Below are 72,089 nucleotides of genomic sequence, written 5' to 3'. Positions count from 1 at the left end.
ATGGTACCACAAGCCTTCGCTCCTTTAATGAGCGCAGGTTTCTGGTAGGAGTGTAGACTCGTAAGAGTGAGTGGAAGTAGGAGGGTGCTGAGCCTGTGGCAGATCTGTAAGCAAGCGTCAACGCCTTGAATTTGATGCAAGCAGCAAGTGGGAGCCAGTGAAGAGAGATGAAGAGAGGCGTGACGTGGGCTCTTTTGGGCTCATTGAAGACAAGACGTGCTGCAGCGTTCTGAATAATTTGTAGAGGTTTGATTGTGCATGATGGCAGTCCAGCCAGAAGAGCATTGCAGTAATCAAGCCTAGAAATGACCAGGGCCTGGACCAGAAGTTGTGTTGCATGTTCTGTTAGAAAGGACCTGATTTTCCTGATGTTATATAGTGCAAATCTGCATGACCGAGCTGTCTTTGCAATGTGGTCTTTGAAGGTCAGTTGATCATCAAGGATTACTCCAAGATTTCTGGCCAAATTTGCATTTAAATGTTATTTTACTAAGATGATATTGGAAGATATAGAGTGACAAATTACATTTGTTTGCATTTTATGTGATATGCTGTTATAAAAAACTCATTAATTTATATTGACAAAACATAAAACACATATGCAAATTTAAATTTTATATATATTTTGTCTAAAAGTAAAAAAAGGTTACAAATATATACATTTTCTTACTATTGTTATATTATTTCAAGCTTTAAATAGTTAACAAGTTAGTATTTTATAGCCCAATATAGCCTAACAAAAATAATAAACATATAATTTTGAAGAATTCACAAAATGTATAAAGAATCCTGCTGCATCACTGCTGTCTCATAAGCGCCACCTACTGTCAGAATTGGGTTGATTTTTGTTATGCAAACCTTGCAACCCTGACCAATTTACTTTCATTTTCATTATCTTTTTTTCTCCATTGTGCTCCTTATCCAAGTTGGGGTAGTTTAGCATCGATTTATTACACTTCATCGCGTAAGCTCGATCTGCTCCAAGCTGGTGGACACATCATCATCCCCTTTTTTTTTTTTTTTCTTTTTTTTTTTTTCTTTCAGGAGAACAGATGGATATCTCACAGAACATCCATCCATTAATTTCCAGAGGAATGGAGTTCTTTATTTTACACACGGCGAGTGTTTTACTCCTGCATGGTAAGACATAGATAGACAATTAAAATGTTTATCTTTCTTCCAACAGGAATCTGGGGCAGTAATTTATTTATTATTTCTTAATTTTTCCCAATTTATATGTCTAGATTATTCTAGGTTTTGTCATATTTGTAAAGTTTTGACGAGAGAAAATAGAGCATTAAAAACTCTATTAGCCAAATATTTAAGAGGAAAATTAGATAGGGTGAATGCAGGTAAAGTGGGCCGTTTATATTTGTTTCTACTGTGCTCAATAGGTTTACACTTTCAGAGCATGACAATTGTCTTTAATTAGAGAGACACTATTTCTTTAAATGATAAAATAGTTTTGGTTGATGTAATATGACACTGGTGCACTGGTGGGTGTGGCCACACCTTAAAGGATGACAATAGGCGTTTTCTAGATGTATCCGCCCTCCAGCTGATTTTATTGGTCATGTCAATCACAGTACTGATTGCCTACACCAAACACTGATCCCTAAACCTACCCGTCACTGTAACCAATGAAATTACCAGCGGTAGAAATCGCGTTCTGTGGGGGAGAAATGGGAACATGGGGGCACCGCGATGTGACCGCAAAGTAGTGATGGGAAGTTCGGATCATTTTGTGAACTCGGACTTTTGAGTCTCGTTCAACAAAATGAACGAATCTTTTTTCGAATCATTTCGTTCATTTCGTTCATTTTAGCAAAATGTAATTAAAATGTTACGTGTTACTTCCCCAACACATCTACTACTTATGCAAACGTTGATCCCACTACAAACAACACAAAACTACAATGCTATAAGATTCAGAAATGATTAATTCATTATCTGGGTCTTCAGTTTATGACAAGCTGATTAAGCTCACCTCACCTCTTGTCTGACAAGTCTTCGGGTTTAAGTCATTCCTTAATGACGTGACAGGCAGTCCCATGCTAAACCAATGCAGTCTGAGCCGGTAAGAGAATTGATTAGTTCATTTCATGAGTCTTTCGGGATTTTGAGTCGTTCCTTAATCACGTGACATACCCATACGCTATTTCTGACATTTCTGTCACTGTTTTTGTTACTGTTTCTTGAGGATCTGTGGTGTGTTATTATAAATAAATAAAGCCCTGTTATAAATAAAATATTGATTAATTTATCTTTTTGACTGTCTATCTGTAAATAAACACTAGGCTATATAATAATATAATAATCCAAGCCTACAATACAAAGTGTTTATAGCCTAGTTTGTTCATTTTTACTCCAATTTTGAGTTTGCTGTTATAATAATTGCTTTTCCTAGGCAGACTTGACATATTGGTCTAATATATGTATAAGAAGATTGCTCAAAAAGGACATATAATGACATAAATTAAAAGCAAATAACATTTTGAATTTGAATTATTAATGTTAGTTTAAAACATCAAGATTATGATAACTTCAGCTTTAACAGTTGTAACACAAACTCAAACAAAACTGGAGAGTTAACGTTATTTACTAATAAATATAATGTGCTTGGGTCACACAGCATAGTGTATGGGTCTGTCACGTGCAGAGGTGGACATTCCAGGGGTCAGAAAGTAAAAGTCCTGTCATATTTTTATTCCACCCACTGAAGCATTAATGAGATAAATAAGTGATTAATTGAGTGATGATTGAGCATTATTGAAGACACCTGATGATAACAAGCAGAATCACCAAAGGAGAAAATCACTATTTTAAAGTTACCATCATCGAGGTCAGGGTTTGTTTTAGTTGAGCTCTTGACCCTTGCCTTTTTAGTATTAGATTTTGTTTGGGCAGTTTTAACTGCATTAAAACTAACCAGACAAGCAAAGTTAAAAGATGATCAAGTGTTGTTGGTTATGTTTTCACATAATTATTATTTGATCTGAATCACTGAACTCGTTTAGAGCTCAATCTCTGAGTTAGATTTACATGATTGATTACAGCAGCACTGTGATTCTGCAGAAGATCAGCTTATACAATACAGAATTTTTTTTTTGTCCTTATCACAAAAAAAAAATATATATATTTTAGGCACACACAGACATCAAGTATCAGCCTGTGAATCTCAACAACGGTGACAAGCAACATATTCTGATCAACAGATCAACTCTGAACATTAGAAAACATGCTACTAAAAAGTCACAGAAAAACAGCAAAATTTTAATAGTGAGAATAAATGAAATTACTAAGACAATTTAGCTCATAATTTATTCATACAGCAATGCATGATGGGAGCCATGGATGAATTTTGATTGGTGGCTCCCAGAATGCACTGCAACATGCTTTATGATGGCCACCACTGTTGAGATTCACAGGATGATTCTTGATATTTGTGTGTTTAAATAAGCTCCGTTTTTATTTTTTTAAATCAGAACTCTAAAAAAAAAATTGTATTGTAAAAGCTGATCTTGTGCTGTAGAATCACAGTGCTGCTGTAATCAATAATGTAAATCTAACTCAGAGATTGAGCTCTAGATGAGTTCAGTGATTCAGATCAAAAAATGATTATGTGAAAACATAACCAACACCTGATCATCTTTTCTCTTTGCTTGTCTGTTTGGTTTTAATGCAGTTAAAACTGCCCAAACAAAATCTAATACTAAAAAGTCAAGGGTCAAGAGCTCAACTAAAACAAACCCTGACCTCGATGATGGTAACTTAAAAATTGTGATTTTCTCCTTTGGTGATTCTGCTTTTTATCATCAGGTGTCTTCAATAATGCTCAATCATCACTCAATTAATCACTTATTTATCTCATTAATGCTTCAGTGGATGAGATAAAAATATGGCAGGACTTTTACTTTCTGACCCCTGGAATGTCCACCTCTGGTCACGTGATTAAGGAACGACTCAAAAACCCGAAAGACTCATGAAATGAACTAATCAATTGAATCATCAGGTGAACTACTTCTAGCAGTACAGAACCTGTAGAATATTGCACATGCGCGACTGAACGAATCACCCCCCGAGACGACTCGTTCTTCCAGAGTCACATTAAAGATTCGTTCAAAATGAACGATTCGTTCAAGAACGACACATCACTACCGCAAAGGGCACTTTGACTTTCATGATGAAAGGGACAGGGGCTTAAGCCCCACTGCATGCCACTTCTGAGTTGTAACAGCCAGACAAGCAAATTACTAGCTCCTTTAGTCAGAGACTTTTGCACCCTCAGTGTAAGAAGGAGTGCTTTCGTAGATCCTTTGTTCCAACAGTGGTTAGACTTTTTAATGCTAGCTTATTTTAATATTGAGGTTTGGGGTTTGGATAAATTGTGCATTAAAATAGAATTAAATTAAATTAAATTATATTACATTTGCCCAATATTTATATTTATTTATAGTAGGATATATTTATTATTCATTATTTTAAATTGTTTTTTTTTTTTTTTTTACATTTAATGATATGTGTTTATTATTATACTGTATTGTTATTTGTTTATAGTAGTGTTACTATTTGTATTGTGGTGTTCATGCTGCTGTAACATTTAAATGTCCCTTTGGGATAAAAATAAAGTCTATCTATCTATCTATCTATCTAAATAGAAAAGATGATAAGTTGGTGTTGGTTATGTTTTTACATAATAAACTTTACATAAATCTCTTTCATTTAGACACACAGACATCAAGAATATAAGACAAGGCATTAAGTTCAATCTGTGGAGTGAAGAAAGGGTGAGGAGCGAAATGTAGATGCAGAATATAAAGCTTTAAAATATGGACACAATTTAAGTGAAAAAAGGAATAAAGGAAAAAACAAAAACATCTAGGTATCTAAATTACATGTTTAACAAAAAGCCGCCCATTTTACCTGCATACACCATACATATAGCATATCTGTTTTGTTTTGTTTTTTTGCTCCAGTTGTCACATTTTAATGAATAAAACTGCCTGACGAAGTTTGATTTCTGAACTTTTTAACTGGATGATAAGTGTTATTATAATTATTATTCTGTCCTCTGATTTATAATTGTTTATTTTTTTCTCCAGGTGCATTGGGTACTGCTGGATCAGATGGAGTGTCCGTGTCAGTGAAGGAAGGAGATTCAATGACTTTATACACTGGTGTCAAAAAAACCCAACAAGAGAGAATTAAATGGTATTTTAATGACACCTGTGTAGCTCAAATTAATGGAGATCCCAGTAAGATCTGTGCAGATAATCAGTGTCATGATGATAATGAGAGATTCAGAGACAGACTGAAGCTGGATCATCAGACTGGATCTCTGACCATCATGAACATCAGGATCACAGACTCTGGACTCTATAAATCACAGATCAGCAGTGGCAGTGAACAGCTCTTCAGTGTTTCTGCCACTGGTAAATTATTTAATGAATGCTTCATAACACAGAACAGCATGATTTTAAAGAAATGCTTTCCAGTGGTGAGCTGTTAGTTTGAAAGTGAAAGTGACATGTAAAGGCCAAGTATTGTAATCCATACTTGGAATTTGTCCCATCCAAGTGCACACATACTAGGAGTAGTGAACACACACTGCAAACCGTGGACACAGACACGGAGCAGTAGGCAGCCATTTTTGGGGGTTAGGTGCCTTTAGTTTAGACAACGACACCCCAAGTTTTGGTTCATAAAAATGGCAGTTGTGTTCCAGAGATTTTCATCATATTTCTTATCATCTGTTTAAATACATCTATTATTTTTGTTTAATAATGAATTAATTAGTATAAGCAGGGGTTATATTGGTCCAGGGTTGAATCCGAGTACATGCTGGTAACTCATCAGTGGACTTTCCTCACACTTTTTAAACACTGTTGCCAATTTACTGTTGATTGTGCAATTATTTACTGTAATCTACAATGTTACTGTAATGATACCACACAACAGATATCAAAAATCAGCACATCAATCTCAACAATGGTGGCAATAAAAAAAGGACCATTCAACTCCATAATTTATTCATGCTGCAGTGCATTCTGGGAGTTTTGTACTATGCTGGCACCCAGCATGCATTGCAACATTAAACTTTTGAATGTCACCATTGTTGAGATTCATATGCTGATTATTGATGTCTCTGCTGTGCAAGTTATGCAGGAACTCAAAATAATTTGTGCACTGTATGATAATATTATTCTAAGTAATTGTTTACTGAAACATTGCTGGTTCTTACTCTGCTGATTCACAGATATGGAATAAGCAGCAAACATAAAAAATATATATCATAAAAAACTGCACAAAGAGAAGTGAATTTCACATGTCCAAGATGATTACAGTATCATCACAACAGCCAAACACCTGATCAATTTCATGTTGGCTTTTTCCTGCCATATCAAATGTGTTTATAAACATCCAGTTACAGCAGCCAGAGAAGGATAGTGTTAAAGAGTCAAGAGCCCAACTAAAGCAGACACTGGTCATCACGATGGTGACTACAAACCTCAATACATTTTTATTTTCAATAAAACATCAACATCCAAATCTGTTCATTCTCAACAAGAACTTCTGTACATGTATGAAAGAAATAATGTCAAACTGGTTTGTGAACTGGTTTCACTCAGTGTGGCTGAAGTCAGTTGTAGTTCTTGTGTTTCTGTTCGTCTCTTCTCTTTTTTCTGGTCTTGTTTCTCTGTCCTTCAGTGATTCTGCTTATCAGGTGTTCATCAGTGTCTGAATTCACTCACTTCTTTTCATTCACTCTGTCAAGTGGACTATATTAGTGAACTAATGTAGGGAATAGTGAATGAGGGTATAGGGTGTGATTTGAACACAGCCTCTGAGTGTCGACTTTGAGCGATGTTAACTCACAGTATATTCCTGTAGGCTATTTTCTCGAAAATGACAAATATTACCCAGAATGCATTGTTTTCTACAGTATATTACTGTTCTAATGGTAAATTGTTTGTTGCTGTCAGAATTTGACATTTATTTACAGCAAGGTTTAACAGTGTAATTCAAGCAATGATTCAAAAGTGTTGCCTTTTGTGGTGATAAATACAGTAATGGACAAAACAGTGTAACCCCACAATCTGTTGGTTTGTTTCAGGTGTTTCTGCTGCTGAACTAGATGACGTGAAGAGAAAGTCAGTGAAGAAGGGAGAATCTGTCACTTTAGATTCTGGTGTAATAAAAAAACCAAATGATGTGATGACGTGGTATTTTAATGACATTTGCATTACTGAAATCACTGGAGGTAATATTTGTACAGTTGAACAGAGTGAAGAGCAAAACTCAGAACTTAAAGACAGACTGAAGCTGGATCATGTGACTGGATCTCTGAGCATCACAAACATCAGAACCACAGACGCTGGATTTTATCATCTACAGATCAGCAACAGCGGCAGCAGCTTCAGTATCAGCAGCATTAGGAGCTTCAGTCTTTCTGTCATTGGTGAGTATCATTTAATTTAACCACTTCCAAACCTTCAGCCAAAGCACCTCTTTGTTTTATTTTCTGCATTTTATCTCTGCTCTGCTTGTTTCCTATTCTAGCCTCCTTAAGACCAGAGTACTTAATTTTCCATGTTCCACTCCATACCGCACACAGTCAGTTACGTGTCAGTTACTTTGCCAATAATGCCTGGTATATACTCGCCATGTCTGCACGAGCATGAAGGTACATGGCAAAAATAACATCATTGCTATGTAGGCGGTCGTCAGAGGTGGGTAATCCAGGGGTCAAAGAGTAAAAGTCCTGCCATATTTTTCATTCCACCCACTGAAGCGTTAATGAGATAAATAAGTGATTAATTGAGTGATGATTGAGCATTATTGAAGACACCTGATGATAACAAGCAGAATCACCAAAGGAGAAAATCAAAATTTTTAAGCCACCATCGTGGAGATGAGGGTTTGCTTTAGTTGAGCTCTTGACCCTTGACTTTTTAATATTAGATCTTGTTTGGGCTATTAATTGAGTCATAACAGCCTGACAATTAATTTAAAAAGATGATCAGGTGGTGTTGGTTATGTTTTCACGTAATTGTAATTTGACCTGAGCTCATTTAGAGCCCAATCTCTGAGTTAGATTTACATTATTGATTACAACAGCACTGTGATTCTACAGTAGAGCATCAGCTTTATCAATATAATCTGAAGGGTTTTGCGAAAAATTGTGATTTTCTCCTTTGGCGATTCCCCACACAGCAGGGGACTCCTAGGTGGATCCGCATTCAAGTCGCCAAATCCGCGTGACTGTCACATTCGTTTTGACACCGCCCAGAGGATCAGATCCGCCTCCGGGCGACGCCATAAATTCTACTGTCAATCAGCGGGTCTTGAGCAGACCCATGTCGGATCCGCGGACGCGCACGCGCCTTTACTGTAACGGTTGTATCAATTTGCGGGTCCCAAACGGACCCAGCGTGGAGGTAAGGTTTTAATCGCGGATGCGGAGCGGATGCAGCGCGGAGCCAAGGCGGGGTCCGCGATCCGCCTTCGTTACAGATCCGTCACTGCGCGCAAGTGGACTCCGATACGGGTCCGTTCGCGGCAGAGGTGTATAGTCCAGGGGTCAGAAAGTAAAAGTCCTGCTATATTTTTTTTTCACCCGCTGAAGCGCTGTTAAAGTTAATGAGATAAATAAGTGATTAATTGAGTGATGATTGAGCATTATTGAAGACACCTGATGATAACAAGCAGAATCACCAAAGGAGAAAATCACAATTTTTAAGCCACCATCACAGAGGTCAGGGTTTGTTTTAGTTGAGCTCTTGACCCTTGACTTTTTAATATTGGAATTTGTTTGGGCTGCTGTAACTGAGTTGTAACAGCCAGACAAGCAAAGAAAAAAGATGATCAGGTGGTGTTGGTTGTTTTCACATAATCATTATTTGATCTGGACTCATTTAGAGCCCAATCTCTGAGTTAGGTTTACATTATTGGTTACAGCAGCACTGTGATTCTACAGAAGATCAGTTTCATCAATAAAATATGAAGGATTTCTTAAAAGTTGTTCTGATCAAAAAAAAACAAAAAACTTTTTTTAGGCACACACAGACATCAAGAATCAGCGTATGAATCTCAACGACGGTGACAAGCAACATATTCTGATCAACAGATCAACTCTGAACATTAGAAAACAAGCTACTAAAAAGTCACAGAAAAACAGCAAAATTTAAATAGTGAGAATAAAGAAATTACTAAGACAATTCAGCTCATAATTTATTCATGCAGCAATGCATGATGGGAGCCGTGGATGAGTTTTGATTGGTGGCTCCCAGAATGCACTGCAAAATGCTTTATTATTCTCACCATTGTTGAGATTCACAGGATGATTCTTGATGTCTGTGTCTAAATGAAAGACTTTTTTTTTTCTAAGAACAACTTTTGGTGATTGAATTATTTTGAAAAAAAAAAAACTGGATCTTGTGCTGTAGAATCACAGTGCTGCTGTAATCAATAATGTAAATCTAACTCAGAGATTGAGCTCTAAATGAGTTCAGTGATTCAGATCAAATAATGATTATGTGAAAACATAACCAACACCACCTGATCTTTTAACTTTGCTTGTCTGGTTGGTTTTAATGCAGTTAAAACTGCCCAAATAAATTTTAATATTAAAAAGTAAAGGGTCAAGAGCTCAACTAAAGCAAACCCTCATCGCTCTGATGGTGTCTTAAAAATAGTGATTTTCTCCTTTGGTGATTCTGCTTGTTATCATCAGGTGTCTTCAATAATGCTCAATCATCACTTAATTAATCACTTGATTATCTCATTAACTTTAACACTGCTTCAGTGGGTGGAAAAAAAAAAATATGGCAGGACTTTTACTTTCTGAGCCCTGGACTATACACCTCTGCGCGATACCTCCGCGGTGGATCCGCCACGGAGTCCTTTTGCTGTGTGGGCAAACTTTACTTGTCTAGTTCACTGTTCATTTCTTCCTCAGGTCTTTTCGGTGTTAAGACCGAAGGAGAGTCAGTGTCAGTGATGGAGGGAGATTCATTCACTCTAAACACTGATGTTGAAAAATCCCAACACAACACAATTAAATGGTATTTTAATGACACTCGCATAGCTCAAATCAATGGGGATCTGAATAGGATTTTTGCAGATGATCAGTATGTTGAGAGATTCAGAGACAGACTGAAGCTGGATCATCAGACTGGATCTCTGACCATCACAAACACCAGAACCACAGACTGTGGAGTTTATAAACTACAGATCATCAACAGCAGAATCAGTGAAAAGATCTTCAGTGTTTCTGTCTGTGGTGAGTCCTTTAATAATTGTTTAAAGTCAGGCTATGTACATTTAAATCAAATAATGTGTTTATTAGCCTAGCACTAACCTATTTATGACTATCAGAGGTGGGTAATCCAGGGGTCAAAGAGTAAAAGTCCTGCCATATTTTTATTCCACCCACTGAAGCATTAATGAGATAAATAAGTGATTATCGAGTGATGATTGAGCATTATTGAAGACACCTGATGATAACAAGCAGAATCACCAAAGGAGAAAATCACAATTTTTAAGCCACCATCATCGAGGTCAGGGTTTGTTTTAGTTGAGCTCTTGACCCTTGACTTTTTAATATTAGATTTTACTTGGGCAATTTTAACTGCATTAAAACCAACCAGAAAAGCAAAGTTAAAAGATGATCAGGTGTTGTTGGTTATGTTTTTACATAATCATTATTTGATCTGAATCACTGAACTCATTTAAAGTCCAATCTCTGAGTTAGATTTACATTATTGATTACAGCAGCACTGTGATTCTACAGCACAAGATCAACTTTATCAATACATTTTTTTTTTTTAGAGTTCTTATTTAAAAAAAAAAAAAAAAAGCAGAGCTCATTTAAACACACAGACATCAAGAATCATCCTGTGAATCTCAACAGTGGTGACCATCATAAAGCATGTTGCAATGCATTCTGGGTGCCACCAATCAAAATTCATCCATGCCTCCCATCATGCATTGCTGCATGAATAAATTATGAGCTGAATTGTCTTAGTAATTTTCTTTATTCTCACTATTAAAATTTTGCTGTTTTTCTGTGACTTTTAGTAGCTTGTTTTCTAATGTTCAGAGTTGATCTGTTGATCAGAATATGTTGCTTGTCACCGTTGTTGAGATTCACAGGCTGATTCTTGATGTCTGTGTGGGTCTAAATATTTATTTTTTTGTGATAAGGACAACTTTAAAAAAAAAAAAAAAAAAAAAAAAATTCTGTATTGTATAAGCTGATCTTCTGCAGAATCACAGTGCTGCTGTAATCAATAATGTAAATCTAACTCAGAGATTGGGCTCTAAATGAGTTCAGTGATTCAGATCAAATAATGATTATGTGAAAACATAACCAACACCACCTGATCATCTTTTAACTTTGCTTGTCTGATTGGTTTTAATGCAGTTAAAACTGCCCAAACAAAATCTAATATTAAAAAGTCAAGGGTCAAGAGCTCAACTAAAGCAAACCCTGACCTCGATGATGGCTTAAAAATTGTGATTTTCTCCTTTGGTGATTCTGCTTGTTATCATCAGGTGTCTTCAATAATGCTCAATCATCACTCAATTAATCACTTAATTATCTCATTAATGCTTCAGTGGGTGGAATAAAAATATGGCAGGACTTTTACTCTTTGACCCCTGGATTACCCACCTCTGGTTTGAACCACTGAATAAAATTTTAAAAAGGTAATTGAGACTTTATCTAACAATTGTTACTTTTTTTCATAATTGTGAGTTTAAGTCTTGCAATTCTGACTTTATAACTTCAATCACGATTCTACCCACATAGCAACATTGTGTCGGCCCAGATCCGGCCCACGTCTGGCACTTGTGGCATGATGATCTTGTGGCATGATGATCTGGAGTTGTTTAATCATCCTCTGTTGAGATCTTGAGAGATTTATTGTCTTTCACCTTCAGTTGATTTCATCTAAGGCTGTGGCTGAAGTCAGTTGTAGTTCTTGTGTTTCTGCTCGTCTCTTTTTCTGTTCTCTTCTTTCCTTCAGTGATTCTGCTTGTTAACAGGCTTATTAAGGCTGAGATGACTCCATATATACACACAGACTTTGTGGCTCAGTAAGGTCCAGTTTAGGTTTATTTCTTTGCTCTTGGCTGACATTGCTGTGGCCTGCTTGTGGCTCAGATCTGGCAAACAGAAGCGGCCCACACAAGGACCGTAATTCATTGCAGCATGTGGGCCAGATCATCATGCCACATGTGCCAGATGTGGGCCGGATCTGGGCCGACACAATGTTGCTGTGGGTATATCACAATTCTGAGGAAAAAAGTCAGAAATACAAGATATAAACTTGCAATTGTGAGGGAAAAAGTTATGTAAGTTGTATAGTATGAACTAGTTATAAAGTTCACTATAAATTTCTCAGCACTGCAACTTTTTATCTCGCAATTGTAAAATTTTCTCCCAATTCACAAGTTATAAATTCAGAATAGCTGTTATATTGACTTAATTAGCTGTTATATTTTTTTATTGCGTGATGGGAACAAGCTTCCATTACATACTCCACCCAAATATGAAAATGTTTTCATCATTTAGGACACTCACCATCATGCCGTCCCAGAATGTCAGCATGTAGTGAAGCATGATGTAAACAAATTGTGAAACTCGCGCAAAAAGTGATGCAGAAGCACAGAGGACCATCAGTTCATGCACAAGCTTCACAGCACAATAACGTCATGGTTTGACGAATGTGAACTCAATCCTTCCGTGAACCCACATATGACAGCTGGCTGAAAAGGATCGTTTATAGATAAAGTTTAAAATATTAGTATTTTTGTCACATAAGCCAATTGGTTTGCTTCAGAAGACATTGATTCATCGACTGGCATTGTATGGATTACCACCATGTTTGTTTTGCATGGTTCTTTAAATGTCAACTTGAGGGTACGTACACTTGCATTATATGAACTCAGAGATGGATTTTTCTAAAAATCTCCATTTGTCTTCATCTGAAGAAAGAAAATCTATGTTTGCATGGGGTTGAGTAAATTAAAAGAAAAAAAATATTTTGGGAAAGTATCACTTTATACATAAATAGAGTATATGGATCAATTAGGGACATAGGTGGGTAGTCCAGGGGTCAAAGAGTAAAAGTCCTGCCATATTTTTATTCTACCCACTGAAGCATTAATGAGATAATTAAGTGATTAATTGAGTGATGATTGAGCATTATTGAAGACACCTGATGATAACAAGCAGAATCACCAAAGGAGAAAATCACAATTTTTAAGTTACCATCATCGAGGTCAGGGTTTGTTTTAGTTGAGCTCTTGACCCTTGACTTTTTAATATTAGATTTTGTTTGGGCAGTTTTAACTGCATTAAAACCAACCAGAAAAGCAAAGTTAAAAGATGATCAGGTGTTGTAGGTTATGTTTTTACATAATCATTATTTGATCTGAATCACTGAACTCATTTAGAGCCCAATCTCTGAGTTAGATTTACATTATTCATTACAGCACAAGATCAACTTTCAATTTTTTCAATTTTCAAATTTTTTTTTTAGAGTTCTGATTAAAAAAAAACAAAAAAAAACAGAGCTCATTTAAACACACAGACATCAAGAATCATCCTGTGAATCTCAACAGTGTTGGCCATCATAAAGCATGTTGCAGTGCATTCTGGGTGCCACCAATCAAAATTCATCCATGCCTCCCATCATGCATTGCTGCATGAATAAATTATGAGCTGAATTGTTTTAGTAATTTCATTTATTCTCACTATTAAAATGTTGCTGTTTTTCTGTGACTTTTTAGTAGCTTGTTTTCTAATGTTCAGAGTTGATCTGTTGATCAGAATATGTTGCTTGTCACCGTTGTTGAGATTCATACGCTGATTCTTGATGTCTGTGTGTGCCTAAAATATATATTTATATATATATTTTTTGTGATAAGGACAACTATTTTTTTTTTTTAAAAATCTGTATTGTATAAGCTGATCTTATACAAAAAAATCTAACATTAAAAAGTCAAGGGTCAAGAGCTCAACTAAAACAAACCCTGACCTCGATGATGGTAACTTAAAAATTGTGATTTTCTCCTTTGGTGATTCTGCTTGTTATCATCAGGTGTCTTCAATAATGGTCAATCATCACTCAATTAATCACTTATTTATCTCATTAATGCTTCAGTGGGTGGAATAAAAATATGGCAGGACTTTTACTCTTTGACCCCTGGATTACCCACCTCTGATTAGGGATGCACATTTAATCAAAGTAAAATAAAAATCATGGTCTTTCTTTCGTGAAGATGACAAATTCTCATACAGTCTTTAATCAGCTGTTTAACGCATCTTGTTTTTACTTCACTAAGGGATGCAAAGGATATTTGATGTATTTGAAGTGTGAAAAAATGTGTTTACATGCAGTTACTTTCACTTTCATCTATAGTTCTTTCATGATTCATCAAAATATATCCTCCAACTGCTGTTGGTTTGTGTTTCAGGTATTCCTGTTAACGAGACACATTCAATGAAGAGAAAGTCAGTGAAGGAGGGGGAATCTGTCACTTTAGATCCTGGTGCAATAAGACACCCAAATGATTTCATGACGTGGTATTTTAATGATTCTTGCATCGCTGAAATCACTGGAGATCTCAGTAAGATCTGTACAGATGAACAGTGTGAACATGCTGATGGACAGTTCAGAAACAGACTAAAGGTGAATCATCAGACTGGATCTCTGACCATCACAAACACCAGAAACACCGACTCTGGACTTTATAAACTGGAGATAAACTGCAGCAGCAGCAGCAGCATCCGTCGTCACCACACCAGCAGCATCAGCATCAGCAGCTTTAGGAGCTTCAGCGTTGCAGTCATTGGTTGAGTATTTCATTTATTTAAATTATACATTTTTGTTCAGTATTACTAAATCAAGCCTGTATCCATTTTATTGTATTTCTTGCGGTCTGTTTGTGGAGAAAAAAGAGCTTTAAAGTTATTAAAGTTACAGTTATTCACCTCATGTCGTTCCAAACCCATAAGACTTTCGTTCATCTTGGGAACACAAATAAAGCTCAAAAAAGAAATTAAACAAAAATGAAGCTCAAACGTGTTGTGTAACATGAGAATGAACCTAATTGGTTCTTGTGGAAGCTCAAACGTGCTGTGTAACACATGAGAATGAACCTAATTGGTTCTCACATATCAATCAAGCATGCTTGAGCGTCTGTTTACCATATCTGACGTGTTCTTGTTTAAATGTGTTTAAATGTTTAAATGTGAAATAAAAGCTTAATTAAATCCATTCATCATGTATAGTCATTCAGTCTCTTCAGAAGATTTGGACTCAACTGCTCATTCCATATGGATTAGTTGTACAATCTCTTTATAAGCCTTTTTGCAGCCTCAAAGAGGTAGATGCGTAGACTGTCAATGGAGGAGCATAAATCAGATTGCATTATAAATATTTTAATTTATGTTTCAAAGATGAACAAAAGTTTTACAGTTTGGAACAACATGAAGGTGAGTAAATGATTACAGAATTTTGGGGTTAACTAACCCTTTCATTTCATAACATTTTGACTATTTTGATATAAGAATTTTTCTGGTGAACTCTGTTGATTCCTGACAAACTCACAGTGCTGTGATGGTTTTTCAATTGCTGTTCTTCAAAAAAAACATTTCTGTCATGACAACTCTTGGAGAGATTGGCATGGTAATGTGGCAATGTTAATGTATTTGGGCTTGGCAGAATAGATCTGCTATGCTGCTGCTTCCCTTGCAAAACTTTTGAGTTCTTCGCAAGCAAACTGTGTTTCTCAGTGGAAAGCGAAAGTTTTACAGGGGAACGTAAAGGTTTTGCGAGCAAAAGCAAAGTTTCTCGTGGGACTGCAAAATTTTTGTGAGAGAACTCAAAGTATTGAATTTTTTTTTTTTCTCCCATCTCATATTCATAGATCAGCATGTCCATAATTCCATAATTATCAACCAATCTGATTATGGATGTCTGTCTGTCTTTATTGTTACAGAATCAGGTCAGTCTGTAGCAGCAATATGTGCTGGTGTTGGTGTTTTTCTGCTAGTTTCTGTAGCTGTAACTGCTGGAGTGATTTACTGTCACAATAACTCTACACAACCAGGACAAAATGCAAGTCTCACATACATACAGCTGATTTATATAGAGACATGAGATTATACATCAGTTTAAAAATCAGCATACCGCAAAATACAACAATACTTCAATCATGTGCATGCCACTGCCTTTGATGCTTGTAAACCTGTTGTAGGAGACCTCCAAAACAAAATTAGGAATCTTTTAAAGGTCCCGTTCTTCGTGATCCCATGTTTCAAACTTTAGTTAGTGTGTAATGTTGTTGTTAGAGTATAAATAAAATCTGTAACATTTTTAAAGCTCAAAGTTCAATGCCAAGCGAGATATTTTATTTAACAGAAGTTGCCTACATCGAACGGCCAGTTTGGACTACATCCCTCTACTTCCTTCTTTAATGACGTCACTAAAACAGTTTTTTGACTAACCTCCGCCCACAGGAATACACAAGAGTTGCGTTTGTAGAGTGTGTTTGTCGCCATGTCGTCGAAACGCTGTTATTTTCATCCCGCAGTCCAATCACCGGGTCTGATTCCGGCTCAAATTGATAGGGTAAAATTAAAGACATGTTTACAATAACACTGAGCGTGTGCATCTCCACGTTATGGTAAGAGGCGTGACCTTTCCGGGCAAGGTTCGCTAAGCTGCTGTCGAATCACAACACAGGAACCGCTGGCACAATCAGAACTCGTTACGTATTTCTGAAGGAGGGACTTCATAGAACAAGGAAGTCATCAGCCCGTTTTTATGACAGTGGAAACAGCGGTATACAGATAAGTAAATTATGTGAAAAATACTGTGTTTTTTTACACGCGAAACATGAACACATGTTATATTGCACACTATAAACACAATCAAAGCTTCAAAAAAACACGAAAAACGGGACCTTTAAATAGCATAATTTTAAAGACTGAATATTTATCTTGAAGGGTTAGTTCACCCAAAAATGAAATTTCTGTCATTTATTACTCACCCTCATGTCATTTCACACCCGTAAGACCTTTGTTCATCTTCGGAACACAAATTAAGATATTTTTTATTAAGAAAAGAGTTAGTTTCTGAGTAGCTAATTTACTGACACTTTCAAGGTCCAGGAAGGTACTTAAGACATTAAGTTTACAGGACTGCAGTTCAAACTTAATTTTATGAAGTGACAAGAATACTTTTTGTGCACAAAAAAAGAAAAGAAAATGACTTTATTCGTCAATATCTTCTCTTTTGTGTCATTCTCATACAATGTTTACATCCAGCGAGTTAAGGCGGGTGCACACTTTGCGATTTTGGCCATGATTTGGTCGTATGAGATACATTTTGAAAATCCTAAAAGATTCCTGTAATCCTAGGCAAAAATCTGTAGTCTTTGATCACTAGTTTGACATGTTCACCGACAGCCGATTAATGACTGTTCCGATCAAATTTTACCTTAGATGAAATTCTGGCAGTGTCAGAAGATTTGGCACACAGTCCTGCAGTGTGACTTCTCCTACGACGAACGTCAAATTGTCTTAGTTTTTCAAGATAAGCCATGATCAAAATTAACGCTACAGATTTCTTTGTTAGCCACCATTTCATACGTGTAATGCAGCTCACTGTCACCAAATGTGTGTGGGTTGATGATGTAAAACTCTGGACAAGTTTCTTCAAATTTTTAACACGTCTTGACTGTCGTACAGTCTGACATTAATGACAGCTGATATCCCCCAGTGTGATATGAGGATCATGTTCATACAGTCTGACAAGCAACAATTGTAAAGGAGTATTATAAATCGCACAGTGTGAGCCCGGATTTAATCAAAATATGAACGAAGGTCTTACAGATGTGGAACGACATGAGGGTGAGTAAATAATGATTTTTCATTTTTGGGTGAACTAACCCTTTAAGAAATGTCAAATATTCAAGGCATTGTGTTACATTTTAAAAACAAACAAACAAAAAAAACATCAGTCTTGTTCATTTCATTTATCTTATGTAAATCTGTTTTCTTACAGGAGAATGTTGAAGACTCGTCCCCGACTGAGGCTCCCAGTGTGACAAAATAATGTAAATTATTATTATGATTCTTTGGACCAGAAGAGAAAATGAGAAAGCTGAAACTCACATCATTCACAAAGAAAGCAATTGGTATTCAGTAGATACCAATACCAGTTAAGTTTTACCTTAACATCAATTTCAGGAACAGCATTGCTAATAAATCTTGATTACTACTAATCAGTATACTACTATCTGTTTTCGACAGGTCAAACAAAAGGATTGTAAACCTGTTGTATATAAATGCAACATGGACCAAAAATCGGACGTAATGTCACAAGATGTGACACTAAAAAGGACAGAATACTCAACCATACTTGTTTTTTTCTCATTGCTTTGTACATTACTGTTCAGTACAGGTGTCGGAACTGTGCCTTTTTTCAGCTGACCTTTGTTTGTGCATAACAAAGGAGTTCCTGGTGCTGTTTTGCCTCATTTATAAATTTGAAACGCTCTTCATGATTTCTCAACTGGTAAAAACTACCATATAAATGCACATACACAAAGCACATTTAGCTTAGCACACATTATAGTCTTGGATGTTTAGTAAGATCCGCACAAAATATACATCATAAAAGCTGATTTGTGTGTGTGTGTGTGCATGCGTGCGTGTGCGCACGTGTTTTTGTGACATATCAAGACACAAATGTGTATAATGACATGGGTATGACATAGGAATTACAAGAAGAGGTGACTTATGAGGACATTACCCCATGTCCGCACTTTTCAAAAGGCTTATAAATCATACAGAAGGAGTTTTTGTGAGAAAGTAAAAGTGTGCACAGTTTCCTGTGATGGGTAGGTTTAGGGGTAGGGGTAGTGTAGGGGGATAGAAAATACAGTTTGTACAGTATAAACAATTCACAAAAACTAACGTGTGTGTGTGTGTGTGTGTGTGTGTCTTTATCGTTAATATTGGTTTTGTATCTATAGGTTCTAAATGACAAAGTGAATGTTAGGCAAATCAGGACTGTAGCTTCATCCCAATTCAGAGGCTGCATCCCTCTAAGGCCGAATGCATCACAGCGGCACAATGAAGTCTTTCCCAATGCTTCTTAGAATGTGGTGTACAAATGCGTCCCTCTATATCTCGGATAGAATGCAATACTTTCACAGCCTAGCTAGCCTATCCCAAGATTCTTGGAATTTATTTATTTATTTATTATTGTTATTATTATTTTTATTATTTTTAAATGCTGCATCACTTTTAAATGTAAGTATTGGGTTTTAACTTAAATATAATTATACAAAAGTAAAAACCTTTAAAGCAGTCCACATTTGTTGACTTCCATCTTCCATCATTTTATAAAGTTTACACTCTTTATTATGAACATAAATGGACCAAAGTAAACATTTTGTCAAGTTGTGTACCCTGTTTTGTTTTCAGACAGTTGAATATATCTTTCAAAAAGTCCAGTACAAACGCAGCCATCGCAATTTCTAGGCAATAAGAGCAATCCGTAGGCTAGACTGTCTTAATAAAGCGACCTTTGCAGACTTAGAAGGATGAAGCACCTGAATTGGGACACAGCTTGTATGTATCATTTTCTTTTTTGGTCCGGAACAAAAAGAACCAAGAACTGAGGCGATTCATCTGCGATAATGAACGCGATATTGCGTAGCTTATCAGTGATCTACGGTTCTGTCTATTAAATGGCGCTCCATTTGAAAGCAGGTGATGGCGATTTAGCGGTAATCAGGGAACCGGCTTTACTGACGAAATGCGCGTGACAATTGCATGCGATATATCGCCCAGCCCTACCCATAACTAGCATGCCTCCCTTGGCCATACACCTTAAAAAGATCATTCTGTTTCATGAAGAGCATGGCTTTTCAAGTCCACCAACTCCACCAGCACCAAACTAGTTGGAGCTTGGAGCAGCATGAAATTTCATTTATTTATGTGTTGAATGTGTTTGTGAAGGATAAATGTTACAGGACCACACAACTGTGTGTATGCTTGACTAAATATTTTATAGTCTTCATGTGTTTATTCTATATTATATTATTAATATATTGGATATATTTATTATGTTGCTTACTTGAAATTGAAACACTCTAGTACTCTGCATGGCCAGTCTGGTTTCTACTGCCTTATTCATGGAGACATTTAGACAAGTTTACTAAAACAACATTATTTTTGTGTTTTTACCACATAGTGTTTTCCACCAAATGTATATTTTTGTCAGTGTTTGCATAATTATTTTGATACTAACAGATAAATGCCTATTATTGTGGTGTAAAAAAAAAAAGAAAAAGTCATTTAAAATACTGTTATAACTCCCCACAAAAGCCTTACTTTACTATGGATCTTGCCATAAAGTTAATTTAATAAGTACTGGACATGGATGCTTGCTTTTTACTAACACTGTTGAAATATATGCAGGGTTTATTGTACTGTAAAAATAATAATAATGATAATGGTTTCTCTTTTCACCTGAGTCTTAAAAATTCCCTTTAAGTGCTATTACAACAGATGTGGTTCTCTCATAACTGCTCAAATGTGAGGTTTTTTTTTTTTTTTTTACTACTAAATTATTTTTTAAAGTGTTATCAGAAAAAAACTGAACTGAGTAATAAGTGTTTTGAGTGATCATCAGAGGTGGAAAGTCCAGGGGTCAGAGTGTAAAACTCCTGTCATATTTTTATTCCACCCACTGAATCAGTGTTAAAGTTAATGAGATAATTAAGTGATTAACTGAGTGATGATCGACCATTATTGAAGACACCTGATGATAACAAGATGTTACAGTTTCAGTGCAGCTTCAAAGGGCTTTAAACGATACCAGACGAGGAATAAGGGTCTTATCTAGCGAAATGATTGGTCATTTAAAAAAAAATGTAAATGTAAATATATACTTTATATAAACAAATGATCGCCTTTGTAAGTGCTTCCGCTTTCCGTGTTCTTCAAGAAGCTTACGCTGTATGTCCTACGCCTTCCCTTTTCTACTTATGGAAAAAATGTAACTGGTGCTGCATTCGTTCCATAAGTAGAATAGGGAAGGCGTAGGACATACAGTGTAAACTTTTTGAAGAATACGAAAGTGCCGTTTTTATTTGAAGCACGTGCAAGGCGATCATCTGTTTATATAAAGCATATACATTTTTTTCGAAAATGACTGATCGTTTCTCTAGATAAGACCCTTATTCCTCGTCTGGTATCGTTTAAAGCCCTCTGAAGCTGCACTGAAACTGTAATTTTGACCTTCAACCATCTGGAGGCCATTGAAGTCCACTATAAGGAGAATAATCCTGGAATGTTTTCATCAAAAACCTTCATTTCTTTTCGACTGAAGAAAGAAAGACATGACCCCGAAATTGAAAAAAAAAATAAAAATTGCTCAAAAAATTTAGCAAAATCAGAAAAAAGTTTTTATTTCCTTTTAAAGAACAGCATACCTTAAGTTCACCTTAAGTTAAAAGGGAAATTTCTCTGTCTTAATGAAACTCTGATATGAATAAGAATATCTTCATTGTCTCTCATCATTTACCTTAATTAAATATAATGTTAACTGTACGGTATTTCTTTAAGTTTATAGTATATTCTGCACATCTTCATGCATGTCTCTGTGTCTATCACTCTGTTAATACGTTTGTGTTGAATGAGCAAAACAGATGAGGGAAGAAAGATGCAGATGTTTTTTTCCACCTGTCAGTAATCCTCAATAAAACTTCTCTACTACCCTTAAACTCGTCAGCTTGATTGTTTTGCATCTTAACATTTTTTTTTTTTTTTTTACTTATTGACAGTTCTTATTGAGATAAACAGAGTTTTAGATGTTGATGTTTGTTTGAAAATGTTTAGTTTGAGGTCACCATCACGGAGATCAGTGTTTGCTTTAGTTGGGCTCATGACCCTTGACTTTTGAGTAACTTCTTTATCAGTAATTGTGCTTACAGAAAACATTTCTGCATTGATAAAGCAGAATATACATTTGGACCAGAGCTTTCCAGACATAGATTAGCATGACTTTCATTTATTTGTTGTTCATTGGCATTTAGTTGCTGAACTCAAACTATGTTGTGAGTATGTACAGGCTCATCTTTTCAGAAATAACGTTAGAAAAATAATGCACACGCCTAAGATGCCTTCAAATGATCCTGTAATCACCCCTGAGGGATACGATTATGCCGCTTTAGAAACACCAGATGGCGCCAATTATCAGGTAAATCAGTATCATAAAAGTGATGAAGTATGGTGCAAATATCAGTAAACTACGGTGGCCGAGAGAGCTCAACGCGCTGCAAATGAAGAAAACATCTTCATCAGTTTGACAACACATGCGCTGCAAAAGTCCACAACACTTACAAATAGTGAAACGCGCTGCAAATAGCACATACCAGGCCCAGCGATCTCAAGTCCTTTTGCGATGATCTGAATGATGATGATGACGGTGACGATAATGATTAGGCTACTTTTAGAATTAAATTAATAATTTAGTTTGCCCCGCAATAATTTGCATCATGCATGACCGACGCGATGAGATTAGCTAATTAGAAAAACTCAGCTAAAGTGAACGTAAAAACTCAGCGATGAGAGCTCTACTTCAACATGTTCTGAGAACACTATTTAACCTTAATTTATTTCTTAATATTTCTCTTGTGGCCCATACGTATTGAAAAAAAATGAGAGGAGATATGTTACTTTAAAAAAAAAAAAAAAAAAAAAAAAAAATAGGCCTAACACCTATATCTCTTCTCATTTTTTTCAATACGTATGGGCCACAAGAGAAATATTAAGAAATAAATATTAAACTACCTTCAGAACGTTGAAGTAGAGCTCTCATCGCTGAGTTTTTACTTTCACTTTCTGCAGTGAATAATTGACTGGGATTTGAGACATAAAATCAAGTAAATTATTAAAAAATATATATTATTTATTATTAATCATTTATTAATAATATTTTAACGCAAAATAATATCCCCCAAATCGTTTGTCCTGGCGCCGAAACTGGCACAGACCACAACGAAAATGTTATAGGGAACACATTGACGTACCTGTCTGGGACCGCTGGCTGGGATTGTTCATGTTTACTCTTAGGTGGTGTGCACCTGAAAGGTGAGTTTTTTCGTTTTGTTTGTTAACATTCTGATCTGCATTATGAGCAGTCCTATTTGCAGCGCGTTTCACTATTTGTAAGTGTTGTGGGATTTGCAGTGCATGTCTTGTCAAACTGATGAAGATGTTTCTTTATTTGCTGGTGTTTTTTCTATTTGCATGTGTTTTCTTCATTTGCAGCGCGTTGAGCTCTCTCTGCCACCGTAGTAAACCCCTTTATCAGCCGTGCCTCGTAATGATGATATTGATAGACTCAGGTCTGTCTTCAGGTCCTATAGCAGGATAATGTTGTTGTTCTGCTGCAACTGCTCTGATTTACTTTCACCGTAGAAACTGCACGAGCATGACAGAATGACTAGCTTTATGTGTACAGCTGATATTATTGATGCTTAACAGTATTGAACAGGCAATAGGAGGCAGCTCAATGTCATTATTAGTCTTTCAGCAGCTCCTCTATGAGAAATGAACAGCATGACATCTTATAGCACATCCTATTGAGTAATAAGAGAGTGATTCTTAGAGAACATAAAAGTGATAATGTACTCGTTAAATGCCAAAATATCCATCATTGAGTGTGTGTGTGTGTGTGTGTGTGTGTGTGTGCGCGCCTGTGTGTTGTATTGTAAACCAAAGAAAAAATAACAACAAACAAAAACAGTAACTGATAGACAAAGGAGCACAGAAGAGTAGGATAAATGTTTAATTAAAGTTAGATAAACTTCCATACGATAAGATAAAAATAGCACATTTCAGTTGAGTTTCTGGATGCTAAAAGATCACAACTAAACTAAACTAATACAGAGAAACAACATTTCAAACAATACAATAACAACTGTAATGTGCATATGAGCATAGACATCCTGTCATAGAATTAATGTGAATAAAACCAAAAACATGAGGCATTGTCCTGTATGACCTCTGACATCAGTTCCAGTAGAAAGATACAGCAATTGATCATTGTTTTTTGGGGAAATTTTCATACACAGACTCCGTCTTTGATTTCTGAAAGGAAACACAAACTCAATCAGGAACCTGCTGGTCCAACAGGAAATGAATAGCAGACCGAATTAGGTTTCTCTGTGCAAAGATTAATCTACAAATTCTGACTTTTTTTTACTAGGAGGAGACCAGGGATGGTTGTAACACAGGTAACAACCAATTTCTCTAATCAGGAACAAGTTACAAATCACCTGATTCACTTCACACATGCTCGGTTTAGTCCTTATTCCACATGCGGTAAAGTAGATCACTGTGGCAGACACAGCTTATTTTAGAGCAGAAAAACTCATTTTGATGTAAGAAAGTAACTTATTTTATTTTTGTTATGACAATTTTTGCTTTGTAGTTAAACTCGTCAAAGTTAAGTTACGTTTATCGTGTGTCTGTGTAGATATTTTTCATGCAAGTTGTCAGCCAATGTTTTTGGATTTTAGCTATAAGGTGAGGATTGCCATGTTACATCTCACTCCAGGGTCTGTTACAACTAACCCGGACTATGGGGTGAATTATAACATTTCACTTCTCGTGTTTGAAACTAAACCACACATTTTCTGTTTGTGCTGCAAAGATAACAGCTATGTCATTTAATATCTGACACTTAACTAGTTTCAATCACATTTTGAATGCACAGGCTTAAAAGAACTCCAAGATACAGACAGAAATGTCAAAAATGTTACAACCATTCCTGGTCTCCCTACAAAACAGATGATAACATGGATCAGCAAGAGGAAATGACATCAATCATGACCTTTTAAACAGTTCAATCATCAAACAGATTAAGTTTAGCAGGTTTGTCACAACAGCCTGTGCTGAGAATGACTGTCTTTCACACTAAAGCAACAGCAAAGGCACTTGTTGCAGCACGTCTGCAAAGCAACCAACGTCCGTTAAAGCAGCATTTCAGTTCAGATAATCATGAACCGCAGAGACGCTGCAGCTCGAGGACAGAGTTCAGCACAGCTAACACGGGTAACAACTCTGTGTCCTACCTTCTGTCCAGAGAAAATCTAATGGTATAAAAGCTGATTTTGTATGGGTGATTTTACAATAATAAACCATATTAGATGTGATTTTAAACAAATCAAAGAAAGTTTTGGCCACAGATCACATCACAAGCAAAAATAAAAATTAGAAATGTGGAGGCCACGGCCCAGGCCATTGGCAGGTCAATGGCCAGCCTTGTTGTGCTGGAACGCCACTTGTGGCTGAATCTGACGGAGATCAAGGAGCAGGACAAGACAGCCTTCTTGGATGCCCCCGTGTCCCGTCAGGACTCTTTGGACCCGCGGTGGAGGGTTTCACGGAGCGTTTTACTGCGGCGCAGAAGTCCTCTCAGGCAATGAGACACTTCTTGCCAAAACGCTCCAGCTCCACGTCTGCTTCTAGCCGCCCCAGGCCTGCGCCGGCTCAGCAGACCAAGCCCGCCCCCTCTGCTTCCCAAGCAGCACCGCCCAAGGAGCAACGCCAGCGCTCGCGCCCTTCTAAGCGCTCCTCCTTCCCCAGACTCCAGGGACCCCAGCCCAGGATTGTGCTGGACCCGGTGACTCCGAAGTCATCCTGATCTGAGAAGGGAGAGGATTGGGGCAAGTCTCGCTGCGGCCGGACCGCCCCAAAAGCGCTCTCGTGCAAACTCCCCTCCGCCTCGTTTATATCTGGGCGCGGGAGGAACACAACCTGCTGTAATAGGGCCCACATGTGTTGCGCCCTTACCAACCGCCGTTTTCACGGCGACCCATTTTTTAAACACTCAAGAGCAAATTTCCTCTTCCACTCACCTTGGTGTTCGACCCCCTTCTAAGCGGGCCGTCATCCGATATTATTCTCCCTCTCGCCACCCGGGCCGAGGCTTGGAAAGCCATCCCCGGTGTGTCAGACTGGATTCTGAAGGTCATAAGCCAGGGCTACTCGCTCCAATTTGCCAGAAGACCTCCACAGTTTGGCGGGGTCATTCAGAATTCGGTGCAAGTGGACGACACACATGTCCTCCGAACCGAGGTTTTAACTCTGTTGAGAAAAGGGGCTATAGAAATAGTCCCCTTCCCAGAGAGCGAGTCGGGCTTCTACAGCCGTTACTTCATGGTGCCGAAGAAAGACGGCGGTCTCAGACCCATTCTGGACCTCAGGTTACTGAACCTTTCCCTCATGAAGCGAAAGTTCAAAGTCCTGACGCTGAAGCAGATCCTCGCGCAGATTTGCCACGAGGACTGGTTCTGTTCACTGGATCTGAAGGACGCTTACTTTCACATCCAGATAGCCCCCCATCACAGGCGATTCTTGAGATTCGCGTTCGAGGGTGTGGCTTACCAATACACGGTCCTCCCCTTCGGGCTCTCCCTGGCTCCTCGCACTTTTACGAAGTGCATGAACGCGGCCCTTTCCCCTCTGAGACAGATGGGAATACGCGTTTTAAACTACCTCGACGACTGGCTCATTCTAGCCAGCTCGCACACAGAACTAGAGCACCACAGATCCGTGCTTCTCAGCCACTTACAGTGCCTGGGTCTCAGGGTCAACCCAGCCAAGAGCTCACTGCTTCCCACTCAACGTATCTCGTTCCTGGGCGCAGTTTTCGACTCTGTCCATATGACGGCAGTAGTCTCGCCAGAGCGTGCTCTGGCCATTCAGCAGCTCGCGGCCTCCGTCAAGAACAAAGCCTACCTCCCTCTGAAGCTGTTCCAGAGGTTGCTAGGGCTCATGGCTTCCACCTCCCCAGTTCTCCAGCTTGGCCTACTTCGCATGCGGCCTCTGCAGTACTGGTTGAAGGTTCGGGTACCTCCCTACGCTTGGCGTCACGGTTGCCTGCGCCTCAAGGTCAATCAGGCCTGTCTGGCAGCCCTGAAACCCTGGATGAACCCCACTTGGTTCACACTTGGAGTACCCCTTCAGGCGGTGTCACGAAGGACGGTACTTTCGACAGACGCGTCCAACTTGGGTTGGGGCGCCCTGTGCGAGGGCAGTCTGGTCTTCGGCTCGTGGACACACGAGGAAAGCCACCTACATATCAACTGCCTCGAAATGCTGGCAGTGGCACGAGCCCTCCATGCCTTCCGGGCTTATCTGACGGATCGCCACGTCTTAGTCCAGTCGGACAGTATGACAGTGGTCTCCTATATAAATCGCCAGGGGGGTCTTTCGTCCAGCCGCCTATGCGAAACGCCTTCTGGAATGGGCATCCCCAAGGGTTCGGCCGCTCAGAGCGACTCATATACCCGGGAAGAACAATCTGGGAGCAGATATGCTGTCTCGGAACAACGTCCCCTCAGATGGGTGGATGCTCCACCCCCAGACGGTTCTCACTATATGGGAGCTCTTCGGGAGAGCGGAGGTGGACCTCTTCGCCTCAGAAGACAACTCTCATTGCCCAACCTATTATTCGAAGGAGGACGATGCATTGGCCCACACATGGCCCAATACCCTTCTTTATGCCTTTCCTCCGATCGCCCTGATCCCTCAGGTTATCAGGCGAATCAAAGAGGACGAGCACAGAGTTCTGTTAGTGGCCCCACTCTGGAGGAGCCAGATTTGGACCTTGGAGCTGTTCCGGCTTTCCACAAAAGCCCCATGGCCAATCCCCCTGAGACGGGACCTCCTCTCTCAGGCGAACAGAACAATCTGGCACCCGCAGCCGGAGCTTTGGGCTCTACATCTGTGGATTCTCGACGGGAACCACCTGACCTTCCGAGGGAAGTGCTAGATACCATTTCACAGGCGAGAGCTCCATCTACAAGACGCCTCTATGCCCAGAAGTGGTCGGTCTTTGTTAGCTGGTGTTCCACACGCAACATAGACCCAGAAGAATGTGATGTTTCTTCCATTCTGACATTCCTCCAGGAGCGTTTGGAGTTGGGGCGAGCCCCCTCTACGCTTAAGGTCTATGTAGCAGCCATTGCCGCGTTTCACTTGCCCATCGCTGGACAATCAGTGGGGCGGAACGATTTGGTCATTAAGTTCCTGAGGGGCTCTAGGCGATTGCATCCTCCTCGTCCCCTCACTGTTCCCCCCTGGGACCTCTCCGTGGTCCTCAGAGCTCTTAAAGGTCCTCCTTTTGAGCCACTGCATCTAGCAGGCCTCAGACCCTTAACGCTCAAAACCGCCTTACTACTTGCTTTGGCATCAGTAAAGCGGGTTGGCGATCTGCAGGCACTCTCGGTGAGCCTTGCATGCCTTGAGTTCGGTCCTAACGACTCCATGGTCGTTCTGAAACCAAAGGTCGGCTACGTTCCCAAAGTGCTCTCAACGCCGTTCAGAGCACAAGTGATTTCACTCTCTGCGCTTCCCCGTTCATCGGATGAGCCAGAGCTGGAATCTTTATGCCCCGTTAGGGCTTTACGCATCTACATCGAGCGATCACAGCCTTTCCGGCAGTCTAATCAGCTATTCGTTTGTTTTGGTGGCCGCACCAAAGGGTCCCCGGTCTCGAAACAACATCTATCACGATGGATCGTTGACGCTATAGCTCTTTCATACTCCTCTGTGGGCGCTACTTGCCCCATCGGAGTTAGGGCCCATTCCACTAGAGGCATGGCTTCATCGTGGGCCTGGTCCAGTGGAGTCTAAATCAAAGACATTTGTGAAGCGGCCGGCTGGTCTTCGCCGTCCACTTTTGTCAGATTCTACCAGTTGGACGTTCCGACCTTACATGCTCGGGTCCTTTCAGTGTAAATTCGCGACCCTCAAGGTGTTCCGCTTTTTGCACAAACCCAGGAGTTCTCTCCTTCGTAGTGTAACAGGGTAACGGCGGCTTCGGCCTCCACTTGTCCTTGGTCCCCCCTTATGGCGTCCGGTCAAGTTCTGTCATTCCCCAGCCGTGGCACGGCGCGGTTGAATTCGTTCCCCCATACGCAGTACGAGTGAAATATCGAAAGGGAACGTAGTCGGTTACTAACGTAACATCGGTTCCCTGAGATATGGAACGAGTACTGCGTTACTTGCCGTGCCACGAGGCTGCGGCTTAGGTCGTTGCTTCAGTCGATATGGCCTGATGGCCTATGGCGAAACGCTCGCTTATATAGCACATTACCCCACCCCTTTTGGCGGGAATGTTCGCGCGCTCTCTTCCCATAGGCCGCGCAGCTGAGCTGCGCCGCCATTGGTTCAACAACTTGTCTATGAGTGAACCAATGACGGTGCAGTTACACTGCGTTATTGAAAAGGCTTCAGTAGCGGGGAAAAAGGGAGACTTTTCCCCCATACGCAGTACTCGTTCCATATCTCAGGGAACCGAGGTTACGTTAGTAACCGAGTACGATTATAACAATATCTAGTGAAATGATACACCGGTGTGACACGAGACTGACAGAGCAAGATTAAAACTATAACATTTTTAATGGATGACATGTATTATCTATCACAGTATGTTTTAATGTGTGTTTTAATGAAGTGTGTGTTTAAAATGTTTTATATGTGTTCATAGTAGCCATTCCTATGTGCCGGCTGTCATGGTATCCAACAATGGACTTTAATGTATAATAACTTATCAATGACAATATATTACTGTTGTTGAAAAAAAAAGAACAATACATTTTTTAAAAATATGCATTTTAAATGTACATTACAAATACAGAAATATATATTAAAATACACATTTATATAAAAAAATACATATTCTATGTACTAATATTTTGATTTTCACTAATGTTTGTAATTTATTTTTTTGAAGCCTGAAAAATCACAATAGCCCTGTAAAATGGAAAAACTTACACTGAGGAGCAAATAGTGGCCTTAAACAATCTTTTTGATCTGCTCTCTACTGAAGGTAATAATGACGGTTGAGTCAATAAACCACAAACATCTGTTCACAGACTGTCTGATGCTGCAAACTTCAAACACTCACACTAACTGACTGCAAAAACGTCTTGCAACTTGTTACCTTTTGTTGTGTTGTTGGTTTACACAATGCTGAATCAGTCCTGTCTTCCTCCTGTGTCTTGTCTGCATTAACAATAATCATAGATGTGTTAAAACAACAGTTTCAATATTATATTGAAATTTCTGTCCTAAAAAAAGATAGATATTTATACAGATTAATTGCTTGCTTTCCTGACCTGTTTTTCTACATCTCCTACAGATGCAGCAGATCACGACTACAAACAACAGAGATCCAGCAGCAGCAGCAGAGATCAGCACTATGTACAATAAAGGTAGACCTTGACCTGTAATGGAGGAAATGAATCATTGTAGTAAGACTAAAAATAAAAGTATAAAAATGACTACAGATGCACTAAAAGAAGCATAACGTTGCAAATATACAAAACATGCCAACAATACCAAATAATGATACACACACACACACACACACTGGCCACTTGAAATGATAAGGTGCATTCTGAGCAGTTCTGAGATATTGAGATTCAGTTTTTTTGCATTTCATTCAACTTTTTAGATAGAACCTTTTTGTTTTCTAAATAAACAGTCCCTAAATGTACAAAACATAAAAAAAAAAAAAAAAAAAAAAAAAATTACACTTTGCTACAATGTTAAGTGTACAGTTTGTATAACAGTGTAAGTTTGCTGTCCCCTCAAAATAACTCAACACACAGCCATTAATGTCTAAACCGCTGGCCACAAAAGAGAGTACACCCCCAAGTAAAAATGTCCATATTGGGCCCAATTAGCCATTTTCTCTCCCCAGTGTCATGTGACTAGTTACAAGGTCTCAGGTGTGAATGGGGAGCAGGTGTGTTAAATTTGGTGTTATCGCTCTCACTCTCTCATACTGGTCACTGGAAGTTCAACATGGCACCTCATGGCAAAGAACTCTCTGAAAAAAAGAATTGTTGCTCTACTTAAAGATGGCGAAGGCTATAAGAAGATTGCCAAGACCCTGAAACTGACCTGCAGCATGGTGGCTAAGATCATACAACCATGAAACCACGAATGAGCAGAGCATGATCCCCTCCCTTCCCTATTCCAACATGATAACGACCCCAAACACACCTCCAAGGTAAAGGTCATGGACTGGCCAGGCATGCCTCCAGACCTAAACCCTGTTGGTGGAGCGCAAGGTCTCTAACATCCACCAGCTCTGTGATGGCATCATGGAGGAGTGGAATACCCCTTTTCCACCAAGACAGTTTGAGTGCTGGTTCGGAGCCAGAGCCTAGTTTCAAATCAGTTCTTTGTCTTTCGACACACAAAGCACCAGCTCCGAACCAGGAAAAGTGGTTCGTAAGTAGCATAGGCGCTCGGGGGCTGGAGCACCCACGGAAATGGTCGAGCACCCACGGAAAAATACGAGATATTCTCCATTGATTTAACCAATAAAAAATCGATTGGAGCTTTCAGACACGATCTTCAGCCTTTTTTATAGTTTATTTAAGACTGTTTCTATGGCGATATTTTAATGGCAAGCGTCGAGAGCGCATCCAAGTGATGCGTGAGCACAAATGGCTCTGTTCTCGATCAGATCATGGATCAGATACATGCGCGCACTCAAACTCTCATTGCATCAGATATCAGCGAGAGCACGACTCGCAACAACACTCGTGAAAATAATGTGTTTTTGGGTCGAAATTGTCATCTCGCTGCACGGATATAATGCAAATGAAACATCCAGTTGACGTTCATTTGAGTTAAATAAGCTAACTAGTGCTAAAACATGTTGTTTTTGAAATCATGCAGAGGAACGTTGTGGCTCGTGTAAGTTAGTCTATAATCTATCGCTTAACTCTTCTTTCAAGGGAAATCACTAACGAAAAGCACACAAACATGTCACTGCTCTCGATATACAAACATTAATGAACTTCTTTGAGTTTTGTGAGGAAAAAAAACTATATGAGGGCAGATTCGAACCACTGATAATTAGAGCACGGCTGGACCTCTGACTCTATTAACAAAAATTCTACCACGAGACTATCATGGAATACGAAATTCAGACGCAGATTTGTCTATAGTATGATATTGATGTAATTGGGGGGAGGGGAGGGGGTGATGTGGGCCACTGGGCACCCACCGGCAGAAACATAAATCGGCGCCTATGGTAAGTAGCACCAAAACATTGCTGGGCTAGAAGTAAGAACCGCTTGCGTCAGGGGCTGGGGACGGGGTTACCGTGACCAACAAGAAACTTGTGACCGCCATTTTTGAAATAGCAGCTAATCGAGCTAATAACAGCTTGACTGTAATCTCAGTCTATATACAAATTACAGCGAGCCGTGTTTGGATGCCGATGTAGGTTCGCAAAGCCATGAGCATCAACAGTAGTGAAACATCCGCGATTGTTGATAGAAGGCTTGTTCGAGATGCATCGGAGCAGCGCGGACCGATTCGCGGGTGCCGCGGATCCGCGGGAGCGTTTGTAGAGCATACGACTCCTTGTGCTTTTGGATCGTTCTCACGGTGTTTTGATGTCATGCGCCGATCGCTCTGCGAGAAGCCGATGCATCTGGAACAAGCCTGGTGTGTTTAGGTGTGTTCGACATCGGCTGCGGCTGGATGTAACCGATCGGCGAGATTAGCCGCGTGCAGGCGGGGAGGAGCTGAAAACGGAGACATGAAGTCGGACACTTTCTGCTTCCCGTAGTGACGCTCGCACTGCGTTTGCATCGGTTTGCATACTTTATCACAGCTGAAGTGAAATAAATGCAATATTTGACTAATACACTGATGTTTCAGAGACCTTTTCATTCAAAACTTTATGTACTGCTTACAGCGTCTGTGTTTACAAGAATAAAGTTCAACATAAGCATATGTTATTTAAATAACAATGTAGTGGGGTCTTTGTTTTTTATCCATTTTATTTTGATAAACATGACAATATAACATCGCGACTACGTGAATAGAGCTTTAACTGTTATAAAAACACAAATTTTTGAGCATTAGTAGAGCTGAAGGCGTGACAATAAACACAAAACACACGTGATCGTTGTCATGCGGTGAATCCGGCCAATCATGAAACAGCTGTGTCGTCATCAGCGCTCGTGCAGCTCCTCTTGAGAAACTGCGCTGGCTAACTCAGGCGGCTGATCTCGAATCGCTCTCGCGGTACTTTAAAGCCATACGTCACAGTCACATGACGTCAGCGCTGTCTCAAGTCGGACAACATTTCTTACCGGCATGCACTGCTTCAAGTCTGCCGCCGATCGGTCTTTGCGGCGCTGCATCAAGTCGAACAAGCCTTTTGTGTTTGGCGCTGCAGCGCTAGCTTTGCTGTGAAATATGAGACATATACAGTGACGTAACACCTGGCTCTGTGCTGCTCTCTAGCCTGTGGAAAGGCAAACCGGTTCTTAGAAGGCTCGTCAGTTGAACCAACTCCGAACTGGCACTAGCACTAGATCTGAACTAGCACCCGGTTCGTGCTGGTGGAAAGGGGGTAGAAGAGGACTCCAGTGACACCCTGTGAAGCTCTGGTGAACTCCATGCCCGAGAGGTTTAAGGCAGTGCAGGAAAATAATGGTGGCCACACAAAATTTTGACACTATGGGCCCAATTTAGACATTTTCACTTAAGGGTGTACTCACTTTAGACTAAGTTTTGTTGAGTTATTTTGAAGGGGCAGTAAATTTACACTGTTATACAAGCTGTACACTCACTACTCTACATTGTAGCAAAGTGACAATTCTTCAGTGTTGTCACATGAAAAGATATAATAAAATATATGTGAGAGGTGTACTCACTTACGTGAGATACTGTATGTAGGCTATGTATGTTTATATATATATATATATATATATATATATATATATATATATATATATATATATATATATAGTAGCATATAAAATACTGTTCATAGAAAGTTTTCAGAGAACAGTTATTCTATTCCCGTGAAAATATCTTCACAAAACCTGAGTTCTGCTATTTAGAACACAATTTAAAGCAAGGTTATCATGCGCCAAGCAATCCTTGCTATAAAACATTACAACACAGTATGCTGCAGGAAAAGTGTTCAAAGGTAGCTCATTCACTACAGGGCTTGTTTTATCTCTCCTATACTACAGAGTTCATGCATTTTTGTTGGTTTGTTAAAAAGATGCACACATCAGCACTATAACTTTATAGATCAGCTTATTAAATTAATGAATCAACACCATCATACCTGCACATGTGTGACAGAGTTGAGTGATGTCCAGATGTTGAGTCTGGTTGCTGATGGGATTGTTCAGCACACAGCTGTAGGTGTTTTTATCCTGATATTCCACCTCCAGAGGTAGAGAGAGACTGATGCTGAGATCAGACACACTGATGCTGGACAATAAACTGTTTCCTTCGTACCAGGAGAGAGTCACATGACTCACATTCACAGCTGAACACACCAATGAACAATTTTGATGATGATGATGATGATGATGATGATGAACAGTTTCTGGTGATGTCAGCAGTGGGCAGAGGAGCTGGAAAACAGAGAATAAACAGAAATATGGATAAATATAAACATCAATTTTATTTTGGGTGTGTGTTGATGGTCAGTAAGTGTATCTCAAACTATAAAATGATGGAACATTTTAGAATATAAAAAATGTAAAGGAATATTCTGGTTTAATTTTAAGTTAAGGTCAATTTAATGCATTTTTGACATAATGTTGATTGCCACAAAAATTAATTTAATTTTCTTCACCAAAAAAGCAAAAATCTAGTGTTACAGTGAGGAGCTGAATGGTATTAAAGCTTGTTTCCAGAATAAAAACATGCAAAAGATAATTGCAACTTTTTATCTCTCTATTCTGACTTTTTTTCTTCTCACAATTGTACGTTTATATCTCGCAATTTTGACTTTTCCTCGCAAGAAAGCCTAATTCTGAGGAAAAGACAGACTTTTTTCCTCAGAATTGTTTTGCAATTGTGAAAAAAAAGTCAGTATTGTGAGATAAAAAAAGTGGCAATTACCTTTTATATTTTGCAGAGTTTCCATTGTGTTAAAATTCTCACTTTTTCAACAGTACAGCCACAAGAACAATATGTTAACATGATTTTAGTGTGAAAAATCACCTACTAACCTGTACTAACTTCTGTGTACAGTTCTATCCAATTTTATAACTTGTCTGCCATGACAATACACCATAAACTGTAAAATGACTGTAAAATGCTGGTTTTCTTTTAAATCTTCCAAATATTGGCCTAATTCATGTCCATTATAAGTGCCTCGCCATGGGATGAGGGAGTCTAAATTAGTTTTTGTGTTGATCGACGCAATGAATGCTTTGGATTGAGCTTAACTTAAATACATGAAGGACGAGACAAATGATCTCTACTCACCATAGACAGAAACACTGAATGTTTTTGATGTCAGTTTCGCTCCATTTATCTCTAGTTTATAATCTCCAGCATGTTCAGTTGTGATGTTTGTGATGGTCAGAGATCCAGTTTGATCGTCCAGCTTCAGTCTGTCTCTGAATCTCCCATCAGGAACTTCATCATATATGGAGAAGATTTGGTTCTCAATGCTGATTTTTGCTATGAGAGACTTTTCAGCTCCGTATTTCCACAGTATGTCTTCATCTTCATGTATTTCAGTACGATCAGTGTATAAAGTGACAGAATCTCCCTCCATCACTGACACTGAATCACCAAACACACCTGGAGAACCACAAAAATAATTTAATACCACCTGATACTTGAAAAGCTCACTTTTAACATTTTAATACTTTTCCCATGACTTTTTTTTACAGGCCCGACCAGACTGCAAAGCAGATCACACAATATTATCTCATTTTGATTTGATTTAGTGAAATCAAACAGTAGTTGTAACTCTGTTCTGAAATATTAAGTCATAAAAATGTTTTTATATCTTACCAATCAGTCTCCACCAGCACAAGCAGAACAAAAGAAACATGAGAAACATTTTCTTCAGTTGAGTCAAAAGACTGTCTGCTGAAAACACTCGAGCTGGTGTGAATCCTCCCACGATGAGTTTTACCCTCCTCGTTCACACAACCTGAACGCATGTCAAACAGCCCATAGTTACTTAAAAATAATCTTTTAGCCGTTATTAAGACTTTATCTGTTTTATCTGTCTTCATCTGTCTTTATCTGTCTTACTTCTTTTTAAACAGTTTTATAATTCAGTTAAGCTCTACATATATTGTTATTGTTAGCTCTACAATCATTGTTTTTATGGAACAAAACAGAAAGGTTAAAACCATCTGCCATCTCACACTGCCAGGTTTACTAAGGTGTGACTCTAGCAGAGCAACATCTGAATCAAACTGAAACATGTTGGTTTTCTTCAAAAACTTGGTTTGATCTGCTGGATGGACAGCTTTTGCATGACAGAAATTTGACAAAATTTCTTTGAGTAAATACAAATCATTTGAATGTCACTGTTACATAATATTTATATGTGCAGTTTACTTAATAATGTTATGTTGATTACGTAAGGTGAACACTTTTTTTTTTTTTTTTTTTTGAATAATCATTTAAATAAAAAGGATACAACATATGAGAATGCAGCCCCTCACCCCAAAATGAACTCAAAAAATAACTAATTGAACAAATTAAATTGAGAACAGGAATTTCATCCTATAAACATGCATATATGAGTGCGCACAGCCTAAACACAGGCGACACTCTTCTGCATGATGGTAACCACAAAAATCAAAACCATTACAGAAACTACTCTAAATGTCCAACATAACTGAACATTAAACACTAACATAAACTAACAACATCTTTCCCTTTACTGAAAAACACATAAAATAACACTTTAATTCCTAAATTTACTCTCCTAATGCAGTCCCTTGCAAAGCATGCTGGGAACTACGGATCCACTGCACAGTTAGTTATGTCAATAATAATGTGTGTTTCATACAGCAATGTTAAGTTGACTGAACAAACACTTACTAAGTAAAGCTGACAATACTCAATTTTAGTAGAAACAACGCAGTTAAATTACGTTCATATAGTTACATGAGTTTTTTAACCTCATTGTCTGACTTCTCTAGAAAAACCTGCTTAACAATAAATGCTGAATCAATCCATCAAAACTAAAAGCAGTCAAAGAAGAGTCACTGTCCAGAGGTCAAACTGGATTCTTACCCATCATGCATTGTTGTTTAACTACACTGATTGACAGATAAACTCATTTAATGTACATTTACATTTAATAATTTAGCAGATGCTTTTATCCAAAGCAACTTACAAATGAGGAGAGCAATCAAGGACAAATTTGGAAAAAAATAGATTACACTTTATTTTACAGTGCCGTAGTTACATTGTAATTACTCAAATAAGTACTGAGTACTATTAATTAACTACATGTACAGAGTTACAGTTAGGGTTAGGGTTTGGTTTAGGGTTAGTTACTTTTAGTTAGTTACTGTTATTAGTATGTATGTAGTAATGTGTAATGCGGCACTAAAATAAAGTGTTACGCAAAAATATGCAGCGCTCTGTCCAGTGCAGTATGAGATGATGAGTATTATAATGACTAATAAATGCACTCGCAATTTTCATGAACTTGATGAATGTTGCAGATATGTTTTACTATTTACAACCAAATGCCTTAAATTTAACTTGTGTGTAGACAATTCAGAATTAAATGAATGTGCAGAAATTTGTTTACAAAGAGACAGATGTGAATACAAAACTTTGATTATGTATTAATGTTGGAATTTGTGCGTGATGTGCATCTGTGAATCCGGTGACACGCGAGAATTCACTGACTCGTTTCGTTTCGATTCTATTTGATTCATTTGCGCGATCCACACATAGCTGTCTAAGAAAACGTGCTACCACTAGATGGCAGTATAGCATGCTAAAGTGAAAACACTGTTTTGACTCTTTTTTTTTTTTTTTTTTTTTTTTTTTTTTTACATTTTTGACCCTTGTGGAAGTTTGTTTATTGACTGTTTTTTGGCAACCATAAACATTTTTGAAGAGTCATCAATTTCACTCATCCTGTGATGAAGAGAGGCCTATTAAATAATTGGTATAACATTTTCATCTATAATTAAAAAAAAAAAAAAAAAAAAAAAATTTTTTGCTGTTCAAAGTGCTTTTTCTTGTGTCTGAACAATTACAGACAAATTTGAATTATTAAAATACCACATTATAATAAGAGGATATACTGTTAGCATGATGTTATCATAAAACAAAAAGCTTATAAAAACAATACAAATTTTAAAGCTTTTGAAATTCATGTAACTGCGTATAGCACCTTTTATTCATATATTTTTATTTATTATTTTATTTTTTACATGTTCATTTTTATATTTTATTTGTTGTTTTTATTCTGTTTTACATACTTTGAACTAGCTACTGCATCACAATGCTTTATATTTGTACTTGTCTGTAATTGAACTAAAGTGGTCTCTTATGTTTGTGTCTATGAAAACGTGATGTTTAAATTTACACAGATAATTAATGCCCATAACCAAAATAATGAAACAACAAATTATACTATGCATTAATATATATATATTCTGTATATAGGCCTATATAGTGTAGCCTGCTACTTTAAACTGTTCTGCTCAACAGCCTTCAAATCTTTAGACAAACAAAACCACACTGTGAGTTAAAGTTATTATTAAATACTAACAACATACAATAACATTTTCACAGCTCTCCACAAACGGAAGCCCGACGTAATTTTAATGCAAATTAGAGTGATGAAACGTCACTACGTCATCACGCTAAAGTGCGTAAACCGCCCCTGGACAGAAAAGATACCAAACAAAACTCTTCGGGTGCTTCTCAATATCCCTCCTCGTCTCCTCGCTCCTCCGTCCTCCATCCTATGACCCGGAAAACGATCGAGCTCAGCCATCTTGAAGGACATCTCAATTCTCTAATTGCACCGCGAGGAGGCGAGGAAGGAGGAGTGAGGAGGCTTCCTGAGGAGTCATGAGCGAGGATACAGAGGTGCATCCTCTGCGGAAGTCTTTCTCATCGAGTAACCTGACGCACGCATAAATTCTCCTCCCCCATCTGTCACAATAATTTAAATGTATGCTTTACTTTTACAGATTAAATAAACTTTATATCTCATATATTTCAACTAGGCATCTTGCTTTATTAATATTTATTATATTTTTTTTAAATAACCAAACTTTAACAACATGTGGGTAGATCCCTCGAGCGCAACTGATGACGCTTTGAAGTGACGCTAAGGGGAGCGAGGATTTATCATTTCACTTGATTCAATTCCTCCGTCCTCTCGTCTTTTCCTTGCGTCCTTCCCTCGCATCCTGGAGGGGTGGAGTTAAGACGCGAGGAAAGAAAGCAAGGAAAGGAAACGAGGATGCACAAATAAGAATTGAGAAGCACCCTTCATGTTATAGGAAAACACCCGACAGGACTGTGATGAATGTCAGGAGGAGGAATCAATCTTTATATCGTGCAAGAAATATATGCAAGAAAGGCAAGAATTCCAGAATCAATTACGGGAAATGGGTATAATAGAGTATAATGTTAAAAAAATAATAACATATGGAAATAATGACCAAGGACGGAGATATATATTTTTTTAATTTTCTAAGGAGGGCTACTGGAAGCACGAATTTAATTAAGATATTAAGTTAAATTGAGACAGCAGATGGCAGTAAGCTAATGCAACAATATGGATGTCAACAACTGCCGTAAAACTCCAACGTAGAAGAACAAAACAAAAGTTCCGTTACTTCACCAGTTGCACATGGTATCGACAAGGGGAAAAAACCTTCAAATTTCTCATGTTTTAAAATCTTTATTGATTTTACTCGGAGAAATAATGAAATTGAACCTTTTCATTTGTTTTTCCTCATTGCTCTGGTGTTTACTCGATCATGGTAAGATATTAGTTTATAACTATATCTCTCTTCTTGCTGATGCAGTTGTTTTCTATCTACTAGAATTTGTTAAATAGGCTGTTTGACAGAAATGCATTTATCATGTGTATTTTGCAGTGTGTGTTTTTATTTGAGCAGTGTTAGACATTTAGGTTTGTCTCTTTGTTTCTCTACCGCGTGGTTGCTGAATGAGCTGACACACCCGCCAAACAAGAGAAAACGGATCTCAAGCAGTTTCCTAGAAACTTTTTTTTTTGTTGTTGTTGTTTCCTAGAAACTTTGCACGCCGGGTTTGAGGTTTTTTTTTTTTTTTTTACGTACGTCACTTCCGGCCGACAAAAAAAAAGCCTTCGCTGAAACCGAAAGTGATGTTTTGTATATCATTGCTTTATATTCGACAGAAAAAAAGGAAAAAGAAAAAAAAAATCATTCAAAATTTGATCATTTTTGCTTTGTGTGTTTTACTTGACGTCATATTCGAGGTTACAATCTCTCTCGTTAAGTCAACAATAAGGTGAAAGTGAAGCATTTAGGTTTTGTATCACTTCTAATCTCGACATAAATGCATTTATCAGTTTCATTTTTGCTTGCATTTATTTGTTACAATATCGCTTCTTGTCCACGATAAAACGAACGTCATAGCGTCTGTGTTTCGTGATAATTAAAAAAAAAAAATACATTGGCTATTTATGGAAAAGGTAAATGCTCAGGTCGTATGATTTGTTATAAAACGGCATTTAAAAGGTCTAAATTATGTATTTTACATAAGAGCATAAATTGATCAATGTACCTTGAATTGTTAGTTGCTGTGGATAAAAGCCTCTGCAAAATGCATAATATGTAAATGAAAACATGTAATTTATGTGGGAGATTTAAACAGCAAGACTAAAACATCAATATATGGAGAAAAAAAAACACATCATTGTATCTGAATGTGGTGGAAAGTAGCACTATTTTAAATAAATAAATAAAATAGAAAATAAAAAATATTTTATGGGTAATGTTTTAATAATTATATGATCCCATTAATTTTTATCATAACATCTTGCACAGTCAGTCACAAGTATTATTGTGACTGGCTGTTGTTAACCATTTTTTTCACACTGGTGGTATTTGAGGGACTCAAACTGTTACAAAAGGTTAAAACATTCACTGATGCTCATCAACACAAAGATTGTATGTAGAAGCAAATTAACTCTAGTAAACAGGCACTTCAGATTAGCCCTGTAAGGCTAAAGACCAATAAAGGAAATCTGGCCTATCATCCTGTTTTCTTAACTTTTACAAGTTTGCAACAAAAACCAACAACTTGGGTAAAGTTGGTTTTATATTCGCACATTCGGACATCCGTATTCAATATCCTTGTTAATCACACTATATTGGACATTCAGTGGACATTCACAAGTAAATATGCCATTAAAACAATACTTGCCTATTTTGATCGACTGTGAAAAATGTTGTAAGTTGACAATCGTTGGTTGTCAATATCATGTCGCTGCTTAAAATTCGCAAACATTAATTTATTGCACATTTATTGGAAAGTCTGAATTTATCAGAAGTCAGAATGTGCGAATATAAAACAAACTTTACCCAAGTGAACCAACACATATCCAACCTTTTGGACTACGGATCAGACCACATTTACTAAATCTCAAAGTGGATCTAAGCATATTGGAACAAACATACTTCAATAAAAATCCAGCTTAGAGATTAAAAAACTCAAAATAATTCTAGATTTAAAAAGAAACAAAATCTGAAACATATCCAAATAACTTTCAACAAAAACTCTTCTACATCAGAGAAATGTTTCCATCACATATCCCTTAATATACTGATTGGTCAGAATCTGAGGACAGTCTGTGTATCATCTGCATTTGTAACCATCATCCATCAAAAAAGAGGAACATCCATCTCTATCTCTGAACATAGCTCAATTTTGACAGCAGAAGCAATGCTATGATTTTGGCATTGGACTACATAAAGATTATGCAACTGAAATAATTTCTTATAATTACAGATTTAAAGTCATGTCTCCAAGCAATGATATACTGTAAAAATGATCACCCAGCACTTGTAATGATTTTTTATAAACTGCTTGAACTAGAGGGTCATCAATTTAATATCTGGTTTTGTTGGGAACCTTTAGTTAACGTTGAAAATGCATGGAAACAAGAAAACACTGATTGTAGCTGCTTGCATTGCTAAACATTCTTTAGTTGTCTTGACAAGTTTTAAGTTAAAGGACTACCTGTACACATTAGATGAATTAATTTTTAAGTTGACTTTAACTGGAGGGAATTAGTTGAGTTAACTTAAGTGCAATAGGTTGCCTTAATTTTTTTCAAGTTGGCTCAACTTTTTTTTTTTTTTTTTTTTTTAGTTATCTTAACAAGACATTTTTAAGTTCAGAATATTGCCTGGTACTCATTAGATGAGTAAAAGTATTTAGGTTGATTTTAACTGTAGGGAATTAGTTGAGTTAACTTAAGTTGAGTGTGATAAGTTGCCTTATTTTAAGTTGGCTCAACTTGATTTTTTTTTTGCCAGTGCACTGCAGAATAGGTCATTCCAGGATATCACACTTTTTTAATACTAGTAGAAGATCCACAAAAATGTTCTTTCTGTCAAAAGTTTATCATTGATGCATATTTTATTAGATTGTTCTGGTTTTAACCCCGTGAGAAACCTTTTTTATTCAGTTAACTCTTTTGAAGAAGTTTTTAACAGTTAAACCACATAGCCTATATAGTTTTTAGCAAAAAATAAATTATAAGCATTAGATATCGTTTTCCCATAAAAATTTCTCATCATGAAAATAGCCTCAGAAGCTGCATGGCATTAAAAACAAAACAACCAAACAAGAAGGAAACGTACAAAAGCCACATAATATACTTACATGTTTACTACAATACAAAATAAGATGATTTACCCAGATAATCCAACTAAAAAATGCTCTTCATGCATCTCGCTTGTGCATCGATGAATTATTATTTTTTTTAAATATTTGCTCAGTTTGAAAAGATTGATCTCAAAATCACACAGTCCTGGTTGTAATGGGTTCAAATATGTAACATCTGTAATGTGAAATAGCTTATTCAGGACAGAACCAAAAAACATTACATTTTTATTTTGATGATTTATTGTTAAAATAAACACTGCAAAGTACACGTATATGAGCAGAACTGTATATGAATTAGGATGAGGTTTGTGTGATGTTATCAAGTTGTAGATCCTGAGACTTGGATATGTTTGTCTGTTGTGTGAATGTGTAAATCAGTGTTATTCCTACTGTTTGTTTGCATGTTACATTAAGAAGCCAATAATATTTCTCTACCCAATTTTTTATGATCTATTCTGTACAAAAACATTTTCACAACACTTTCCTGTTGTATAATGTTGTTTAGCTCATAATGAACTCTTAATTTCTTCTTCAGGTGTTTCGGGTGTTGATACAGAGAGAGTGTCAGTGATGGAGGGAGATTCAGTCACGCTAAACACTGGTGTTCAAACAAACCATCAAGACAGAATTAGATGGTATTTTAATGCCATTCGCATCGCTCAAATCAATGGAGATCAGAGTAAAGCCTGTACAGACATTCAGTGTAAAGATGGTGATGAGAGATTCAGAGACAGACTGAAGCTGGATCATCAGACTGGATCTCTGACCATCATGAACACCAGAAACACAGACTCTGGACAATATCAACTGAAGATCAGCAGCGGCAGCAGCGAGAGTGAAAAAACCTTCAATGTTACCATCCGTGGTGAGTCATTGTTTGAAAAGCAAGTCTTGTAGATTTAAATTGCATCATTAAAGGGGTTGTATATGATTTTTAAAAAAAAAAGTTTTTCTTTTCCTTGAGTGTGTAATCAAGGGGCGGAGCAAGGTTGTGGCTTCTGTTGCTCCAGCTCTGAAATCTTTTTCAAAAGCCCCCAATCTTTAGGCTTCTTAAAGGCAGGGTAGGCAAAAAAATTTGTTCCAAATTTGTTTAAACTTTCTATATATATCCATGCATAATTAAAATGTAAGAACTCTGATAAAAAGAGTATAAAAATCGAGTGACTCTAGACCGTTTAATCTGTATTAAACACAGCTCATTATTTCCATCCGGGACGAAACATAGGATTGGCTTAGGCGACTGTCACTCTCTCGCAACCATGGCAACCGCCTTTTGACACACATACCTGCCCACTTGCGCGCGACGTTTGATTTGGGGAATTCAAGAGGCATGGATCCTAGGAATACCAAAACAATGGCAGAGAAACAGCAAGCAAAATTCACAGTACCGGCCTATGCAGTTAGTGAAGGCAAACCAGGCAAAAAAAGGAAGACAGTAACAGTACACGAAAAGGCAATGAACAAAAAGTCTTTGGATAAACAAAGAAATAAAACGCGAGTTAATATCGGCGTGGCTTTCCAGCGATGGCGAGAACTGAGAGCAGGATTGTGCACAGTTTGCACGCATGCATCAATCGGCATTTATCATATATGCATCATATAACAGAGGCAGGTCCCGAGGCAGGCGCATATAACCACGGAAGGTCCCGAGGCAGCTCCCCCTGCCACGCAAAGATTTTAGTCCCTCTCAACTGAGGGAACTCAAGGGGCTGGAAAGTGACTCCTTGGTGGCTTTATTTCTGCTGGACAGGTAAATCTTTCTTTTTGTATTTTGATCATCATATTTTTTTGTTTATTTTTTCATGAAGCATGTGTCATTAGCACACGTAGCTGCGTAATATAGCTAACATAACATTACTTAGCGAGCGTAGTAGAGACGATAAATAATCTATAGGCCTAGCTCAAGATGATAGCTAAGTGTTGAATTGTGCATAATTTTGCTTTAGATAACTAAATACATGTTTAACAGATAGTAGGCCTAACGTTACTCCGCATCTAGGAACTTTTCTTAGAACTATATTTACCCTCTGTCTAACTCTTTTACCATGTTCACCTGTAAGTTTACCTGCACGTTTTTTTTCGCCTTTGTTTTGTTTTTATATTCTCTACCTATGTTTACTGATGTCTTTATCTTGTATCTGTGTGTGTCGTACACACTTTGTTGTATGTGTGTGTTATTATTTTGTGTCTGCAATGCAGTTGTGAGTTGATATTTGAGTGTATGTTACTCTGTTTATCTGTAGAACAACGTATATGTTATGAATCTTACATGAAATTCATCTTCATCACAGTGTAAATGATGGTAATGGAAAAACGTGTATCATGCAACCTGTTTTTAGCTTTGCCTTATAGATAACTAGCTCGTTAGCGAATCAAAAAATATATATTTTAAACTTTACCAATATCAATATGCTAGCTTGATAGTGAGTACTAAAATACATCTTGTTTGTTTATCTTCATAATTATAAAGTTATTTTTATTACATGTGATTCTGACATGAGTCACCTCATGCACTGTGCTCCTTCCTCTCCGCTCGTCTCAGGTAAATAATGCGTCTTCCAGCTCAGTGGTCGGAGTCGCGCGTTCATGCGTTTTGGGGGCGTGGCTTTGGAAGGAGCCCAGAAGGGAGGGGGTAGAGTGAATGGAAATAATGAGCTGTTTTAAAACAGTCGTGAGAGGTCTACAGACACTCGATTTTTATACTTTCTTTTCAGAGTACTTACATTTTAATTATGTATTGATATATAAATAAAGTTTAAACAAATTTTGAAAAAAAGTTTTTTTATACATTTTTTACCTACCCTGCCTTTAAGTGTTGTCAAAAAAAAAAAAAAAAAAAAAAAAACTTATCAACATTCAACATCTTTTCACTTTTCAATATCAATACACTTGATACCAGCTCTCTTTTGTCTCAGACAGCGAGTTAACGCACACAGCACACTTGCATAGACTCCTTTCATTCAGTCTGGTTGAAGCATTTTTGAGATATTCAAATACCTACACTTTGGCGGACCACTATAGTCTTATCTGTGTTGCCACAGTTTCATTAAAAAACTGAATATATTTTAAAACCTCTTGTAATTACATAAAAATGTCCCAGTGTTGTTCTGCACCATTGCTTTGGCAAAGTATCTGTCAAATTTACTTAAAGGTGCCCTAGAGTTTAAAATTGAATTTACCTTGGCATAGTTGAATAACAAGAGTTCTGTACATGGAAAAGACATACAGTGAGTTTCAAACTCCATTGTTTCCTCCTTCTTATATAAATCTCATTTGTTTAAAAGACCTCCGAAGAACAGGCGAATCTCAACATAACACCGACTGTTACGTAACAGTCGGGATCATTAATATGTATGGCCACAATATTTGCATATACCAGCTCATGTTCAAGCATTAGACAAGGGCAGGACGTCTGGATCTGTGCACAGCTGAATCATCAGACTAGGTAAGCAAGCAAGAACAATAGCGAAAAATGGCAGATGGAGCAATAATAACTGACATGATCCATGATAACATGATAGTTTTAGTGATATTTGTAAACTTTCTAAATGTTTCGTTAGCATGCTGCTAATGTACTGTTAAATGTGGTTAAAGTTACCATCGTTTCTTACTGTATTCACGAGACAAGACTGTCGTTATTTTCAATTTTTAAACACTTGCAGTCTGTATAATTCATAAACACAACTTCATTCTATATAAATCTCTCCAACAGTGTGTAATGTTAGCTTTAGGTACGGAGCACTATCAAACTCATTCAGAATCAAATGTAAACATCCAAATAAATACTATACTTACATGATCTGATGACGAACACTTTGTAAAGATCCATTTTGAGGGTTATATTAGCTGTGTGAACTTTGTTTATGCAATGTATTATAGAGTTGCAAGCTCCGGCGCGGGGAGCGCGAGGATTTAAAGGGGACGCAGCCTGAATCGCCGCATTTATAATGATGCCCCAAAATAGGCAGTTAAAAAAATGAATTTAAAAAAATCTATGCGGTATTTTGAGCTGAAACTTCACAGACACATTCAGGAGACACCTTAGACTTATATTACATCTTGTGAAAAAGCGTTCTATGGCACATTTAAAACGATAGTGCGATAAGGCTTTGTGCATCCTTATGAAATTGCAGTTGAGACCGCAAAAGTATATAGTCTGTATTGCGTGTTTCAAAGAGAAGTGAAACACACTCTTTTTCAATAGTAAAACTAATCCATATGAATTGAGCGGTTTAGTTCAAATATTCTGAAGAGACTTCGATCGCTTCATATGATGAACAGATTTAATTTAGGCTACTAAAGGCTAGCAATTTAGGCTTTAGTTACAAGCATAAACGCCATGTGACAGCTACATTTGATTTTAATTTGCAACTGTACATGTGCGCCTGTGGAGTTTTGTGTGTCATTTGTATATCTGTCGGATGAGTGAATGTGTAAATCAGTGCATTCAGAAGAACATTCTGCTGTTTGCACGTGTTGCATTATGAATCCAGACATATTTTTGTGTAATTTTCATTGGCTTATAACTAACTGCTCATTTCTTCATCTGTGTCTGGTGTTGATACAGGTGGAGTGTTTGTAAAGGAGGAAGATTCAGTCACTCTAAACACTGGTGTTCAAACAAACCAACAAGACAGAATTAGATGGTATTTTAATGACACTCCATCGCTCAAATCAATGGAGATCAGATTAAGAGCTGTACAGATGTTCAGTGTAATGAAGGTACTGAGAGATTCAGAGACAGACTGAAGCTGGATCATCAGACTGGATCTCTGACCATCATGAACACCAGAAACACTGACTCTGGAGATTATGTTCTGAAGATCATCAGCAGTGGCAGCAGCGACAGTGAACAGATCTTCAGTGTTACCGTTCAAGGTGAGTCATTGTTTATAAAGCAAGTCTTGTACATTTAAAGGTGCAATATGTAATATTTTTGCAGTAAAATATCCAAAAACCACTAGGCCAGTGTTATATATTTTGTTCACTTGAGTACTTAAAATATCCCAAATATTTCCAACTATTTGTAAATCATGAGAAAATTGCAATTTTAACCAAGGCTCCGGGACGTGTGAGGAGTCGCCTGTCAATTGCATCATGTTTTATTTTGTAAAAACCATGGAAACACCAAAGACGCTTTAATATTTACATGTATTAATAGACAAGGGAACAACTGTTTTGATATATTTATAGGCAGAAAACAGATTGTTATATAGCTCAACACGTTTAGTCTTATTGTTTAAATCTAATTTTCTTGATTTTTTTTTTTTTTTTTTTTTTTTTTTTTTTGCAAGTACCATGCTTTACCATGCCTCAGAGAAAAACACTATTTTGTCAAGTAGTTAACATAGCATAATCACATGCAGCTTTATTTTTATTAACAGTAATACAGTATTTTCTCCATCATACAATAAGTTTATGCCATTTATCAACACAAGCCATCCAGCATTTAATATGATATTGTAAAATCGATCTGTCTTACTGCAGTGTGTAACAGCCGCCGAGTGAACGCACAGAGTAACGTTATAACATAATTTTCACACATTCACACACTCAAATGTATCTAATATGATAAACAGAGCTGGGTTACCTCATACTCATGACCGGAAAAGCGGAAGCGGCGCCGGCGACTGTCATAATAAAAGTCCCGCTGCTCGGCGTGTGTTGCGCAATCGCTCCAGCTCCTCGTTCAGCTCCGCAACACTCACTCCTGCTCTGCTTCATACTACAGTAATGTTAAAGGTGCCCTCGAATGAAAAATTGAATTTATATTGGCATAGTTGAATAACAAGAGTTCAGTACATGGAAATGACATACAGTGAGTCTCAAACTCCATTGTTTCCTCCTTTTTATATAAATCTCATTTGTTTAAAAGACCTCCGAAGAACAGGCGAATCTCAACATAACACTGACTGTTACGTAACAGTCGGGGTGTACGCCCCCAATATTTGCATATGCCAGCCCATGTTCCCAACATTATCATTATGAAAGGCATTAGACAAGGGCAGCCAGTATTAACGTCTGGATCTGTGCACAACCAAATCATCAGACTAGGTAAGCAAGCAAGAACAACAGCGAAAAATGGCAGATGGAGCGATTAATAACTGACATGATCCATGATAACATGATATTTTTAGTGATATTTGTAAATTGTCTTTCTAAATGTTTCGTTAGCATGTTGCTAATGTACTGTTAAATGTGGTTAAAGTTACCATCGTTTCTTACTGTATTCACAGAGACAAGAGAGCCGTCGCTATTTTCATTTTTAAACACTTGCAGTCTGTATAATGCATAAACACAACTTCATTCTTTATAAATCTCTCCAATAGTGTAGCATTAGCCGTTAGCCACGGAGCACTATCAAACTCATTCAAAATCAGAAGTAAACAATATAACAGTATACAATACTCACATAATCCGACGCATGCATGCCGCATGCATGACGAACACTTTGTAAAGATCCATTTTGAGGGTTATATTAGCTGTGTAAACTTTAAGGCAAGCACGAGCTCTGTGGGCGGAGAGCATGAGAATTAAAGGGGCCGCAGCATAAAATCGGCGCGTTTATAATGATGCCCCAAAATAGGCAGTTAAAAAAATTAATAAAAAACAAATCTATGGGGTATTTTGATCTGAAACTTCACAGACACATTCAGGGGACACCTTAGACTTATATTACATCTTTTAAAAACATAATCTAGGGCACCTTTAATAATCACATCCATGAACATGAGTTCTTCCCGAGTCCTATCCCTATTCTTTTGCACCGTCCGTTGAGGTGGAGAGACCACATGTACCCCCTTCTAAAAAGCACAGTCTGCTCTGATTGGTCAGCCGGCCCCAGAGTGTTGTGATTGGTCTACCGCTTAAAGAAATGTCAGACATGTCAGAAATTAAACGCTTCTTACTATAACCGCCGAGTATTAGCTGTGTAGGCTTCCTGAGGTGCTGTAAACACAACTCTAGCAACTCTAACTATGAGTCCAATAATGATCGTTAAGAAGAACGAGTTGATCAACCTGATCTACCTTTGCAAACATGACATTATGCATCACAGTGGTAATTCTTTATTTTATACCTCTTACAACCTCTCAAAAGCTTGTATTGTATTATATAAATAAAAGTGACTTGACTTAAAATATATTCATAATCACAGAATGTGGATAAATTATGCTTTTCAAACTGAAATTCAAAGCATTTTTTATTTTTTTCATATCCACTGTCCTTATGTTATGTGTCTGTCCCCCCAAAACAACATCCTTCAGTGATCTGTTGGTTTGTGTTTCAGGTGTTTCTGCTACTGAACGAAATAAAATGAAGAGAAAGTCAGTGGAGGAAGGAGAATCTGTCACTTTTGATCCTGGTGTAGGAAGAAAACCAAACGATTTGATGTGGTATTTTAATGACACTCTCATTTCTGAAATCACTGGAGATCAGAGTAAGATCTGTACAGATGTTCAGTGTGATGAGAGATTCAGAGACAGACTGAAGCTGGATCATCAGACTGGATCTCTGACCATCACAAACACCAGAAACACAGACTCTGGAGAATATAAACTGAAGATCAACAACAGCAGATTCAGCATCACTAGGAGCTTCAGTGTTTCTGTTACTGGTGAGTGTCATTGAGTCATTCAGTTAATTTTCACTTGAGTAGATTTAGAAAACAGTTTGAAATAGTGCTAAATGTTTTCATTATAGATCATCTCTATCAACTTATGCACTTCAAAGTGACAGACAGTTTTCACAGTTTTGTCATTGCAAATTTTATAATTTTGAAGTCTATTGTTACTAATAAAGAAAAATGCACAATATAGTCAGTTTTCATGTGAACTCCACTGTTTTAGCTGCTGTTGCTCAAAAAAAAAAAAAAAAAAAAAAAACACCGGATGGCGCCATTTACAGAAAAAATCAATATTATAGAACTTTCTACTGAAAGTAGAAATATGTAAATGTCATTCAGAAGTATTGGTAGAGTTGATTATCAGTTGATCTCTAGTAATAATGTCTGTGTTCAGCTGTTCCAGGTTCAGGTCTGTCTCCAGCTGCTGTAATAGGAATAGTTGTTGCTGTTGTTGTTCTTCTGCTGCTCGTTGCTGTTGGTTTGATTTACTATCGCCACTGGAGATCTAGGAGACAAGGCAAGTGCTGCATACAGCTGATTGAACAAAATGTAAATATGAGATTTATTGTGCAAAAACAATCTTTAAAACTATGTAAAAGTATATATTTTTATTCTAATTGACCAAAGTAAGAGTTTGTTGTTATTGTTCAAACAGGAACCTGGACAGCTGGCGATGATCAGGTGAGATACTGTGAGCTCTGAATCATTGCATGAATCATTGCATGAAAACCCTATCTCTAAGGGGAAAATTTCCCTGAAGCAAGGGATTTATTTACTTAAGTGTTTATATTAAGCATTTAATGTTAACATGGCAAAAGGGAAGCAGTTGCTATAGTTACGACATCTCCCATAAACATAACGTAACCGACCACTTACTTACATGTTTAACTTTTACTACAGTTGAATATTTGAGTTATGGAGATTACTAAAGACACAAATGTCCTAAAATCTGAAATCTGAGTTGTATGCATACTGACAGAGCACAGCTCACAGCTGCTTAAAATCCTGCCATGCCACAGAATTTTCCATTAAATTACATTATATTTGTCTAATCGTTGTTAATGTACTTATTGACTTCACCCTAGGCTGCAGGATAAGTTGTGTATATAGATTTTTTTTTTTTTTTTTTTTTTTCAGTAACAAATTTTTTTTGCTGTTTGACAGTATGCCAAAAAAAGTATGCCAAATTTAAGTAAACTGCACAGTATCCATTGCTGTTGCATCATTTTTTTTTTTATTGTTTGAAAGCAGATCATACTGTTAAAATGTATTACTTTATTTCTATCACTAAAATGCAGCTCTTCACTTCCTGAACAGGAAATCAGCCATTGCATTTGAGTTCAGTGGATAATTTGAGGGAGCTGTTTACTCACTTTGTAACATGTAACAGAACTTAAGGAAACACTAAAGCAATTAAGAGAAAATACTTAATGATGACCTTAAGGCTTTTTCTAGCAACCCATGTTTGACTATGTGTACTTTGTTAACCTTATAACTAAGGGTTTTGTAACTGAATCATTAATCCTGATCATTTGTTTTTCCTTTTTCTGTTTTTTTCTTTCAGGGGAATATAGAAGTGGCCTTTTAGGAGATCTCCACAGATGGATAAAAACAATGAGGTTTCCTTAATCGGACAGAGGCGCTGCAGATGATTGTCGCTGATGGGGTGTCCTTAATCAGATTAAGGGCCCTATTTTGATGATCTAAGCACACGGTCTGAAGCACATGGCGCAGGTGCACTTAGGGCATGTCAAAATCCACTTTTGCTAGTTTAACGACGGGACAAATGGTGGGCGTACCAGGTGCATGGTCTAAAAGGGTTGTACCTCGCCTATAAATGCATATTACTAACACCCCCTTTAAATAACAAAAAAAACTGCACCATTGACTTTAGACCAGGGGCACGTTCAAGCTCAAACCGTTTTCTCTCATTTGGTGGGTGTGTCAAAAATGTCAGCCCAATCAGCATCAACATGTATATAAACCACGCAATATTAAATGGACAGCTCGCACAATGGGTCCAGGTAAAGTCAATTACAAATGTGTCTGCTGCAGCTCGGTATATGCAACAATTGAAGATATTAGAAGACATGTTTGTCGTAAGAGTTTTATAGTAAAAATGTAACATATCAATTCTTCAAAAAGAACACAAAGAATGGCCTTCTCAGCTGCCATAGTTGAAACTCTTGTGTCATCAGAACATGGTGTTCAACGCACCACCGTTTCCTTTAAAAACGTTTAGTAACTTTTTGTTGGGGCTGAACGCAGCCCAGGTTTCATTTGGTCAATGGTGGAGTCGTTTTCAGTTGCCTCAAAATAGCAACACGCCAACAATGCACCTGAACACAACACGTTTTCAGACCAGCAAGTTTATGCGCAAACATATGGGCATGAGTGCATTTGCTATTTAAACAACGTGGGCACTGGCCGTGAAAAGAGAAAGTTCCCAGAACTTTAATTAATGTTCTGGCAAGATTTTCTTCCAGTAACATTTATAGAATAGTAATTCAGAGTTATTTGTTTTTAATAATATTCTTAAAATGTCATTATTTATACATCATTCATGGGGCAGTTTTTCCCCCTGAAATGTTTTAGTTCATTTAGACATTCATTAACTGTTTTTTATAAGCTTGCTTGTTTCAGAATGTTCAAAGAACATTTAACAGTAACGTTCACATAAGTTTTTCAAAATTATGAAATGGAATATGTTTACGTTCACATAACCAAGAAAAGTTTGAGACATTAAAAAACATTCAGAAAAAAACATTTTGTTAAGTTTTTGGGAAAGTTAACAAAACTTCTTTGAACATTTTTGTCAGTTGGGACAGAGAGGAACATTCATGTTGAAAACGCCAGTATGTTGAGTTTGGGTGTTGCTGTTGTACACCTCATTTCAGCAGCAGACCTCCCTTGTTCAAGTAGCTTTGTTAACTCTAAACTGGCATTTTTACCCAGGAACACTTGAGAAATGAAACATTTCACACACTGCACTAATGTTTGCATAACAAAGTTCGTGGTTAAAAAGCAAAGGTTCAAATCCAGCAAGGGATGCTATATAAAATATCAGGAGCTGAAAAACTGTAAAACTGCACTAAAACAAACACTGGATTGAAGCAGCTACTAAATGGCAAATATGTGTTTATGTAATTTATTGTTATATATTTCATAATTGTTACTGACTGAATACCACTGATGAAACAACAGTGTTAGTTTTTTATTATAGATTTCAGATGTTTGTTTATTCCACTGAATGTCTTTGTTGAAATGTGCAAAAGTCAAGTTTTTCTTTGTACTGTTACAACAATTGTGTTACATTCTGCCTTTTGGAAAGCATCTGAGATGTTGATTAGGTTTTTAATGCAATTTTTTTTTTTTGCATTTCCCGTGAGGAGTGATGGAGACCTGTGTGGTGTTCAAGGTAAAGATTCACTACTATTTCCTTGAATTTCTTGGCTAATTATTTTCTTAAAGCATGTGTTGTATTTTAGTGTAATTTTATATAATTTAATTATTGTTTTACTGATGTGTTTGTGTTGTAGAATATTATCACTGTGTGATGGAAATGATCGTCTGCACTTGAACAGGAAAAGTATGTTTGAGTTTAAATGTCATGTTTGTCTGAACAATGGAAAAGACCTGTAATTGTGCAAATCTCGTTCTTTCTCAGGTTAATCAGAGCTGTTTCCAGAGTCACTGTTTAAAGTGCTCAACAACTGCCTACTGAACACTGAACGATTCCTGCTTAGATGAATAATAGGATTTTAAATGTCATAGGGGCTATTTTTGTAATTTAACTTTTATATGAATTTCCGTCCCAGAGCTGAAGTACTGTAACAGGCCAAACTCCTGTAACAGCAAGAGACAATAACTGTGCCTTGGGCTCAGAGCGGAAGATCTTCAGCCAATTTCTTTGTTTTATTCAGGTTTGCATCAGCCAAGGAAAATGTTGAGCCTATGTACAATGCATAGAAGCTTAAAAAACTCTTTATGTTCATGTGCTTGACGTCATTAAAATTGGTCTGATCAACTAATAACGGCTGTAATCTGTGAATTTGTCATGATGTAATCAGAATTAACTGAACTAGCAAAAACTGGATTGTTTTAAAAGCCCTTCAACTGCATGCAGACACACTTAAACACACTCTGAAAACAATCACACACTTAATACTACATGTTCATGCAGAACCTGTCTGTCCACCAACAGAATTATTACATTAAGAATTATTACAGAAGTAAATGAAATGTATGTATTTTGCATCTGTAGTTCTCTTGTATACTATCATGGCCTAAATTAGTTTTGAGACTTTAGTCAGACATGAAAATACTGGGCCATACGATACAGATAATTTTTTTAAAATTTTATTTTTTAAAAATGCTTGTATAACAAAGCAACTTATTTTGAAGATTCTAAGGGACTGTTTCATCAGTCCATCTCTGAATTGATTTTAAATCACCAGAATCCCTCACAGTTATTATGAAAATTGTGAAGGGAACTATGATTGTAAACTGAATTTGAGATTTTCAGATTTTTTTTTTTTTTTTTTTTGTCAGTCAAAGTGTTTTGTAAACTGTTTACATTAGTTTAATTTAAAGTCCGGATTGACGAGTAACATCTGCAAATAAGTAAAGGATGACAGATAAAATGATAAGTACACTCAATGGGACAGGGACGGTAAAATATGCTTCTTTAATGGCAAGTCAGTCTTTTACAATCATAAAACATTCAAAAAAAAATGTATAAATGTGACATTGATAACATTACATCAACAATCCTAATATGGTGTATTAATCAAAAACATCATTAAAACGATTTCAGCCAATCACTAGCAATAATAACTGTATCTTTATCACAAAAGATTCAGGTCTATCTATCTTGATGGAATGGCAAGATTAGCCTATATGTGTACAGGCACAGCTGATATAATGATGTTAATATGACATTTTTATGTAGACATAATCTGTGTTTAATTGAGTTTGTCATTAAACAGGCAACAGGTGGCAGAGCAATGGTCAGGTGAGGATGTCTTATAGTCTTTTAGTGACTATTAGTATAGCTGTCTTAGAGAGATGTGATTTTCTGCTTTGGACACTAAAGAGCGTTGACGTGCTTGTGCAACATTTGTCAAAATATCCAGCATAGTATCTGTGTGATTATTTGAATAAATGAAATAGGAAAGTCAATAATTGATAGACAAAACAAACAGAGCGAAGGGTGGGATCAATGTTTAATAATGAAAGTTTGGTAAATTTCCATATGATGAGATAAAAATAGAACATTTTAGTTGAGTTTCTTGATGCTAATAGAGCACCACTAAATTAAACAATACGATAACAACTGTAATGTGCATATGAAGTGCATTTAATCATCGTTTTTTGGGAAAATTTTCATACACAGCATCTGTCTTCGATTTCTGCAAGAAAAAATACACTCAATCAGGAACGCTACTGACACAACAGAAAATTAATAGCAGACCAAGTGATAGTTCTCTGTGCAAAGCTTAATCTTTTTTTTTTTTTTTTTTAAATGCTGAACAAATGCTGACATGGAGCAGCAAGAGGAAATGACATCAGTCATGACCTTTTAAACAATAAAATCAAACAGATTAAGTTCTAAAATTTCACTGCATTAACTCTCCTGGGAGTATATGTGAGACCACACTCAAGAGTGTTAAAGTGTTAAAATAAGAGTGTTAAATGAACACTGAAACAGTGTTACAGTTAATGAGATAATTAAGTGATTAATTGAGTGATGATTGACTATTATTGAAGACACCTGATGATAACAAGCAGAATCACCAAAGGAGAAAAAAAAATCACAATTTGTAAGTCACCATTATGTAAATCAGTGTTTGTTTTAGTTTGGGCTTTTGACCTTTAAATTTTTAATATTAGATTTTGTTTGGGCTGTTATAACTGAGTTTATTTAATCTTTAACCATTATTTAATCTGAATCACTGAACTCATTTAGAGCCCAATCTCTGAGTTAGATTTACATTATTGATTACAGCAGCACTGTGATTCTACAGCACAAGATCAACTTTATCAATATAATCTGAAAGATTTTAAAAAAAGTTGTTCTGATCAAAGAACTTCATCAAGAATCAGCTAATCTCAACAGCAGTGACAAACAGCATGTTCAAATAAACAGATCAACTCACCACTAGAAAACAAGCTACTAAATGTCACTTAAAAATGACAAAAAATCGAAGAAAATATTAAGAATAGTCAATTCAGCTTATAATTTATTCATGCAGCAATGCATGATGGTAGTTTTTTGATCAGAACTTTTAAGAAATCCTTCAGATTATATTGATAAAGTTGATCTTGTGCTGTAGAATCACAGTGCTGCTGTAATCAATAATGTAAATCTAACTCAGAGATTGACTCTAAATGAATTTGGTGATTCACGTCAAATCTCTCTTCCAGGAGAGGTAATTGAACACTGGAGTTTTTGCTGTGTTTGTCACAACAGCCTGTGCTAAGAATGACTCCGTTTCATACAAAGCAATAGCAGAGGCACTTTTTGCAGCACATATGCAAAGCAACCAATGGCTAAAGCTGCATTTCAGTTCAGATAATCATGAACCGCAGAGACGCTGCAGCTCGAGGACAGACTTTAGCACAGCTAACATGAAAGTGACATGTGAAGGCCCGGTTAGTGATTGGGGGTTAGGTGCCTTGCTCAGGGGCACCTCAGTCATTTCCTGTCATTACTGAAATCGAACCAGCAACCTTTGGGTTCTTTGTTACATGGGTAACAACTTTATGTCCTACTTTCTATCCAGTGAAAATCTAATGGCATAAAAGCTGATTTTGTATGGGTTAATCTAACCACATTACATATGATTTTACACAAAAGGACATTTGGGCCACAGATCACATCAGGAGCAAAAATAAAAAATAGAAATGGTCTGTCCCTAAACTAAAGACTAAATTCAAACAACACACCGGTGTGACATGAGACTGACAGAGCAAGATTGATCATGGTTTTACGACTGTAACATCTGATTGGATTACATGTATTGTTTAAAGCTGCTGTAGGTAACTTTTGTAAACTTTTGCGGCACACCGGTAATCTTGAATTTGACGCCTGTACACTGTGCATGACAGGAGTGTGATCAGCGCGCACGCGAGCTTGATTGATTGACACTGCTAAGACACTCCTCCTGGCTCTGATTGGTTGTTTCTTACCGGGAGCGGTGTATTTCTGCAAATGGCAATAGGACCACTGGTAGGAGCCAGAGGAGCTTGATTTTTTCACAGATTATCTGTCTCATATTCTACTGTCAGGACATAATGTCAGGTTTAACAAATATGTAAAAAATATTTTTTTACAAAAGTTACCTACAGCAGCTTTAAAGCGTTAGTTCACTCAAAAAAGAAAATTGTGTCATTTATTATACTCGCCCTCACATTGTTTTCATTTTCAAGCCCCAGAAAGGTGGTTGAGTCATTAAAGTACTCCATGTGACTCCAGTGGTTTAACCTCAATTTTATGAAGCGACACGAGTGCTTTGTTTGTGCAAAAAACCCAAAAACATAATTTATAATTTCATTCATAATTTCAAAAATTAATAATTTACCGCATGCATGTTGACTCATTGTTGCGAGAGGATATGTTGTTGTGTTTTGTACATGCATTGGAGATGAATATTTTGTAAATAAAGTGGTAAATTATGTTTTTTGTGCAAACAAAGCACCCGTGTCGCTTCATAAAATTGAGATTAAACCACTGGAGTTATATGAAGTATTTTAATGATGACTTTCTTTACTAACTAACCCTTTAGTACCTTTATGGATCCTGAGAGAGGAAATGTCATTGCTCCCTATGCAGACCTCACGGAGCCATCGGATTTCAATTAAAATATCGTAATTTGTGTTTCAAAGATTTATGAAGTTCTTACAGGTGTGAAATGACATAAGGGTAAGTAATAAATGACAGAATTTTCATTTTTGGGTGAACTAACCCTTTAAAGTTGAGAAATTAGATGAGAAATGAGAAATTAATTGAGTTGACAAACTGAAATGAAATATTTGCATCAAACTCGGTACACTCCAGAGCCTCAGTATGGGCTCAATCTTTGGTCATGATAAAAAAAAATCCTGTCGATTGGACACCAAAAAACATGAAAACAGCTGAAACTGTGCAACCATTAGTCCGATTGACTTGAAATTTGGCATGCAGTGTCTTGGTCCAAGGGTGCATGATAAATTATGAGGACACTGGCATATCTCGATAAACATGGCCACCATCGACCAATGAATTTTGAGCACATATTAGACAAGGTTAACGGAGGCCGATCGGAACAAAACTCAGTGGGCTTGTTCAACTCATGGGCCTAGAGGTCTGTAAGAAGATGGTGCTAATGATTTTTTACGCCTCTGTAATCACGTGGTGTTTCACAGATCATTGGATCGATCTCCACATTCTGAACAACTTTGCCTCAAGAACAAATGCTGTCAATCAAATCGTTCATTAAATATTCATGATTATGTGAAAAACCTTTTTGGAACGAGACAATTCTCTGGACTCTAGATCAAAAATTATCAAAAAAAAAAAAAAATTGAACTTTACTCTTTGGGTTGCTGTAATAGCGTAATTTATGAAATGGGTGTGGTTAAATATACCCAAAAGCCTATAAAGCCTAAACAAAAACTCAGAACTGTACAAAAATAGCAGCATATGACTCTAAAGAAGCATGCCAAATTTTATGGAGAACGGACCATGGGTGGTGCTATAACTGTTAAAAACCTTTAAAAAAACATGTTTTTAATGGTTTTAGGTGAAAAATAATGATTATGTGAAAACATAACCAGCTCATGTTTTCTCTTTGCTTGTCAAGCTATTGTACTTTAACAGCCAAGCAAATTCAAAAATTAAAGAGTCATGAGCTCAAAAAAAGCAAACACTGATACCATGATGGTGACATAAAATTTTATGTGATTTTCTCCTTTAGTTGTTCTGCTTGTTAACTTCAGGTGTCTTCAATAATAGTCAATCATCATTCAGTTATTATCTCATTAACTTTAACACTGCTTCAGTGGGTGGAGTAAAAATATGGCAGGACTTTTACTTTCTGACCCCTGGTCTTTACACCTCTGCTAGAGAGACATCAGAGAGTGATGACGTGCTTGTTACATTCCAAAATATTCAGCATTGTGTGTGTGTAATATTGTAAACCAGAGAAAACAAACAAACAAGAACAGTAATTGATAGACAAAGGAGCACAGAAGAGTAGGATAAATGTTTAATAATTAAAGTTAGATAAACTTCCAAATGATAAGATAAAATTAGCACATTTTAGTTGAGTTTCTGGATGCTAATAGAGGACCACTAAATTAAACTAATGCAGAGAAACAACATTTCAAACAATACAATAACAACTATGTGCATATGAGCAAAAACAAATTTAGACATCTTGTCATAGAATTAATGTGAATAAAACCAAAAACGTGAGGCGTTGTCCTGTATGACCTCTGACATCAGTTCCAGTAGAAAGATACAGCATTTGATCATCGTTTTTTGGGGACATTTTCATACACAGACTCCGTCTTTGATTTCTGAAAGGAAACACAAACTCAATCAGGAACCTGCTGGTGCAACATGAAATTAACAGAAGACAAGCTTAGGTTTCTCTATGCAAAACTTAATGTACAAATACTGACATTTTTTTTTTAAACTACTACTAGGAGGAGACCAGGGATGGTGTCACACTGCATGGTTTTGGGGAATACATGTGGACGATGGAGCTTCAATGACCAGGTCTTTAATGACAATACGGAGGAGAACAATACACATAGCACTACACAGACGTATTACAGAGACAAAGACTGAGGAAGAACACAGGGAATATATACAGGACAGACAAAGGGGCAAACAAGGCTAATAAACAAGACACAGCTTGGACTGATAGAACTCAATCAGGGTGACCAAAGGAACAAACTAGAGGCGGGAAAACTGAACAAAAGAACAAGTGACACAGAGAAACAAACACAGACCACTTACATTACTCCCCCCTCCCAGAAGTTGCCTCAAAAAAGTCCAACCGGGGAGGGGGGTGGGTACTCTGGAGGCTGGTAAGGGCGTGGTTCAGGGGATAGGGAGCTTCCAGAGCGGATCGGGCAGTCCGGGGGGCCACGCCGGGTCAGGCAACTCGAGGGCCCAGAGCAGTGCCGGTAACTCGGGACCTATGGTCACGTGTATATGGCGCCCCCCCCAAAAAATACTTGGGAGGAGCTATGGGTCTCTGGGCTGGAACGGTGTTTGAAGCAGGCTCGCAGGCTGGAGTGGAGTCTGTAGTGGACTCAGGGACTGAAGCGGAGTCTGGAACTGACTCAGGGACTAGAGCCCTCTCTGGACTCGGGATGGGAACTGGAGCTACCACTGGACGCTGGTCAGGGGCTGGAGCCTTTGTGTGGGTGGCCCAAACACACACAATAGCTAGTGTCATTATAGACACTAATGTCCTCTGGGCTAGGAAACGGACTCAGGGACTGGGGCTAACACAAGAACTGGACTGTGTTCGAGGAAGGGAGTCGCCTCAGAATTCGGGACAAAGGAAAGAGGGGACGAAGGAGAGAGAGTCGCCTCTGGACTCTTGTCACGGACTGAGGCAGACACTGTAGCAGACTCTGGGCTCCAGGACCTCCCATCATACTCCACTAAAAGGCCCAAATGCACAGGTGTGGAGACCATTACGGCTGAGGGCTAAGGCGTGGTGGCGGCCATTTTGACCAAGGGCTCAGGCGTGGCGGCCATCTTGCGACGAGGCTGGTTGTAACACGGGTTAATTGTAACACTTCCAAGTTCTCCAATCAAGAACAAGTTACAAATCACCTGATTCACTTCACACATGCTCGGTTTAGTCCTTATTCCACATGCGGTAAAGTAGAGCCCTGTGGCTGACAGCAGATTTTAGAGAAGAAGAACTCATTTTGATACAAGAAAGTAACTTATTTTACTTAATTAATTTATTTTTTTTATGGCAACTTTTACTTTGTAGTTAAACTCATCAAAGTTAAGTTATGTTTATTGTGTGTCTGTGTAGATATTTTTCATGCAAGTTGTTAGTGCCAACGTTTTTGATGTTAGCTGTAAGGTGAGCTAGTTCATGGCTACAAGACTTTTTTGAATAAAAAGCTTTCAAAACTGATTTTTTTTTTTTTTTTTTTTTGCTAGTGGATATCATAATGTTACATCTCACTCCAAGCTCTGTTACAACTAACCCGGACCATGGAGTGAATTGTAACATTTCACTTCTCGTGTTTGAAACTCAATCATGCATTTTCTGTTTGTGCTGCAAAGATAACAGCTATGTCATTTAATATATGACACTTAACTAGTTTCAATCACATTTTGAACGCACAGGCTTAAAAGAACTCCAAGATAAGGACAGAAATGTCAAAAATGTTACAACCATTCCCGGTCTCCCTACAGAACAGATGATAACATGGATCAGCAAGAGGAAATGACATCAATCGTGACTTTTTTAACAGTTAGAAGTTTATCAGGTTTGTCACAACAGCCTGTGCTGAGAATGACTGTCTTTCACACTAAAGCAACAGCAGAGGCACTTGTTGCAGCACATCTGCAAAGAAACCAACGGCCGTTAAAGCTGCATTTCAGTTCAGATAATCATGAACCGCAGAGACGAGGACAGACTTCAGCACAGCTAACACGGGTAACAACTCTGACGGTATAAAAGCTGATTTTGTACAGGTGATTTTACAATAATAAACCAGATTAGATTTGATTTTAAACATATCAAAGATAATTTTGGCCACAGATCACATCACAAGCAAAAATAAAAATTAGAAATGGTCTGTCCATAAATTAAAGACGTCACAATGCAACAACTCCATGATTATAACAGGAGTGATCTAGTGAAATGATACACCGGTGTGACACGAGACTGACAGAGCAAGATTAAAACTATAACATTTTAAATGGATGACATGTATTATCTATCACAGTGTTTCTCAACTCCAGTCCTCGGGACCCACTGCTCTGCACATTTTGTATGTATCCCTTATTTAACACACCTGATTTAGATCATCAGCTCATTAGGAGAGTCTGCATGAACTGAATTGAGTGTGTCAGATAAGAGAGACATACAAAATGTGCAGAGCAGTGGGTCCCGAGGACTGGAGTTGAGAACCACTGATCTATCACAATATGTTTTAATGTGTGTTTTAATGAAGTGAGTGTGTGTTTTAAATGTGTTCATAGTAGCTTTCCTATGTGCCGGCTGTCATGGTATCCAACAATGGACTTTAATGTATAATAACTTATCAATGACAATATATTACTGTTGTTGAAAAAAAAAAAAACATTTTAATAAATGTACAGGGAGTGCAGAATTATTAGGCAAGTTGATTTTCTGATCATATTTTTTTCCCAAGCACATTTTACCAATTCCAATCCACATCAATCTTAATAACTACTATTAATATTGTTTTTAATCATTTATAAGTGATATATAATTGTTCATGAAGGCTGGAAATGAAAAATGCCTTATATTCAGGTGTGCAGAATTATTAGGCAAGTTTTCTTTTACAGGCAAAATGAGCCAAAAAAGAGATTTAACTCAGACTGAAAAGTCAAAAATTATTAAATACTCATGAGAAGGACGCAATACTAATGCAATACTAGAAATTGCAAAGTTAAAGCATGACCAAGGGACAGCAAAATGCTCATTGGGTCAGCGGGGTCAGACAAAAACAGGTGGAAAAGAAAAGACACATGTTAACTGCAAAATAATTAAGAATTAAGGTGAAGAATTAAGTGTGAAACCATCAGGAACCCTTTAGTCTCCAGCGCCACCATTTTCCAGAGCTGCAACCTACCTGGAGTCTCCAGAAGTGCAAGGTGTTAGGATCTCAGAGACTTAGGTTAGCTAAAGAATCCTAAAAAATGACCTGCACTTGATAAGAATCACAAGCTGAAGTGTTATAAAATACATGAAGACTGGGTTTTTATAGGCCTTATAGACAGACAGCTTGAGAATGACTCCTGATGGACCAGCACCACATCCTCTTGTACCACTGTTTGAAGAATTTATCCAGAATCTGGCAGTAAGGTGTTTGAGTTCACTTTTAGTCCATCTCTTATCCTGAAATGTCTGTCTTGCAGAGATGGACTAAAAATGATCTTCCAAAACTTACTGCCAGATTCTGGAAGATAAATTCTTCAAACAGTGATACAAGAGGATGTGGTGCTGGTCCTTCAGGAGTCACTCTCAAGCTGTCTGTTTATAAGGCCTATAAAAACCCAGTCTTCATGTATTTTATAACACTTCAGCTTGTGATTCTTATCAAGAGCGGGTCATTTTTTAGGATTCTTTAGCTAACCTAAGTCTCTGAGATCCTGACACCTTGCACTTCTGGAGACTCCAGGTAGGTTGCAGTTCTGGAAAATGGTGGCGCTGGAGACTAAAGGGTTCCTGATGGTTTCACACATAATTCTTAATTATTTTGCAGTTAACGTGTCTTTTCTTTTCCACCTGTTTTTGTCTGACCCCGCTGACCCAATGAGCATTTTGCTGTCCCTTGGTCATGCTTTAACTTTGCAATTTCTAGTATTGCATTAGTATTGCGTCCTTCTCATGAGTATTTAATAATTTTTGACTTTTCAGTCTGAGTTAAATCTCTTTTTTGGCTCATTTTGCCTGTAAAAGAAAACTTGCCTAATAATTCTGCACACCTGAATATAAGGCATTTTTCATTTCCAGCCTTCATGAACAATTATATATCACTTATAAATGATTAAAAACAATATTAATAGTAGTTATTAAGATTGATGTGGATTGGAATTGGTAAAATGTGCTTGGGAAAAAAATATGATCAGAAAATCAACTTGCCTAATAATTCTGCACTCCCTGTATACATTTATAAATAAATACATATTCTATGTACTAATATTTTGATTTGCACTGTTTTTTCTTTCTTTTTTTTTTTTTTTTTTTGAGGCCTGAAAAATCAAAATAGCCCTGTACAATGGAAAAACTTACACTGAGGTGCAAATAGTGACCTTAAACAATCTTTTTGATCTGCTCTCTACTGAAGGTAATAATAACGGTTGAGTCGATAAACCACAAACATCTGTTCACAGACCAACTGATGCTGCAAACTTCAAACACACTATAACTGACTGCAAAAACTTCTTGCAACTTGTTACCTCTTGTCGTGTTGTTGATTTACACAATGATGAATCAGTTCCGTCTTCCTCCCGTGTCTCGACTGCATTAACAATAATGTGTTAAAACAACAGTTTCAATATTATATTGAAATTTCTTTCCTAAAAAAAGATGTATATTTATACAGATGAATTGCCCTCCTGACCTGTTTTTCTACATCTCCTGCAGATGCAGCAGATCACGAGTACAATCAACAGAGATCCAGCAGCAGCAGCAGAGATCAGCACTATGTACAAAGGTAGGTGTTGATCTGTAATGGATGAAATGAAGCATTAGTGTGACTGAATCTGTCCTAATCTATGTATGTAATCTATGTTTGAAGTTCGAAGTATATTTACTAGGACTGAATTTATGAATTATAATGTAAGACCACTAATAAAAGTATAAAAACTAATACAGATGCACATACTAGAAGTATAAAAACCAATGAATGCAAATATAAAAAAACATGCTCAGGAGTACAATACCAAATAATGATACATCACTTTTAAAACAGATGTGTTAAAAACAACACAACCTGTGTTATATCTTAACACACCCATGTGTCTAGTTAAGGACAACATATTTTGTGTTACTTTTAACTCAACCAGTGTGTTATTCTTCTTAACACAGGCAATGTGTTAAAATATTTAACACACTAATGTGTCATAAATCACAATTTGTGTCATAGATGTGCTATTTTTGACCAGTTAAAATAAATGCAATACATGTATATATAAAATAAAATCTCTGTCATTTAGAGACACAGACATCAATAGTTATGTGTTTTGGTAAACACTGTTACAAAGAGCACAAACTCACACAAAAATCCAAGAGTCAAACTGCCCAACTAAAGGAAACACTGATCACCAAAATGGTGACCAAACATTTTCAATAAAACATCAACATCTAAACCTCTGTTAATTCTCAAAAAGAGCTTCTGCTGAGATCTTGAGAGATTTATTGTCTTCTTTTATCTTCAGTTGATTTCAGGCTGTGTGGCTTTAAGTCAGTTGTAGTTGTGTTTCATTTTCTGAGAGTTCAAGCATGATGTTGAACCAACATCACATTGTAACATTGATTCAATGACATTACCATTGATTTTTTGTTAAAATTTCAACATTTTTTCAACATTAATTGCGGATGCAAAAGTAATATTGATTTAATGCGGTTAACGTTGACACATTAACATTGATTTAACATTATTTTGATCATTGCTTGCTATCTGGGTACTTTGCTCACTCCAGTAAAAGAGGACATAAACACGGTCTAGAGTGTGGTGTGCACATATTTATGCTAAGTTTATTTTTATAAATCCTGATAAATGCATGAAAAATTGCATACCCACATATTAATGGCTTTTTTGTGCATACGCAACGTTTATACATCGAGACTGTCACGGTAGGAAATCCATTGTTTCCTCCGTGTCATGTTTTGTGTTTGTTGTTGTACTCACGTAGTCTCCATGTGCTCGTTTGGTTGATTGTTGTCACCTGTGTGTTGATTGTCTCGCTCCAGCTGATCCTCATCTCCACTCAGCTACATATACTCACTCATCTCTCTGTCTGTTGTCAGATCCTCATTCATGTCTCCACTGCCTAGTTGGTTTACCGTCTTCCGTGTTTGTGTGCTGGATTGTATTCGTGTTGTCGTCTTCGTGTCAGGATTCTGGTCTGTTCCTGGTTTCATCCATTGACCGTCATCACCTTCACCTGCGACTTCACCCTTCAGCTCTTCTCACGCCACCGTAGACCTTCGTTGCCATTGCCTACATTCTGGACTCTCATTTCAATAAACTTCTTCTGATTGCCTGCAATTGCTTCCTCGTCTTTTACCAGCCGTCACAGTAGGATCTGACCATCATGGAAGCAGCAGGCGATCTCCCCCCATCTCATCTAGAGGAGTTTTTGCAGAGAGCCGTTGATCGCATGGATCGCCAAGACAAGGCGATAGATGAGATGGGTCGAGCTTTCCAAGCAATGGTGACGAAGGTGTCCGAGCTCGCTCTCCAGACTCAACGACAACAACAACCGCCACCCGCTGCGCCTCCCACGCCACCCACACCGCCGATCATCTCCGGAGGGATTTCCCAGTCCGAACCACGCCTCCCCATCCCTGAGAAATATGCGGGTGAGCCAAAGTTTTGTCGATCATTTCTGTCTCATTGTTCTCTGCACTTCGCCCTGCAGCCCCGCACGTTTCACACCGAGGAAATGAAGGTGGCATTCGTCTTGTCACTACTGACGGGGAGGGCTGCCCTCTGGGGGACGGCGGTGTGGGAGAACCAAGACAGCTGCTGTGCCTCGTTCCACGCCCTTTCGGAGGAGATGAAACGGGTCTTCGACCGCTCCGTCGCCGGGAGGGAGGCGGCTAGACTTCTCACGGACCTACGTCAGGAAGACAGGTCCGTAGCCGACTATTCTATTGAGTTCCGCACCCTGGCGGCGGAGTGTAAGTGGAACGAAGAGGCGCAGTGGGATCACTTCCTGCATGGGTTGGCTGACCGCATCCAACAGGAGATCCGCGCCGTCGAGCTCCCCACTTCTCTTAATGGCCTGATCGACCTCACCATCAGAGTAGACAACCGACTCGACCAAGCCGCCAGACGGAGGGGGAGAGCAGTTCTCGCGACCAGGCCGGAGGCTCAGCGTCAGCGCTCAGAGGTTGCGGTCAGCCCACCGGGAGATCTTGAACCCATGCAGGTGGGGCGAGCTCGGCTCTCCCGGGAGGAGAGGATCAGGCGGAGATCCCTGGGACTATGTTTATACTGCGGCAGCCAAGAACATCACATTCAGCGCTGTCCGGTAAAAGACCAAGCCCGATAGTAAAACGGAGGCTACTATCGGGTGGGATCTCTGCCAGGAAGACCTCATCTACATCGACACTCCTTCCGGTGAGTCTACGGTGGTCCACCCACGCACTCGATCATCACGCTTTGTTGGATTCTGGGGCAGAGGGTAGTTTTATGGATTGTAAGTTGGCTACTAAACTCAACATTCCTCTCACCTCCCTCAAACACCCCATTGCACCTTTTGCACTCAACGGACACAGACTGCCAGTCATCACACAGACCACTGTACCGGTTTCTCTCATCACATCTGGCAACCATACGGAGGAGATTTCATTTTACATCACGGACTCACCTCAATCCCCCATTGTTCTTGGTCACACCTGGCTCCAGAAACACAACCCCAGGATCGATTGGCGCCTCGGATCGGTGGTTAGCTGGAGCGAGGAGTGTCATTTGTCTTGTCTTTTGTCTGCTGGTGTTAATGTTTCTGAGTCTGTGTTTCAGGGGGAAGCAGTGGATTTGGCTAACGTGCCCGCGGAGTACCACGACCTGAAGGAGGTGTTCAGTAAGTCTCGGGCTGATTCTCTTCCTCCTCATCGTCCCTATGACTGTGCGATAGAGTTATTGCCAGGTACTTCTCCGCCTAAGGGCAAGTTATATTCTTTGTCTATTCCAGAGACGGCGGCCATGGAGAAATATATATCCAGTTCTCTAGCAACGGGGTTCATCCGCCCTTCTTCTTCTCCAGCGGGGGCGGGGTTCTTTTTTGTGGGAAAGAAGGACGGATCCTTGCGACCTTGCATTGACTACCGAGGGCTGAACAACATAACGGTAAGGAATACCTATCCTTTGCCGCTTATGTCTTCAGCTTTTGAGAGGTTGCAGGGAGCGTCCGTTTTCACTAAATTGGACTTACGTAATGCTTATCATTTGGTCCGTATCAGGGAGGGGGATGAGTGGAAGACTGCCTTTAACACCCCTAGAGGCCATTTTGAGTACTGCGTGATGCCTTTTGGGCTAACGAACTCGCCGGCAGTCTTCCAAGCACTCGTCAATGACGTGTTGCGAGACATGGTCGATCGGTTCATATATGTTTACCTGGATGACATATTGATTTTTTCTTCGTCTCTCCAGGAACACGTGCAACACGTACGACGAGTGCTTCTGCGGTTGCTAGAGAATGGATTGTTTGTCAAGGCGGAGAAATGCGTTTTTCATGCACAGTCTGTTTCTTTTCTAGGACACATCATTTCGACTGAGGGTGTTCGCATGGATCCTGAGAAGGTTAAGGCTGTGGTAAATTGGCCATCCCCAGAGTCTCGCAAGGCCCTGCAGAGATTTCTGGGGTTCGCCAATTTTTACCGGCGTTTCATTCGCAATTTCAGCCAACTAGCCGCTCCTCTGACCGCCTTGACCTCCCCTAGTTTGACGTTCAGGTGGTCAAACGCAGCCGAGGCTGCGTTTGCCAAACTGAAAAGCTGCTTTGTTTCAGCTCCCATTCTCGTCACCCCTGATCGCTCACGTCAATTCATAGTGGAGGTCGACGCATCAGAGGTGGGGGTAGGAGCAGTGTTGTCCCAACGCGCATCCTCAGACGGAAAGGTGCATCCTTGCGCGTATTATTCTCACCGTTTATCTCCTGCAGAGGTTAATTATGACATTGGCAATCGAGAGTTGTTGGCAGTCAAACTTGCACTGGAAGAATGGCGTCACTGGCTTGAAGGGTCGGGTGTACCTTTCATTGTATGGACGGACCATAAGAATCTCGAATACATTAGAACCGCCAAAAGACTTAACTCCAGGCAGGCTCGGTGGGCATTGTTTTTCGGTCGTTTCGATTTTACACTTTCTTACCGGCCGGGTTCCAAAAACATCAAACCCGATGCTTTATCCCGTCTTTTTGAGCGTTCCGATCGTACTGCTACTCCCGAGCCCATTTTACCGGGGACCATCATTATCTCCGCGCTCAGATGGGAGGTCGAATCGAAGGTGTTGACCGCCTTAGAAGGGGTAACGCCCCCGGCTCGTTGCCCACCGAACCGATTGTTTGTGCCGGAGGGGTTACGGTCAGACGTTCTCCAGTGGGGTCATTGTTCCAGTGTTGCTTGTCACCCAGGGGTTAGTAGAACTAGGTTTCTAGTCAAGCAACGATTTTGGTGGCCTGGTATGGCTCGTGACGTCCACGACTTCGTCTTGGCTTGTTCAGTTTGCGCTATTGGTAAGACTTCCAATCGACCTCCAGATGGGTTACTCTTACCGCTGTCTGTCCCTTCGAGACCCTGGTCCCACATTTCGCTAGATTTCATTACCGCCCTCCCGCCCTCTAAGGGCAATACGGTGATTTTAACCGTAGTGGACCGGTTCTCGAAGGCGACTCATTTTATTCCCTTGCCCAAATTACCATCAGCCAAGGAAACAGCGGTAGCTGTCATTGACCACGTCTTCCGTATACATGGCCTTCCGACAGACGTGGTTTCTGACAGGGGTCCCCAATTTGTGTCCAAATTTTGGCGAGAATTTTGTAAATTGTTAGGAGCGACTGTTAGTCTTTCTTCCGGGTTCCATCCCCAGAGCAATGGTCAAACCGAGCGAGCCAATCAGGATGTCGAAGAGGGTTTTGCGATGTTTGGCTTCCAATAATCCTTCGTCCTGGTGTCAGCAACTCTCAATTGTGGAGTACGCACACAATTCTTTACCAGTGTCATCTACGGGCATGTCTCCATTTAAGTGTAGTTTAGGGTACCAACCACCTAATTTTGTCAGTACGGAATCCGAGGTTTCGGTCCCCTCCGCACACGCACTAGTCCAGAGGTGTCACCGCACCTGGACCAGAGCTCGCAGAGCTCTGCTCCAGGCTAGGTCGCGCACCAAGGCTAAGGCCGATCGCCACCGGTCGAAGCCTCCCCGTTACGTCGTCGGTCAAAGAGTGTGGCTTTCTACCCAGAATATTCAGATGCGTTCCGTTTCGAATAAGCTTGCTCCCAAATTTATTGGCCCGTTTTCTGTTACCAAAATCATTAATCCGGTAACAGTGCGTCTTAGCCTTCCTCCGGCGTACAGGAGGGTTCATCCCGTGTTCCATGTGTCCAAAATTAAACCGGTGATTTTTTCCCGTCTTAACCCGCCTGCCCCGGTTCCCCCCCCGCCTCGTATCGTTAATGGGGAGACCACATATTTGGTCAATCGTATTCTGGACTCTAGACGGAGGGGACGCGGATTTCAGTACTTGGTGGATTGGGAAGGTTACGGTCCGGAGGAGAGAAGGTGGGTTCCTGCTCGGGACATACTGGATCACCGCCTTATTGATGATTACAATCTACAGGTAAAGCAGGCTGGGAACGTCAGGTGACGTCCTAGGGGAGGGGGTACTGTCACGGTAGGAAATCCATTGTTTCCTCCGTGTCATGTTTTGTGTTTGTTGTTGTACTCACGTAGTCTCCATGTGCTCGTTTGGTTGATTGTTGTCACCTGTGTGTTGATTGTCTCGCTCCAGCTGATCCTCATCTCCACTCAGCTACATATACTCACTCATCTCTCTGTCTGTTGTCAGATCCTCATTCATGTCTCCACTGCCTAGTTGGTTTACCGTCTTCCGTGTTCGTGTGCTGGATTGTATTCGTGTTGTCGTCTTCGTGTCAGGATTCCGGTCTGTTCCTGGTTTCATCCATTGACCGTCATCACCTTCACCTGCGACTTCACCCTTCAGCTCTTCTCACGCCACCGTAGACCTTCGTTGCCATTGCCTACATTCTGGACTCTCATTTCAATAAACTTCTTCTGATTGCCTGCAATTGCTTCCTCGTCTTTTACCAGCCGTCACAGAGCCCCTTGTGTAAATAAGAATATGTCTCCCTCGTCTACTTGTGATCCGATCGACCAAAACACATCTTAATACAAAGTGTAAACACGGCCTAGACATTTCTTGTATTAATTTGATGGCGGCTTGCTCTCTCTGAGCTTGCAGATCAGGTGTACTGACGTTTTTGTAGTTTACTCACTAATACATTGCGATTTCTTCTGTATTCTTTCCCATAGAGCTACTTGCTTTTTTGTGCAACCAACTAACAGCACATTTGCATCTTCTCTATTACAGTTGTCACGCTATGCCGCACCGCAATAAAAGCTTTAGCCTATTGCAAATCCCTTTGCTCTACATGTTCAAAAATATCATTCACAAGCACTTGTTTGAAGGTGCCATAAAGAATTAAATGTCTAATCTTAGAAGGGCTTGTTTTATCTGTCCTATACTACAAAGTGCATGCTTGTTTTTGGTTTGGCCAAAGGACAAATTGCACACATGTATCAAAAAACATCAGCAACTTGATAGATCAGCTTATTAATCAACGTTAATATCAACACCAACATACCTGCATGTGTGTGACAGAGGTGAGTGATGTCCAGATGTTGAGTCTGGTTGCTGATGGGATTGTTCAGCACACAGCTGTAGGTGTTTTTATCCTGATATTCCACCTCCAGAGGTAGAGAGAGACTGATGCTGAGATCAGACACACTGATGCTGGACAATAAACTGTTTCCTTTGTACCAGGAGAGAGTCACATGACCCACATTCACAGCTGAACACACCAATGAACAATTTGATGATGATGATGAAAAGTCTCTGGTAATGTTAGGAGTGGTCAGAGAAGCTGGAAAACATGAGAGAATAATCAGAAATATGAACAAATGTAAACTCTTATTAAAACCGTGCTGTAAAAA

The 72,089-nt window shown here is 38.4% G+C and overlaps 1 protein-coding gene, 1 long non-coding RNA gene and 1 pseudogene across 7 annotated transcripts in view; 2 read left to right on the top strand and 1 right to left on the bottom strand.

Moving 5' to 3' along the window:
* The window catches only part of LOC125261472 (titin-like), a 20,117-nt gene extending 1,295 nt beyond the window's left edge, over window positions 1–18,822 (top strand). Inside the window, exons 2-10 of one of the 5 annotated variants that reach the window (XR_007183311.1) lie at window positions 1,045–1,140; window positions 4,727–4,787; window positions 5,103–5,432; window positions 7,115–7,459; window positions 9,959–10,282; window positions 14,485–14,862; window positions 16,012–16,130; window positions 18,081–18,236; window positions 18,329–18,822. Coding sequence is in view for 2 of the 5 variants with exons in the window: in XM_048180035.1 (XP_048035992.1) it covers window positions 1,053–1,140; window positions 5,103–5,432; window positions 7,115–7,459; window positions 9,959–10,282; window positions 14,485–14,862; window positions 16,012–16,017; window positions 18,081–18,091 (1,482 nt within the window). In the remaining 3 variants the exon portion in view is untranslated. Of the gene's footprint in view, window positions 1–1,044; window positions 1,141–4,726; window positions 4,788–5,102; window positions 5,433–7,114; window positions 7,460–9,958; window positions 10,283–14,484; window positions 14,863–16,011; window positions 16,131–18,080; window positions 18,237–18,328 lie in introns of those variants that run through there. The other 4 variants (XR_007183310.1, XR_007183312.1, XM_048180035.1 and 1 more) reach the window with 4 other exon arrangements.
* Window positions 18,823–43,555: 24,733 nt separating this feature from the next.
* Window positions 43,556–54,439, top strand: LOC125261483 (annotated as a pseudogene).
* A 1,146-nt stretch (window positions 54,440–55,585) lies between these two features.
* Window positions 55,586–71,795, bottom strand: LOC125261479. 2 transcript variants are annotated; one of them, XR_007183317.1, is made up of 4 exons: window positions 71,741–71,795; window positions 64,749–64,853; window positions 64,585–64,646; window positions 55,586–55,819 (listed from the first exon to the last, which is right to left on the bottom strand). It is a non-coding gene; the product is annotated as an uncharacterized LOC125261479 (long non-coding RNA). The 2 variants fall into 2 exon arrangements; XR_007183316.1 differs by lacking the exon at window positions 55,586–55,819 and adding an exon at window positions 59,432–59,969.
* Between the last annotated feature and the right edge of the window lie 294 nt (window positions 71,796–72,089).

This window comes from Megalobrama amblycephala, unplaced genomic scaffold (genome assembly GCF_018812025.1).
Source record: "Megalobrama amblycephala isolate DHTTF-2021 unplaced genomic scaffold, ASM1881202v1 scaffold417, whole genome shotgun sequence".
NCBI lineage: Eukaryota > Metazoa > Chordata > Actinopteri > Cypriniformes > Xenocyprididae > Megalobrama > Megalobrama amblycephala.
Note: the sequence above shows the minus strand (reverse complement) of the source record. Positions and strands in the feature narration are given on the sequence as shown.